Source organism: Hippopotamus amphibius, chromosome 12 (assembly GCF_030028045.1).
Source record: "Hippopotamus amphibius kiboko isolate mHipAmp2 chromosome 12, mHipAmp2.hap2, whole genome shotgun sequence".
Taxonomy (NCBI): domain Eukaryota; kingdom Metazoa; phylum Chordata; class Mammalia; order Artiodactyla; family Hippopotamidae; genus Hippopotamus; species Hippopotamus amphibius.
Window position 1 is genome coordinate 29,014,961 of NC_080197.1, and position 70,777 is coordinate 29,085,737.

Below are 70,777 nucleotides of genomic sequence, written 5' to 3' on the forward strand. Positions count from 1 at the left end.
AGTTTCCCCATCTGTAAAAGGAGGCGATGATAATAGTACCTATGCCATACGGTCATTATAGGGCTTCCCCAGATATTCTAAGGGAGGTTCTTCATGGGGTGCCTGGCATAGAGACATAATTAGAGATGACGCCACAGAGAACTTACTATGTACAGGCCCAGTCTGAGGGGCCTTACAGTTTGCTAAGCCTTCATGGGGACTCTGGAGGCTCCAGCTTGATCCCTGAAAGGGGCAGAAGTGGGACTTGCACTCAGCTCTCTGCAGAACCACAGGGCTGAACCAATGAACCTAGAGATAGCAGCTGCTGCATTCTGGGCCCTGCACTCCATGCCACAGGGACACAAAGGTCAAGTGGAAATGGACAATTCTTCCAGGACAACTGATGGCCATCTGGGACACTTTCTTCAGGAAGAATGCTTCAGACCCGAAGTCTCCGAACTCCAGTTTAAGAACCCCTGGAGCAGGGGTGGAGCTGGAGAAGGGTTGAGCTAGGTGATGAAGAGTCCTGCTTGTAGGCTGAGCTCAGAGTACTTGGGAGCTACTGAAGGCTCTAGGCAGGGGGAAGTGACATGACTGTAGGCCAGGAGGGAGCAAACCTGGAGATAGGGCCCTATTGGGAGGCTGCTGGACTCTTCCAGGAAATATATGAGGCTGGGGTAAGAAGGTGGGTGCTGGAGGGGAAGTGGTGCAGGATGTCCTGCTTCGCTTTCTGACAGCTGGGAAATGTCACCTTCGGGTACAGCTAGCCCTGGTCCCAGAGAAGGAAGCTGTGGTCGAGGATGGCAGAGCCACCCACCAGACAGACTGCTTAACTCCAGACTTGCAGAGAAGAGAAATATTTAATTTACTGAGTTTTGGGGTCTTCCTCCTACAGCAGCTTAGCCTGTACTGGAACTCACTGTGTGACCTCAGGCAAAGCACCCTACTTCTCTGAGCCTCAATTTCCACATCTGTAAAACGGGGGCAATAATAGAACCTACTAGGATTCAGAAGTGGTGCATGCAGAACTAACACGGGAGAGGCATACAGTTAATGCCCCTCATCCCCACACAAGCCCCCCTTGCTGACCCCCTAACTCCCATTTAACCCAAGGGCAAGACTTTTATTTTCTCTTCCTCCTTCTGACTCCCTTGGTGGCACAGGGCTCAGGGCAGTGGACACAATAGGCCCTTGACCCAGGATCTGGATGCCTTTCAAACAGAGGTGATCTCTCTCCTGCATTTTACAGATTAGGAAACTGAGGTCCAGAGAGGGGCAGGAATTTGTCCCAGCTCCACAGCAAATCTGGCAGAGTGCTGCTGGATCCAGTAGTTGGCAGGCACTGGGGTGCGGAAATGACCTCTGATATAGACGTTGGGGGCACCTTCTCTTACCATTCTCCCCTGGCTCATTGGCTCAGTGGCATCACTCTCCCACACTAGCCTTCTTATAGGTCCTCACAACCACCTCAGGGCCTTTGCACATGATGTTCCCGCTAGTGGGCCTACTCTTCCTGCAGCTCCTTACCTGGCTGCCTCTTTCTCACCTTTAGTCCTCAATTTAAGTGTCCCTCTTCAGAGAGTCTTTCCCTGATTACCCTGCCTAATTGGACCCTCTGAAATCTTTTATCTGTAACTCCTGTTTATTTTCTTCACTTACAATGTATTAATTAGTTAATTTAGTTAAATTAAAATAATTAAAAAAAAATTTTTTTATTTTGGTGAGTCTCTCCCTCTAGCCTGTTAAGCTCTCTGACTTCAGGACTGTGGCTGTCTGTCTGTCTTGCTTCCTGCCCCCTCACCGAGGCAGGCCTTGGCCCAGGCAGGTCCTCAGCACATCCTTGCTATGTGCATGAACACATAAATACATGAATGAATGTGGCAGGCCTGGATGTCCACCACACCACTGAAATTTCACAACTTCCCTGTGACTAGATCACAGTCTTGCCATTGTGCAGATGAGGAAAGTAAGGCTCACAGAGGTCTCACAGGGGAGGGTAGGAATGTGTTGGATGCTAAAGGCCATTGGATTTGCTGCCCTCAGGACACAGGCAACAGCATCTCACAGGACACATTACACATTAATCTAACACAAGAAAGTAACACATTTATGTTGGATGTAGCCTGGACCAGGCTCCATTCTCCAAAGGGCTGCTCCATCAAAAGATGCTGATGCTGCTGTTGCCAAGGCAACACTGTTAGCATTCTGAAGCATCTTTGATGAGAGAGGCGAAAGCCCACATGGACTCTGAGGGTGCAGAAAGTCTGGAGAAAGAGGTCAAATCCCTAGCCACCGAGACAAACCATCTTGATGCTGGCTGCTCCCCTGTCCCCTGCAAAGGGCCACATCCAACCCCACCCATGACTGTTGTCTCTGGGCTGTGCACAGTTGAACTCTCTCCCCCAGTGTGGAAACTGCCTTTGCTGTGAACACACAGAGATCTTGGGAACAATGCATTCTGCCTGCTTGGCTCCATCGAGACCTACTAGGTGCCAGTGGGAAAGACAGATTAGTCTTGGAAAACTTTCCAGAAAGTTCCTTCAGCCCTTGATTTCAGTGGAGGGGACACCACTCCAGCATTTTTGTGGTTGGTGCCAAGATGCCTCCAGAGAGCTCTGGATGAGGGAGGCAGCTGATAGATGCAAGTGCACTGGAGGTGGTGATTGGCTGTGCTGCTTGGATGAAACTCTTTCCCTCTCTGAGCTTTAATCTCTTTATTACTAAAATGGGGAGAACACTGGTCTGATGAAGGGAGCGGTGACAAGGATTCTACATAGGAACCTGCAGATGTAGGTATCCCAGAAGCCGGTTCCTGCAAGCGGTGGCCTCCAGGAGACCCAGCCATGACCAGGGTCACATCAGCCAGGCCCTCTAGGGACTTGTGCACCCAGAGTCCTTTAGCTGTTCATGTCTGGAGCCACAGTGAATCAGCGTCGCTGTCTTTTAGATGTCTGCAGGTGATCCACCCTTATTGCACAGGTGGGGACTGGAGGCTCAGTGACAGCCAGGGGCTCTGCTCCAGGGACAGAGCTGGGACTGCGAACCAGGGTCTGACATCTCTGGGCAGGACACAGTAGTATCCTTGATAGTCTGGGGGCAATTAGCTGGATCTTGAGAGGCAGATCTTTGGGGCAGGGATGCTAGGAGAAGGGGCAGAGATACAGATAAGAGAGATAGGAGATGGGAGATGAAAGGAGAAAAAGGGAACCCTTATTCTTGCCTGCCCAGCATCTCTGCTTCCTGAAGCATCACCTCAGTTTCCCCGAGGCCAGTGCAACCACTTGGAGGGGACTGACCCCACCCCCTGGTTCCAGGCATGATAGTGTGACCCAGGCCTGGTCAACCAGAATCACAGTGATAAGTGCAGGGATGGATGGACACTGGACTAGTCCTGCCTGGAAAGAATCATGCCTTTGTTGGAATCATTGGGAAAGGGGAGCTTTCTGTCCAAGGGATGCTGAGCAGGAAGGACACAAGCCTGGTGGAGTCATCTGTCAGGAGAGAACCTGACTGAGATTGAGGTCAGCATGGTAGATGGCAGGCCTGAGAAGTGGGAAGGGACATCATTTAAGCACCTGGATCTAACCACACCTGAATCCATCCTTAGACTCTCTGTATATGAGTCAATCCATTCCTCAGGATAAGGTTTCTATCTCTTGCACTTGAGAGTCCTGGCACAGAGAAGGAAGGAAAGTAAGTAAGAAGGAAGGCTAAATATTTTAAAGAGCAGATGTGTGAGGGGTACCCAAATCAGCTTCTTGGTCTTCTTAGGCAACTGGAGTGCAGACAGAAATTTGGGCCTTCACCCCACTCAGAGGAGTTCTGTTTCTGGGACTCACAGCATTGCCTATATACACTTGCAGTAAAAAATAAATGCTGTAAATATGAAAATAAAATGCTTACCTTCCCTGGGTCCAGGAGAAGGGGTGGCAGGTACTAGGGGGCTGATTTCTCCACCCCATTCCCCTCTTTGGGACCTAACATTTATTAGGCACCTGCTTCATGCCAGGCTCTGTTAAGAAGCTGAAATACAAGGTCTCATTTCCTCCTGCCCCAGCACAGCAAGGAGGGAGTATCACCATCTCCATTTCACAAACCAGATGACTGAGGCCTTGAGAGGCTGAGCCACTGGCTTCAAGATCAAGAGCCGGAGCAGGTCTGTCTGACTCCAAAGTCTTGCCCACGGCACCACACTGTACACAGTAGACACTAAATAAAGGCTTGCTCAGCAAATGCTGGATAAGGCTGTGTCAGCTTTCTGGGGCAGCAACCTGCCCCAAAGTACTTTTCCCTCATGCCTGAAATGTAACCATTAACAATCACATCCTTTGGTTTCCCTGAAGGAGATCAGCACATACTGGGTTTACTCAGGGGACTGGCTGAGGTGGGACTCACAGGCTGGGGCAGAGCCAGGAGGGATGAAGGCGCCCCATTTCCACCGTGCGGCCTCATGTAGGAGAAAACATGCTGAAGACAGAGGCACATCCTGGTGGTAGGGTAGGTCGGTCCTGGCTGGGCCTGGGCGTTGGCTGAGGATGACAGACTTCGGTGGCCTCATCAGAGCTGAGGAGGGTGACACAGTCATGGGAGTGGGTGGCAGAATGCCTGTGGTCCCTCTCTGCCCTGTCCTCTGAAAGAAGCTCCTGAGGAGCCCCTGGTCTCCCAGACTCAGGCAAAGTCACAGTCTCCATGGACCCCTAGCTGCAGCCTCACTGTTGGATGAGGCAGGAGGAGGCTAGGGGTTCTGGTCTGGAGGCAGGAAGGATCTGGACCCAGCGATTGGTGTCCTGCTCAAGGCAGAGGGGCAGTCCCTAAGAGTTCCTGAACTTGAGCTGGCGTGAACTGGGGTCACAGGAAGTACTGAGGGCAGCCCCCCAGGCAGAGGTCTGGCTTCCTAGGGCCAGAGAAGCCTTGGAATACTGACAGGAAACTTAGTTCTAGACCTTCTTCAGTGACAGTGTGTTTGTTTTAATCCAAAGGTTCCTTCCAGTTGTTTTTAGAGGCTGTTTGAGAACATCACTGTGGCCCTCATAGCTAGAAATGGTGAAAGCAGCTGGGGGTGGGGATGGGAACCTGGGGTTTCAGCTCATGACATGTGAGAACCAGTTTTTTCCAAGGGCATCCACAGCCCCGAGAGATGCTCTGGGATAATCAGGGCCCATTTTCAAATAAGTAAGTTCGGGGACAGCTGCCCACTCTAGCCCTTTCATGGGCAGTCACAAAGCACATGATCATACCAAAGGCTCTGACAAGTCCTGCAACTAAGAACGCCTGTTCACATTGATTTAACCTGGTGTTTCCCTCCCTCACTTGACCACAGGTATTTTTAGAGGGGAGTCTTAGTTATTTTCTCTGGAACGTATTCCAGGACATTCTAGGGGTAAAGGAATCCCTCTCAGATCTCCTGAAGCCCCTGAGAAAACACGTCTGACCTTTAGATACTGGGGCTTAGGAGTGCTGGACAGTGTGGGTGGAAATGATGATTCCTGTTACAGGGTGGATGCAGCTCCTTCAGTCTTGAACAGAAAGTTCAAGGACATCTCAAGGTTGAGAAAGCTTGGAACAACAGCTGGCCTACCCAACAATGGGGAAAGACTCTGGGCCTCCCTCTGGGCAATTTCCTGTGTGTAAATACCTTCCCACCTGTCTGACATTCCACCATTAGTTGTGTATTCCTTTGAGGACCCCAGTTAAATCTGTTCTCAGCTCATTCAGGATACTGCAGCCCTCAAGCAGGCAGGAGGGCCCTGCAGGAGGGAGGAGGGAAGAGGAAAAAGGGACATTGCAGAGGCAGGAACCCCCGAATACCCACCATTTCACAACTTGAGGGAAAAAGAGGGGGAGGTGACTCTTCTGGACTCCTGGGGTAAGGAAGCCTGGCTCAGGGGACCTGGGGTGTCCAGGACAAGGCCCTGGCACTGTGTCCTGTGTTTGGGTCCAGCTTGTCCAGAGGATACCACGTCCAGCTCCTCCTGTGGGACAGGCTCCAGGCGAGGCTGCTCTTTAGATGCCCGTGGGACGCACCATCATGCGGGTGGCGCGCAGAGAGTAGCTGGGGCCCTGAAAGTAGTGCCAGCGGATGCCGTTGAGCTTGCGCACGTGCTGGCGGGCTGGATAGTAGATGCCGTTGAGGTTTGAGAGGCCGCAGGCATCAAACCACCACCCTGGTGGAGGAGGAGGAAGAGGCTTTGAGTAGGTGGGGGCTGAGCCAGTGGGGTGAAGGCAGCCCTCTACCCCAAAGATGAATCAGGGCTGCTGGCCCTTCAGGGAAACCAGCTTGCTGGAGATGGGGCTGGGCGGGCGTGGGCATTGCAGGGGGAGGCTTCCAGACCCTCTGCTCAGCCTGGGGCTTCCAGAGGCAGTGCGCTCCTGTGTGTCTCTCTGTGTCTCTCTCTGATGTCTCTGTCTCTCTTTGCTCTCCATTGCCCTGCCTTTCTGGGTCTCTCTGTCTCTCATACGCTGTGTTCATCTGTCTTTCTGTGATCTGCATTTCTCTCTCCATCCTTCCCTTTGTACTTCCCTCTGTCCCCGTGTTGCTCTCTTCCAGCACTCTGTCTATCCGTCCTGATGTCTCTCTGTCTCCATCTGTCCCTGTCTCTGTGTCTCTGGAGGTCTCCTCCGATCTCTTTCCCTCCTGTTCTGTCTCTCACTGTCCGTCTCCCACTCCTTGATGTCTCTCCCCACAGAAAACACTTCGGGAGCCAGAGTTGGTGGGCAGCTGCCCCTCTGCCCCCAACCCAGGCCTCCGTTCTCCTGATCCTGCTTGGCCTGGGGGATGGGGAGGAAGTCTCAGGCCTGGGGTTGGGGCAGATTAGGCATTGTACCTCCCTAGGGTGCACCCTGGGCCCCACCCTCAGTGCTTCTTAGAGGTCTCAGAGGAGAACTGGTGGTGCCAGCTTTCGAAGGAGGTGAGACCCTGGAGGGGACCTCAAGGACCCCATTAGGGGGAAGGTATGGATGAGGCTCAGCCAGGCCAGCCTGTGGGTGAGCGAGACCCTGAACCGCACCCACTTCTTGTTGGCACCTGGCTGCGCAAGGACCCGAGTGGGGAGGGAATGGGGGTGTCCAGCCAGGTGAGCCTGTGGGGAGGCGGGCTTCACCCCGCCTCGCACCCACCTCCAGACAGCATCTGGGCGCACTTGCAGAGGCAGTTGTCATTGTCTGCGTCGCGGGTGCTGAAGTTGGTGCCCTGCAGGACCAGGCTGCTCTGGCGCCCCGCCGAGCCGCTGTACCCGCTCAGAGAAAGCCTGGAGGCCACCCGGAGGTGGTGATGGGATAGGGGCCCAGAGTCAGGTTGGGGCTGGTTGAGGAAGGGGCTCCCCTCAGGTTGTCCTGGGAGGGGAGCCCCAACCTGGGGTGCGGGGCCATCTCCCCTCCTGGACTGCCCTCCCTGCCTGCTGCCTCCAGGGACAGAGCACCCAGTGTGTGCCAGGCCTCCCTCAGCTGGCTGAACCTGAGTCTTGGACAGTTGTGAGAATGATCAAGGTAAGAAGAACAATAATGAGGACAATGGCTAACATTTTTTTGAACATCTACTGTGCCAGGCATTGTTCAAAGCGCTTTTCATGGGTCAACTCACTCTTGTGTAGCCCTCACAATACCTTGGTATTCCCATTTTATAGAAGAGGAAACAGAGCTCCCAAGAGCCACAGGAGCCTGCCTGAGATCTCAGAACAAACGAGGGTGAGGGCCAGATCCCAGCCCCGTGCGGCCTGACTTGGGAGCTGTGTGCATTACCTCCCCAGCTGACCATCCCACAACCCCAGCCCTGTCACACCTCCTTACACTCACCCACCCCCTCCAGGAAGCCTTCCTTGACCACACCAGCCCACATGGATTGGGGCCCTGAGGCGCGTCCCTCCCCCAGCCCTGTGACTTCCACCCCTGCAGCCAGCTGGAGAGGGTGTCTATTTCTTGGTCAGGCTAGGAGGCCTTGGCGGGCATATCCAGGCCTGAGTGGTGATTATGGCCATGAGTTCTGGGGACAAAATGCCTGGATTCAGATCCCAGCTCTGCCGCTCGCCAGCTGCGTGGCCTTGGGCTGATTGCTTCACCTCTCAACTTCAGTTAAAATGGTAACGATGGTATATTAACTGTCACTGTGGTGGGGTGACCTCAGTGTGCGGGGAGTGCAGAGCAGAGCTGGCATGTTCAGTGCTTGTTATTTGTCCTGTCCTGTCCCTGTGTTCCCAGCCCAGAGTGCACAGCTGGCACAGGCTTCCACTGAGCCTGTCCAGAGAGAGTGTTGGGGGCTTGGAGCAGGGGAGGGGCTGCATTGGCAGCTAAAGCAGGAGCCAGTCTGGGAGCAATAGGAGGTCCTATGGGTGGAGGCAAGTGGACACCAGATGCAGCCAGGGGAGCTCAGGGAAGCTCTGGTTCCTGAGCAGGGCCTGCAAGAGGCCCCCAGTGGGATCCAGAGGAAATGTGGGGCCTGGGCCTGTGGCCTAGCTCAGCCCTGCACCTCCCACCCATGGACTCTGCGGGGAGGGCAGGGGGACTGGCTCAGGGTGGCCAGCCATGAGGCCTTAACGGTGCCCTTAAATATGCCACCCTGGGCTCGCATGATTGGTGTTGCAAATCCCCTGCCAAGAGGCCCACCTGGCCAGGGGCTCCTTGTGGTGTGGACAGGCTGGCCGGCACACCTGCTCACATGGTTCCAGCTTCTCTTTGTGGCCATTGAGGGCTCCCCTTGAGGGCTCAGTCACGTCAGTTCAAGGCCAGGCTTGGGGCTCAGGTTGAGCTTTGGGGTCCTGTTTAGTCTGGGGCTGTGTGGTGTCAGTGGTGGACAAAGCCTAATCATCTCATGCAGTCACTCCAGCAACACTGGCCCCCCACTGGCCCCAAGTTCTCAGCCTCCTTCTCCTCCCCTCTGGGAGCCAGAAGGGGGACCTGTGATCTCTAGGGGGCCTTTGAGTCACCGGCTGGGAAACCCCGACCCATTGCTCAGATGCACTTTGAACATATTCACGGCTCAGTCCTGGGGAACCCAAACACACACTCACGTCCTTAAGACATCCCCAAGTGAAGCACACAAGGTGTGTGAGTCTGTGTGTCTGAAGTCACGAGCATTGGGATGTGAACCTTTGTGCCTGCGTGTGAGTGTGTGTGTGTGTTTGGGCAGCAGTATCTCTGGGGGGTTTGAGTGTGTGCTCTGGAATCTGTCTTTGTGCCTAGGATTGTGTGTGCTCACCTGTGAGGGCTTCTCTGAGGCATGTCTGCACACGTGTCCGGGAGTGTGTCTGTGCTTGTTTGTGTAGCTACGGCACTTGTGTGAGTCTGTGTGCTCTGAAGGTCCACTTGTGTACCCCAGGGGTGTGGCGAGCCCCTCCACATGCGCGTGTGTGTCTGTGCGTGTCCCTGTGTACCTCTGTGTGCATCTCGTGCTTGCTGCCGGGTGTGGGTGTGTGGGCACCTCCGGGAGGCCTGTGCCTGGTGTCAGCGTGTGCCTGTGTCTTGTCTGTGCCTCCCCCACCTGACTCCGTGGGCCACTTCTCTGCAGGCTTATGCACGAACCCCAGCTGGGCTCCAGAGGGCCCCCATTATTGTGTCTGACAAATAAGGGTGCCCCTTCCGCACTGATGCCCACGCCCCAGCTGCTGACTGCCCATGCCTTGTCACCTCTAGGCTTCCCTATGGGCATCCTGCCCACCTACCAGGCAGCTGACTCTGCACCATGGGGGCCCAGGGACCAGCACCTGTTTCTGTCGCTCTTCCCTTAGCCTTTCTCTGACAGTTTTCAGGCCCCCCTGTGTTTTCCAGGATCTTCCAAGCTTTTCCTGAATGAGCAGGGGACAATTCTGTATGATCCCAGCAGCCCTTGAAAGGGCCTTGCTCTGGTTTGGGGTTTCTGTGGCCAGCTAGATGTCAACTCTTCTTTCAGCCTTTTTTTTTTTTTCCCTCCCAGAATATCCCTGCTGCCTGGGGTGCCCTTTCTATCCTCTCTTTGTCTGGAGAGTGCCTACTCTTCATAGGCATCGCCTCCTCCAGGGAGCCCTCCCCGATAGCACTATGCCCCTGTGCTTTCCCCTTAGGCAGCTCCTGCCTTCCTGGGGGTGTGGGATTGCTTGTGGACACACTCATCCCAAGATACACATCATATACTGGAATGTGAACTTTGAGGGGAAGAGCACAGGTCTGACTCTTCCTCAAATGACCAGTGCCAGCCCACACCTGGCACAGGGTAAGTGTTCAAGATATCGTTATTATTATTTAGGGCCAAACAGATGTGGGCCCTTTGGGGCCTGAGCATAACAGCCTGGAACCATGGGCAGAGAGCTCCCCAGGGCTCAGATAAAAGCCAGAGGCAGGGCATCAAATTCACATAGGAGAGCACAGCAAGGGGTTCCAAGTGTAACATACATGAATATGTTTGTATAAATGGACATAAATAATTGAGATATACATAGACGCAGAAATATTATATTTCTTTCTTTGAATATATTGTTTATATCTCTCTAACATTTACTTAACACTTACCATATGCCAGGTGTTTTTCCGCAGACTATCTCCATTATGACACAGATACTATATTTTACAGATGAGAAGACTGAGGCACAGAGAGGCTAAGTAACTTGTCTAAGGTCATGAATTCAACAAGCGATAGAGTCAGGGTTCACACCCAGGCAACCTGGCTCCCGGACCATGTGCTTTACCACAATGAGATACTTTTCCCCATGTTTCTTCCCCAAGAAAAATGGCAGATCCTGGACTTAGGGCCACAGAAGCTGCTGCCCAAGAATTGGGTCATGGAGATGAGGTTTAACTGTTATGTGTGTAGGGAAGGGAGGCTCCCCCGGCTTCCTGTTATGCACTTACCATTTCCCAGGCACTGGGGATGGGAATAGCAGTGAACTTACACAGAGCAGGCCAGCTAAGTGTGTGAAGGGCTGGCTTGGGGACAGTGATTATAATATTATAATATAATACTATAATATTATTTGCTGAACATTTACTAAGTACCAGTATTAGTGCTCTATGTGTAGTATCTCATTCAAGCTTCACAACTCTTTGAACGAGGTAGGTACACATAGGGTACCCATTCTGCAGATGTGAAGGTGGAGGGGATTGCTCAGGGTCACTCAGGGAGATAGGGATAAAGTCAGGATTTAAGCCTTGGCTTTGGTGGTCAGTGGCTTGAAGAGGAGTCAGCAGGGTGTTGTGGTGCCTCACTTGTCAGCCTGAGGAACTGGGGGGCATCCAGCTCAGCCCCACCTAGTCCAGACTGGGGGAGGAGGAGCATTATCAGATTGGGTTGGATCCCATAAGGAGGGATGTCAGAATCAGCTAGCTGGAGGAACCAGGGGCATTTAATAGAAGAGAGGGGTTGGGGGCACATTACTAGGAAGCCCTCCGAGGTGGGATTAGCCACACAGTGCAGGGGGACAGAGTCATCAGAGGTTCTCCGGGAGGAAGTGACCTCCCCATCAGTGGAGGCATTCTAGCATGGCTGGATGACTGTGGCTTTGGAGGAGATTCTAGCATCATGTGAAGAACCAGATGACATGTGAGGTCTTTTGCGGCCCTAGAACATGAGTCTATGAATTCAATTCTGTCCTGGTTCCACGATAGCTCATCTTCAAGATCCTTGAGTTTCTCAGAGACATAACATGATGTAGGAGAAACACCATGAGTTTCGGCAGCAAAACTGGATTCAAAACCAGGCCCTACCTACCTTGCAACTTTGGGCAGGGGACTTAAGCTCTGTGTCTCAGTTTCTACATTGCTAAAGCCAGTACAGCAATGCTTACCTCAGAAGGTTGTGGGAGGATTAAATGGAGTCATGTGCCTGGAACACAGTAGGTGCTCAAGAAATGCTCACTCCTTTTCCTGAACAGAGCCAAGAACCAGGCTGAGGGAGGGGTGGGAGAACTTGATGATTTTATAATTTGCTCATATTTAAGCCCATCCTGTGGTTAAGAAGCAGAGGTACAGAGAAGCCCACCTGACTCGCCTGAGTTCACACAGTGAGCTGGAGCAGAGCCAGAATGACCCCAGGACCCCCAATTCCCAGCCTGGGGACCTTTCCACCTCACCCCACAGCATAGGGCAGGCTGGGAAAGTCACCTCCCCACTTCTGGGCATCTGTAAAATGACCGACTCGGGGTGATTGACCTTGGAAGGCCCCTTCCTGCTCCCGGCAGGGCAGCGTCAGTGACATTCTCTCCACCCCACCCAGTGGCTGGGATGTGCTGAGTGCTAACCAGCCGCCTCCAAATCCCGTGACGTGTGCCCAAATGGGGGACAGATGGCAGAAACAGGAGACGCCCAGTGACTGACCCCTGGTGCAGACTCTGTAGCCACTAGCCCAGGGCCCCCAGCCCACCCACCAGCCTGGGCCCCAAGCCCACCTGTACAGCTGCCCCTCGCTGCCCAGCTGGAAGTGCTCATACTGGGCGTAGGCCTCGTTGCCTTCCCAGTCTTGCAGCTCCACGCGCAGAGAGTAGGTTGCCCTGCTGGTGAGCTGGTGCACCACCTCGTTGCCTAACCAGTGCTCCCCAGCTGGGTTGCCAAAGCCCTAGGGAAGGGGAGAATGGGCGTGGGCTGCATGCCGAGGAGGAAAGCTAAGCCTCTGGTTAAGGAGCTGGGCTGGGCCAGGCTCTGGGGACACTTATCCAAAACCACTTTGCTAAATGACCAAGTTCATAAAGGATAGGGTGGGGAGGCCTGGGGTTAGGAGCTCCCCAACTCGTAGGGCAAAAAGACTAAGACGTTTGTAAGTGTAAAAGCCTGTTAAAAATAATCGAAATCACATTTCTGTGAAGTTCAAGAACAGGCAAAATAAAGTCTGTGGTGGTAGAAGTCAGAACAGTGACTACCTTTGAAGAAGTCTTGACTTGGAAGGGACACGTGGAGGGTCTCTGGGGTGCTGGAAGTGTTGTATATCTTTGAATGTTGGTCACGTGGGTGAATACATATGTGAAAATTCACTGAATCTTACACTTAAGATTTGTGCACTTAGCTGCATGAATATTAAAAACTTAAAAACTTAAATCAGCTGCATAAATGGTAGAGCAAACTTTGTTCAGCGACATGGCAGCCACTGCAAAATTTCAGTAACATAGGAATGTAAAAGTAAGAGTGTTGGCAGTCACCAGTGTCCCAGGGTGACAAGTGACCAACGCCCTTGGCCAGAACAATAATTCAGCACCAAGGACAGGGCACACCTAAGCCCCACTCCCCATTTTGGTCATGCTGTACCACTGATGAGCCTAATGGTTAATATTCAGCACTCTTTTGTGTATTTATGCTTCTGAGCACCCTATTTCTCTTTGCCATTTGAATGATGCTTTAAAAGCCAATTGGTTCAAGAACCTCATAGCTTAATTTGGTATTTATTTTTACATATTTATCAAATGAACAGCAAGCGGACCTACGAAAAATAGTAGTGTATTTCTGTATCTTTTTCTATTTCTTTTGCTCTTAAAAACTTTAAGAGCTTTTAAGTCAACTTGCCAAAAATCCTTTATTCAAAATTTAATTAAAAAATTGGAAGACAATCAGGTACTATTTTTCTTGTAAAATGCATGGGCTCTTTGAGTCAGCAATACTGCATTAAAAAAATCTCTCCTGCAGATGTAGTCAAGTATGTATGCTAAGACAAAGACATTCATTTAAGCAATGCAGTCAGTGGTGGGCAGCGGAGATTACTCTTTTCTGTTCCCTTTTTTGTATTCTTTAAACATTTTTAGCAATGTATATGCATTACCTTTTCCAAAAATTAAAACAAAATAAAAGTTAAACTTTCTTTCTTAGGATATATGTCAGGACTTGCAAAAGGAAGGTTCAATTTTGGGTAATGGAGTCCCTGACAGTGAATGTGCACTGGCCAAATCGGTTTGAAGGTAGTTGATTTAGGTGGGCTGATTTTTTTCTGAAAAGGGTTGGGGGCAAACCAGACCCCTGACCGTAACCCACTTCCTGCTCCAGGTTTTAGGGCTGACAAGTTCCTCCCCAGGGCAGAAATGTTACCTGTTTGTAATCCTTCCAGTTCCGTTGGAAGTTCACGCTGCCATTCTCACGGCGCTGGATGAGAGTCCACCCACCTCCACTGGCCTCCAAGTCACAGAACACCTGGAGGGAAGTGGGGAGGTGGGGAGTTGGAAGCCCCTGGAGGCAGCCGGAAGCTAGCTCTGGGACAGCCCAAGGGTGATTTGGCTGACAGAACCTCACAGAGCAACAGGTGAGCTTGGTGGTCAAGGGCATCCCAAAGATCCAGGTCCAAACCCCCCACCCGTTGTCTTCAGTTTTCTAAAGTGCTGGGCAAGTGAGGTCCTCTTGGAGCCTTCTTTTCCTCGGTTGTAGAATGGGGATGTTAATACCTTAACCTTTTTGTGCCTCGGTTTCTCATCTGCACACTGGGATTATTGTGAGAATTGAATGAGTCATCCATCTAAAGAACAGAGCCCGGCACATACTAGGAACTCAGTAAGTGGAGGCTTTTCACTTGCTATTATTGTGGGGTTGCTGTAAGAATTAAATGCCAAGAGGTGTAAAGTGCTTGGCACAGGGTGTAGACTCAGGAAATGTTATTTCAGGGGTTCTCTGGTGGCCTGGTGGTTAGGAATCCATGCTTTCACTGCAGAGGCCCAGGTTCGATCCCTGGTTGGGGAACCATCCTGCATGCCATGTGGCGCGGCCAAAATACAAAAGAAAGAAAGAAAGAAAGAAAGAAAGAAAGAAAGAAAGAAAGAAAGAAAGAAAGAAAGAAAAGAAAGAAAGAAAGAAATGTTATTGTATTCAGTGGACAAATGTTTTCTGAGCACTTACTAGGCACCAGGCTCCATTCAAGGCATGGGGAATGCCACTATGGATAAGACAAAAAGAGTTCTTTCTTTCAAAGTGCTTACCATCCATCACAATCACATCCTTCAGTTTTTTTGTTCACAGTTCAGTACATTTCAACATTTGATGAGGAAACACTTGGTGCCTGCCCCTGTACTAGATGAGTCCGAGACAAATCAGAGATAAATTAACACCCAGGGCTGGCTTGGTCTGGAGGAGGTTAGCAGATGGATAGGGCTAGGTCTCATAGGGCTGGCAGACTATTGAATATGAACATTTGGGCAGCTAAAAGGAGAGTTCCCCCAAAAGGAGTCACAGAGCAATCCCAGAAGGCTTCCCAGCGGAGGTGGCATTTGAACAAAGCTTTGGATAATGATGTGCCTGCCAAATAGTGATGAGTGGGAATAGCGTTTCCAGTGGAGGGAACAGCAGAAGAGGCTCTGAGAGGTAGAGGTCTGATCAGGGAGAGAAGACAGTGGCATCTGTTGTGAGGGTAGCAGAGGTTGCAGGAAGGGAAACTGAGGCCCAGAGAAGGGAAAGGACTTGCTCAAGGCAAATGAGTCAAAAGTAAAGCTTAGGTTTGAGCCCAGATCTCTTGCCTCCCAGGCCAGCTCTTTCCTCTCCCTCAGTGTTCCCAAATTTTAGTTATTCATTCCTTCCCAAATTCCACCATAGCTAAATTTACTTAATCTCATATAAAATATTTATTTTAAAAATGGTGTCTTTTTTTTACTTAAATAAAAACTTTGTTTTACTTAAATAAATACTCATACTAAATGCATCTTAAAAGGCAATCTTATTAGTACCATAAAGGGAAAACTAGTAACACTTGCCTCTATTCAGATAATTGTAAAAATATATAAAATGAAAACAGTGTTACAAAATTCTAGTCAGAAATTGAGGACCTGATCTCCCTTTGTTAAAAGGGGGGCTTAGCAGGTGTGTGAGAACTGTTAAAGATCATCTGAGCCATTCTCCTTGCCATATTTATCAGGGTTGAAAGAAAACTGAAAAGGGAATATGAAGCGGGAAGACTGGCTAGTTGTTCCCCGAACTCTTCCACTTCCGGGCCTGGCCTCCAAACCCTCCCCCCTAACAGCCACATTTTCCCCTGACTGCCCTCCCCACACATAGCTGATAACTGGACCTCAAAGTTCATGGAGCCACTCACTGAAGATGGCGGGGCTTCCATCAGACCCGGTCCCTAATTTCCCACGTGGAGCGAGCTCCCACGCCTGCCTTCAACTGGACGGCATGTAAATTAGAAATAAACTTCTCTGTGTGAAGCCCCTGGAACTGAAACTCTTGAAGGTTTTTTTGTTGTATCAACTGGCATTATCTGAACCAGCACACAACCGTTTATTGCTATTCCAACTTAAAAGCATCCCTGGAAGACATGCTAGAGAAGAATGCATTGCCAACTTTGGGAACTTCTGCTTTAACCGCATGATCTGACTCGACTGAGTGGGGGCTCCTGAAGGTAGGGTCACCCCCACCTTCTCTGGAAGCTCAGATGTTGGACAAAGCCTGAAGCTGATATGGAGGGGTGGGGGGTGGAGGGTTGTCTGAGAGTCCTTTGGTGCAGCACCCTCTGTCAGCGTCAGCCCCCAGGGAGCCCCCTAACCTTTCTGGGCTCTGTCACATTGGCCACATGGATGGTGTAGATGCCACTGGCATTGGCCCCGGAGCGCTGGATCTCTGCACAGTCCTGGAACACCTGCTCAGCTGCCCTCATGGAAGCTGCAATGGGACAGGGTAAAAACAGTTGGAATTGAGCTAAGGAGAGAGGGAAGGGGCCAGGTGGGCACTCCTGCCTGCTCTGTGCCAGGTTCTGGGCTGAGAGGTGTTGGGGAAGGTTTCCTAGAGGAGCTGACAGGGAGCTGGGACTGCCCAGGTGGAGAAGGGGCGAGTGTCTCAGGCAGAGGGAACAGCGTATGCACAGGCTCTAAGGGGGGAACGGTTCTGGTGTGTGCAGGGATCAGGGTGAGGTGAGGGGAATTTCCCTGATGCCATGAAGAGGAGATGACTCACACCCTGATCCAGAGCTGAGGCCAGAGGGAGCTCTGGCTGTCTAATGGACCGGAGAGCATCATCAAGGAAGGAGAGATGAGGCTGAGATTTCAGCCTTCATTACCAGGCTGAGGAGCCCAGACGGTGCCAAGAAAGAGCACTCTGGCCACAGTGTAGAAAAGAGACTGGAAAGGATGAGACTCAAAGCAGGGAGGCCAGAGATGAGGCTGCTAGAGTCTTCCAGGACAGGTGACTGGGGCTTGAATTCCACTGAGGTACTTCCCGATCTCACAGACCAGGAAACTGAGTCTAAGAGTGAGGTAACTGGCTCAAGGGCACACAGCTGGGTTGGGTGGGAGGGGTGGGCAGGGCGTTCCCTCTCTCCAGCTCTTATGAGGGATTTATCCTTAGAGCTCCCTTGGTAAGAGGTCCAGGGTCCCTTCCACAGCCCACTCTACCGGCCCGATATCCCCTCGCCTCATCATGCCCTCCCCGGGAGCTGACTGTGGGCCTTAAGGGAGAATATTAATTTAATAGCCAAATCCCACCAGCGCCCTGGGGGCCTCCAGGCTTAACCTGAAAAAAGTGACTCTTGGTAAATAAACTACAGAGGTTTCAAATCCCCTCTCTGTCTCCTTGGGTGGGATCCAATTAGAGGTTTGGGCTATGACTCCACCAGAATCCAATCTTTGGGTAGGTGGGTAGCCAAGGATAGGGCTGAAGTTCCAGATGGATAGATATCCTGACCAATGAGAAACCAGGAAGCTACCAAGGGGTGGGACAACCTATTTTGGTCTCATACTTGAATCTGGATCCTGTGTCCTTGTGCTGAGGCCCCGATGAAAGGAGGCTGTTATTCCCAGATCATAATTGAAGGGACAAAGCCCCCAAATCCATCTCACTTTGTGCACAAACATCCCTGGGCAGGGTCTCCATGGCCCCACCTGCCAGTCCCCTGGTTGCTGGGGAACTAGAGTCCAGCCAAGCCAGGTAGGGTGCTGGCCTAGAGGCGAGCTGGGACAGGACCAACTTTCCCACTTAGGCAAGGGCAGAGCTAGGAGTTGGCCTCAGATTTCCAGCCACTCTTTTCAAGGTCTGTCCAAATTTGTTTTCCTTAGGCAACAACAATAACCATTAACAACAGTCATAGCAATAAAAGTGAAATACCCACCATGCACTGTAGTGTTTCTTAGCCAGGTACTGTTAGAGGAAGTCTGGGGCCAGGAAAAGTATTTTCAGGGAGCGTAAGAGCAAGGATGGACCAGTATTGACATGCAACGTAGTTTGGCCTCGGCCTGGACCCCCTGAATCCTTGCACCAGCTTCACCCCCTTTTGGCCCTAGGCACTGTGCTCAGCCCCTTCATGTGCATGAACTCATCTGATCCTCTGCGCAAGAACTCTGATAGGTGCCATTATTATTCCCATTTTATAAGTGAGGAAAATCAAGGCTCTGAGATGTTAAATGATGTCTGCAAAGTGCCAGTGCTAGTAAGTGAAGAAGCCAGAGCTTGAACTCTGGTCCATCTGACTGGAGAGCCAGTACTTTACCCACTACCCACTTCCCCTCAGGTCTCCACCACCGAGTCCATACAAGGCTGGGCAAACAGATCTCGTTAACAAATGCTGACTCTGATACCATGCACAGGTTAAGTCTTTTCTACCTGTGTCCTTGTCCTTCTAACCTTCTGAACGCCCTGAGTTCTCCACCCCTTGCCAGCCTCCACCTGCCTGGGACAAAGCTGTGCAGAGAGGGGGTGCAGGCTTCCTGCTGGCCTTCATGGATGCCTGGTTCCTGTGCCTGTCTCCACCCAATCGTCTGTTCTACACCTGGTGACTAACCCTCCTCCAGTTTCTCCATCTAGACAGTGGGGAGAAACAACCCGTGGTGCCTCTCCCCGGTGACAGCGGGGCAGGACAGGTGTTTGGGCAAAGGGTGCCTGAGGTGAGATCCCCTACATAACCTCTCACCAGACTAGTGAGCAGACACTGGGCCACAGCTGGAGACTGGGCTAGCGGTGAGCCTGTGGGGAGAGGTGTTGGGCCCAGGCCCCGTGCCTTTGGCTGAGCTACAGAATTGATTCAGGCAGCCTCATTGCCACGGCTCTACGCACAAGCCAGTGATGGGTTTGGCTCACTCCTAATCTGACAGTTTGGAAGGTATCTGCCTCTCTTGCCTGCGGCTTCCTCAGGCCTCACACCCCTACCTGGTGGGGCCTGCCCGACTTAGATGGAACCACGGTGCAAATTGTTGCCAACCACAGCGTCTGGGACCCATCACTATTATTTGACTCCGTGTGCCTTAAAGACTTTCCAGCCTCCCCCTATGGTGACCCAGCAGCAGTAGGAACCCTTTCTCTGTCTTTGTCTCTCACCAAGCCATTCTTCCCTCCCTGGTTCCAATCATGCTTCCTAAAACCTAGTCCCACTCTGTTCAGAACCCTCCTGTGGCTCCCCGCTGCCCTCAGGGGAAAGTCCCCTCTCCTGCGCACAGCCCTTTAAGCCTTTCATAGTCTGGAAATTCCAGGAACGCTGCAAGCAAGGCATCCAGTACATAGTAGGCACTTAACAAATATGCATTTCTTCCTCCTTCCCTGAGAGACCCAGAGGTGAGGGATGGTTATTTTTCGCAAGAGACACTTGTGGAACTCTGCTGCTCACTGCTGTATCCCAGCACCCAGCCCTGGGCCTGGCTCAGTGAGTGCTTGCTGACTGAGTGATTGAAGCTGGAACTGCGGGATTGACGTTGGCACCATTAGAAGTCAGGGCTGGGGAGCGGGTCTGGCTGTTGTCCTCCCTTCTCAGAAGCCTGGGCCAGAGGTGCCTCTCCACTTCTGTTTGGCCATCTTGGGCTCAGGGGCAGGGGCATTAGGGCGAGAGAAGTCCTTGGGGGTCACGGAGCCCAATCTCTGCATTCTGTAGATAGGGAAACTGAGGCCTCGGGAGGGGTGGGGGGATTGGAGTGGGGGTGGGGGTGTGGCAAGCCCAAGCAAGTGAGGATGGAGGGTGGATCCTGGACCCGGAACTTGTAGGTCTGGGCTAGTGGTGTCTTCTTCTTATCAGCACCTCCATTAAACGGATGGGGAAGCGAAGGCCAAGAGAGGGACAGGGGCATGCTCAGGGTCACTCTCGGAGGCAGGGGGAAGAGTCTGGACTGGTTCCCCTTAGGACTGTTGTCGTCACCATTACTAACTACTGTTTGTCGTTATTTCTGTTCCATAGGTGGAGGCGGAGGGTGGGGGGAGGGTCTTTCCCGTGGTGGCTTCCAGGACTGTCGTGAACCGGAGGGTAAGGGGGGTCTCCCTCCCCTCTCCTGCCCCCCTCCCGGACCCGGGCGCCCCCATCGCTCACCCGGGGCCTGGGCCACGACGCGCACCAGGCGCTGCACCGACTCCAGCAGCTGGCGCTGCTGGCGCTGCAGGAGGCTGGAGTTGCTGCTGGCGGCGCGCAGGCTGCGCTCGAGGCCGGCGAGGGCGCCGCTCTGGCGGCCCAGGAGGCGCCGCAGCCGTTCCTTCTCGCCGCGGAGGCTGGCCAGCTCCGCCTGCTGCTGCGTCTCCAGGGCCTGCACCCGCGTCTCCAGGGCGCTGCGGGGCGGGGGCGCACGGGCGTCAACCCGCCGTCCCCACCGTGCAGTCACACTCGCGGGCTTTCCCCTGGGTCCCGGGGTGAGGCTCAGACCCGCACTGAGGCGCAGAGAGGTAGCGCCCTGCCCAGGGAGGTCGGTGCCCACGGACAGCACAAAGTGAGGAGGGGAGGAAAGAGAGACCTGGCCCTGGAGTAAAATAGATTGGGGTCCAGTAGAGGAAAGAGGTGGGGTGGGAGGGACACACCAGCAATCTGGGAGCCATGATCAAATCCCAAATATGCTTGCCCTTTGACCTAGCAGTCCACTCACCAGAGATAACCTCCAGGGAGCATGGGCAGGAATGCCCTTTGGGGGATGGGTTGTAATAGGGAAAAACAAAACAGCCAAAATGCCAACAGCCAGGTCTGGCTGAGTCTGTTCTGTTCTGGTGTCCCTGGAAACGTTCTGGAGCGGTGAAGAGGAAGGAGGCTGAGCGCGTTTGTGCAGAATCTGAAAGATGCCGGGGACTTGGAGTGGGTGCCCTGGCACATCAGTGCCTCTAGTCTAACCCCACATGTGGGAAATTAAAAGAGAAAGAAAAAGGTATTAATGTAAATGTAGAGGGATACTGGGGAGCTTATGGGAAAAGGCGTGGATGGACACATGGAAGGATACAGTGGCGCCTGTGTTTATAGAGAATGTGAAAGAAAATCCGCTAAGTGCTGTTACTTCTGCAGAACAGGTTTGAGGGGATGGAGATGGAGAGGAGGAAGATGGGGGCGGGTGAAGGGGACCAACTTTCTCTTTCATTATGTACAGGTCTCTGTTGTCTGATGATATAATAAGCATGAGGCATTTTTGCAATGAGTTTAAAAAAGACGAGTTTTAAGAAAGAAAGAAACTTTTGACTCAGCTCTTGCACTTTTGGCATTTTATCCTATAGATCTGCTCACATGTGTGTGCAATAAGATATGGGAATGTTATTCACAGCATCACTGATGGGAATCTAAAAGACCGGAACAACCTCAGTACCCATTAGTAGCGGACTGGGAATTAGATGTGGGGACAGCCATACAGCGGAACATCGTACAGCTGGAGGAGAGAACGGGCAAGTGTGTCATGCAGTTACAGAACCATCTCCAGGATAACTGAAAAAATGAAACAAAAAAACCAATGTGCCAACGAGTAGGATGCTCCACTAGGGTTTAAAAGGGGGTAAAAAAGGGACTATGCATACGTATTTGCCGCTGCTGCAGGTGGGTGGGTGGCTGAGGGACAGGAGTAGGAGGGAGATGTTTTCCTATACATGAGGCTATGCCAACCCATTCTCCAGACTAAAAAAATGAGTCCAGCCAGGGCAGGAGGAATTTTCCCTGGACCCCAAATTATGCCTCAGGAAGAGAGAATTTGAGCACACTTGGATTTCAGAATTTTAGCTGTCTTCATGGGCCAAGAGCTTACTGATGACCTCCTCCATCTTCACTGGTCTCTAGGCACTTGGTAATTCAATTCGGAGTGATAGATAGTGCCCCAGTCCTTACCCCCCTGCATCCCCCACCCCAGGATGGGGAGGAAGAATAAGAAGGTGCACAAACTGTCATTAACGGTCCCCAGATCACAGGGAGCTGGAGGATCCTTATGCTTTATCTTGACCCAGCATGTGAGCAACAATAACATCTCGTGCTGTACACAGGCCTGTGGCTGCTTTCATGTGTGGGTTTTGCTTCCTCCAGCAGCCTGACTTGGCAGTTATTTCTCTACTCAGCTTGAAACCGAGATGAAATCAGCTTTAGATGTCCATGTCTCTGCCTTATCTGTACCCCAGGACTCTTTCTTTCTTTGTAATTTAAAGGGTGTTCCCCTTGTGTGTATTTGCTTATAAATGCCGACTGTCTGCTAGTACAGACAAGAAACTGGTCACTGTGGTTGCTTCTGGGATGGAGGGTTGGTAGATGAGATTAGGTTTATTTACCTACAAATCAAATTAAAATGTACAGGGTGAATTGTATGGCAGGTAAATGGTAATTCAATACAGCTGTTAAAAATTTATAAAATAAAAAAGGAAGAAAGAAAAGGAGAGAAAGAGAGAGAGAGATAGAAAGAACAGAGAAAGAATCAAGGTGTCCTAAACCCCAGGAAAATGTCTGTCCCCTGTCCCCACCCAGGGCTGGGTAGTCAGTCCCTATGCCTGCCTGGCCCCCAGCCCCAGCCTCAGCCCAGCCCTAGTGTCCATCTTTACTCTCCGCTTCAGTCTGATCTCCAAGTCTGGTTCCAGTCCTTACCCCAGCCCTGACCACATCCCAGGTCTAGCTCCAGTTCTAGTCCCCCAGGTGCCCCCTCACTCCAGTCTCAATCTAGGCCCATAGCTCTGGTCCCAGCCCCCATCCCATGCACTAGCCCAAGTCCAGCTTCCAACCTTGGCCCTGGCCCGAGCCCAGCCCTGGCTGGCTCTGGTGCTCACCATGGGTCCCAAGCCCACTTGGGTGCCAGCCCGGCCCTGGCCCTCAGCCCTGGTCCCACCCCTATCCCTGCCTGGTGCCAGGGTGCCAGTGCCCACCTGTTATAGCCCTGCAGCCGGTGGAGCTCATTGCCCTGCAGCAGCAGCTGCTTCTCCAGCTTGTTGGTGGACAGTGAGGTTTCCAGCAGCTGGATCTCCATTCGCGATGTCTGGTTCAGGACCTGCCCCGGCAAGTAGGGGTGGGGTGAGGGTGGAGGTGGCAGGGGTGCTGTGTAAGCCCTGCAGGAACCTTGACCGACAGCCACACACCTGACCTTGGGCCCTGCTGTTCCAGAAACTTGCTGACCTATTTCTGCCCTCTCAGTATTTCATCACTCACTCACTCACTCGCTCACTCACTCACAGAACCTAACTAAGCTTATGATCTGCTTCCTAAATTTGCTCTTCCCCATCACTGCATGTGGCAGTTCCATTCTTCCTGCTGCTCTGACCGCAGGAGGAGTTATCCTTGATCCCCCATATATAATCCATCAGCAAGTCCCATCAGCTCCACCTTCCAAACGGGTACCTGACCACTTCCCTGCTCCTCCACGCCCCCACTCTGGCCTCGGCCTCCATCTCTTGCCCTGTGTCCTGTGCCAGCCTCCTCACAGGGCCCCCCGTTCCTGCCCTTGCCCCCTACAGTCCCTTGTCTGGTTGGTAGTCTGAGGCACACTTTTAAAATGTGGCCTCTCTGCTCAAAATCTTCCTGTGGCTCTCACCTCACACAGTGGTGGCCTGCAGAACCCTGTGATGTCATCTGCTCCATCACCTCTCAGAGCCCCGGCCCACCAGTCCCCCTGGGTCACTCCAGCCATACTGGCCTCCTTGATGCTCCTGGAGCTTACCAGCACCGTTCCACCCTCCGGGCCTTTGCACATACTGTTCTCTCTCTAGGGAAGGCTCTCCCAGTAAGCCTGGCTCCAATCCTACCTTCCCAGTGACGGCTCCTGGCCGTACTGTTTAGACTTTCAACCCATCCCTCCTGCCACTCCCCGGCCACACTCCCCACTGATCTCATCCATGCTGCTTTCTCCCTAGCACTATCACTGTCTCACTCACAGAAGTTATTTTTCCTGTTTGTTTTCTTGGTGTTAATTTGAAGGATGCTGTTTGGGGGTAAGGATGCGTGCCTGTTTTATTTACTGTTATAATAGATAAACAGGCACCTCCAACAGTGCCTGGCACATAGTAGGGCTTAACAAACATGTGCCCATTTGTCAGTTGTCGTTTCAGCCTTTCACTTCCTCACCCTCTCATTTGTATTCCTGTCCCCTCCCTCCCTCTCTGCTGCTCACCTGGGCCTCCTCTTGCAGAGTCGTTGGCCCCCTGAGGTCTAAAGACTTGTTTATTATCCACCGTCTCCTGGAGCCTGTGAGCCCCCTGAGGGCAGGAGGGAGCGTGCTGCTGTATCCCCTCATCCCAGTGCCCAGCACGGACCCGGACACTGGAGTCACAGAGACAGAAGAGCCGAACCTAGTGTCTACCCCGCCCCCTCTTCCCGCCCTGGGCTCCTGCCTTGGTGGGAGACAGTTTTGTAACAGGGTCATCAGGGAGGAGCCTCAGGGGGCTACAGGGTCAGAGGAAGCCCTGACTTCACCCAGGGACAGGGGTCAGAGCAAGATGACTGGGGCTGTAAGCCAGCCTGACCAGCCGTGGGTCTCCCAATACCACCCCCTCACCCTCTGGTACCTGAGCCTCCACATCAGTCAGCTTGCGAGTCTGGGCGGTGCTCTGGTTCAGGAGGCTAGTGCCCAGCTCCAGCATGGTGGCTGTCTGGTTCTGGACCATGTGCTGCTGGGCCTGCTCCAGCTCCAACCTCAAGTTCATCTGGATGTACCTTTCTAGCTGTGGGGAGACAGACAGTGGGCTGAGGTCATGGGTAGGGACTGGGGAAAAGCTTTTGTCTCTTCCATATGTCCCCATGGAGGAACATAGAGAAACCAGGGGCATCCTCCACTCAGAAGCCAGAGGGATCCTATTAAACTTAAGTCAAATCACATTTCTCCTCTGCTCAAAACCCTCCCAGGGTTCCTATCTCACCCAGGGGAAAAGCCAGAGTCCTCCCTGACTGCAGGTTCTTTCATGACCTGGTCTCCTGCTACCACTCTGATTTCCTCTTCCAGTCTTCTCTCTCCCACTCCACTCGAGACACACTGGCCTCTGTGACACCCCTTCAACAGAGCAAGCTTGCACCTGCCTCAGGGCCTTTGCACATGCTCTTCCCTCTGTCTGGATCCTCCCCACCCCCACACCATCTATAAAGCTCACTCCCTCATGTCATTGCAGGTCTCTTCCTACCACTTATCACTCCCTGTCTTTGTGTTACGTATTTATCTGTTTATTGCCTTTTTAAATTTACCCTTTGAATGTCAGTGTCATGAAGCCAGGGGACTGGCCTTGCTCTCTACTTTATCTCCATATCTAGCACAAAGCTTAGCTTACAGTGTGTGCTCAAAAAAAAAAAATGTGTTCAAAGAGTCAATGAAAAGGGGAAGCAGCAAGGGTCAGAGCATAGCCCCCAGTCTGAAGCCCCTTACCCAGCTTTCTAGGGCTGAGCCAGCAGCAGGAAGTGGAGATGCGTCTTTCCCTGTACAATAGTTTGTGGTCCATCCACCAAGCTGAACTTTCTATTTTCTGGCCCCCTCTGTCTGTGAAATGGAGCCGAACTGGCCAGTCTCCAAGGGTTCTCCCAGCTCAGATGTTTTGGGATCTGACAAGCAAATGTTCATTTCTTTGACAGAGCTGCTCTCTTTCCCAAGAGCAAGAGAAGCTGGTCTGGCGTGAGACCAGGATCAAATTGCAAAGGTGAACAGTGTGTTCTCAGGGCTCAGAGCCTGAGGACTGAGAGCCGGTGCCCCTCCTCCACTCCCTCTCCATTTGGCATACTTGCTGGCCTCTCTACCCCACAGCCCTGGCTCCTTCCCTACTCCTATCACTCAGTCTTCCAGGAGGTCCAACAGGGCAGCTCCCAGGGTCCCTGGGAAGACTGGTGCTTCCCAGGGAGAGGCAGTGATCTTGGCTGGGGGTCAGGCTCCAGCTGCTTCTTCCTTAGTCTCTTCCATCTCAACTGTCTGCTCCGATTATCTTCCACCCCTGAGTGCTTTCGAAGGGGCATGGTCCATTGCAGTGCAATGTCAAATCCTGAAGGGGGCTCACATGGTGTTGATTAGAGCAGTGGTTCTCAAAGTGTGGTCCTTGGAGCAGCATCACCAGGGAGCTTGTGAGAAATGCAAGTGTCTCACTCCAGACCTACTGAATCAGAAATTCTGGGGAGAGGCCCAGCCAACTGATGCTCGCTCAAGTGAGAGAACCCATGGCATAGAGGTCACAAAGGGGACTTGAGGACCAGGGAGACAAGCACATCCGAGCTCCTCAAGCCTTTGTCCCTTTGGTCCCTTCTTTCCTCCTCTGCACCATCAGCGCCCTCTCCCCCCTCCCCCCACGCAAATGTGCTCCAAGGGATCCCAGCTACAAATTAAAGAAAAAAAAATCCTTGACTCCATAGCCCTCTCTATCTGTGTCTCCAATTTCTCTGCTCCTCCAAACAACAAAACTTCTTGAATAAGTTGTCTCCATTTTCACCTCCATCTCCACGCCCGCCTTTTTATATTTTTTATTTATTTTTTTTAAGAACTTTTATTGAAATACAGTTAACAGACAATAAACAGCATATATTTAGAGTGTACAATTTGGTATCCCAATCTCCCAATTCATTTCCCCCCAACCCTCCCTGCTTTCCCCACTTGGTGTCCATGTGTTTGTTCTCTACATCTGTGTCTCTTTTTCTGCTTTGCATTTCCTCTTTCATAGTTGTTAGCATTTGCCTTATGTATTGAGGTGCTCCTATACTGGGTGCATATATATTTATAATTGTTATCTCCTCTTCTTGGATGGATCCCTTGATCTTTATGTAATGTGCTTTCTTGTCTTTTGTAATATTTTTTATTTTAAAGTCTATTTGATCTGATATGAGTATTGCTACTCCAGCTTTCTTTTGATTTTCATTTGCATGGAATATCTTTTTCCATCCCCTCACTTCCAGTCTGTATGTGTGCCTAGGTCTGAAGTGGGTCTCTTCGAGACAGCATATATATGGGTCTTGTTTTTGTATCCATTCAGCCAGTCTGTGTCTCCTGGTTGGTGCATTTAGTCCATTTACATTCAAGGTAATTATCGATATGTATGTTCCTATGTCCATTTTCTTAATTGTTTTGTCGTTGTTTTTGTAGGTCCTTCTCTTCTCTTCTGTTTCCCACTTAGAGAAATTCCTTTAGCATTTGCTGTAGGGCTGGTTTGGTGGTGCTGAATTCTCTTAGCTGTTGCTTGTCTGTAAAGCTTTTGATTTCTCCGTCGAATCTGAATGAGATCCTTGCTGGGTAGAGTATTCTTGGTTGTAGGTTCTTCCCTTTCATCACTTGAAATATATCATGCCACTCCCTTCTGGCTTGCAGAGTTTCTGCTGAGACATCAGCTGTTAACCTGATGGAAGTTCCCTTGTGTGTTATTTGTTGTTTTTCCCTTGTTGCTTTTAGTAACATTTCTCTGTCTTTAATTTTTGTCAGCTTGACTACTATATGTCTTGGCGTGTTTCTCCTTGGGTTTATCCTGCCTGGGATTCTCTGTGCTTCCTGGACTTGGGTGGCTATTTCCTTTCCCATGTTAGGGAAGTTTTCAACTATAATTTCTTCCAGTATTTTCTCAGGTCCTTTCTCTCTCTCATCTCCTTCTGGGACCCCTATAATGCGAATGTTGGTGTGTTTAACATTTTCCCAGAGGTATCTTAGGCTGTCTTCAGTTCTTTTCACTCTTTTTTCTTTATTCTTTTCCACATCAGTGATTATCACCATTCTGTCTTCCAGGTCATTTATTCGCCCTTCTGCCTCCGTCAATCTGCTATTGGTTCCTTCTAGTGTATTTTGCATTTCCGTTATTGTGTTGCATATCTCTGTTTGTCTGCTCTTTAATTCTTCTAGGTCTTTGGTAAACTTTTCAATCTTTGCATCCAGTCTTTTTTCAAAGTCCTGGATCATCTTCACTGTCATTATTCTGAATTCTTTTTCTGGAAGGTGCCTATCTCCTCTTCATTTAGTTGTTTTTCTGGGGCTTTATCCTGTCCCTTCATCTGGTACAAAGTCCTCCACTTTTTCATTTTCTCTATCTTTCTGTGGCTGTGGTTTTCAGTTCCACAAGATGAAATACTGCTGATACTGCTTGATACTGCTGTCTGCCCTCTTGTGGAGGAAGCTATCTAGGAGGCTGGTGCGTGCTTCCTGATGGGAGGGACTGATGGTCGCCTTTTTATTTTTTTAATTTATTTTAATTAATTAATTAATTGGCCTCACCATGTGGCATGTGGGACCTTAGTTCCCCGACCAGGGATTGAACCCATACCCCCTGCAGTGGAGGCACGGTCTTAACCACTGGGCTACTGGGGAAGTCCCCACCTTTTAAAAAAATTAATAATATTATTATGGTGTACTTCACACACATGCATAAAACATAAAGTAGTATAATAAAATCTGTGCATTTACCACACTTAAGAAAGAAGTACAATCCGTATTGTTGAATCCTGTGTACCTGCCAACATGTCCCCAGCCCCAGGGAGCCACTTCACTCTTAACACACCTTGTTACAACCCTCCTTGACAAGAGAGGGTCAGGGAACATTTCTATACCCTCAGCTTGCTCTCCGTCTCAGCAGTAGTCAACCCATATGGTCATTCCCATTTTCTGGAAGTATTTACCAGATGCACCCTCCCCTAGTTTTCCTCCTCCCCTCCCCCTTCCTTTCCCCTCTCCTCCCGTCACCCTCTCTCTGACTCCTCCTTTTTCTGACTTCTTGGGGGGCTCTCATGGCCCAGTCCTGGGCCCTTGTCAAGGGTGCTTAATAGTCTCTCCCTAGGTCAAGTGTGCTTAATGGGAGACCACAAAGCCTGTGAAGAGAATTCAGGGGATCCATGAACTAGGATGAGAGAAAAATCACATTTTTGTTCACTAACCTGTAATTAAAATTTGGTATTTCCTTCAATTATGAGCATCAGCCCCAAATCATAGCACTACTAGCTGATCCTGCAATTTATTACCAATATACATCACAAATATTTTCATATCACAGCACAGATGTTACAGTATCTTAAAATACTGACTTCAGAATGATGGACATTCTCAAACCCACCACTGGATAATTTTATAACTATAGCACAGGTTTAATTTTTAATGTTTTGATTATAATCGCAATATTGTTACTGAAAGCTCGGCCTCTCTGTACACCAGTGCCAAATCAAACCTTGGAAACAGAGTTTTGGGTGAAGTAGAAAAGGACAGCTTTATTGCTTTGCCAGGCAAAGAGGAGACACACCAAGTTTCTGCTGAAAAACTATGTTCTCAACCCCAGAGGATTTGGTGAAGAGTTTTATAAAAGTGGTTCAAAGGCGGGGTCTGACAAGTTTAGGGTGTGAGTAGGGCTTACACTCCCTTAATCTCGGCTCAGGTAGTCATCTCCTCCCAGGTGGTCTTCTGGTCTCCTGATCTTCATGCGCTTCCCTGGCCCCTTTAGTCTTGCCTCAGGTAGTTTCTTGGCCGCTCCTCCCTTGGTTAGCAACTGTTCAAATCTGCCCTTTGGAGCTCAGGGAAGGTCATGGGGGCTGGAGTCCTGCCTACAGAAAGGGTGGACAAGAGGAGGCCTGCATGCTCAGGCCCCACTCAGCTTCAGGGCCTGGGAGCCCCACAGGGCCCCACTCTGTTTCAATATCACTGGGTGTTCTTATGCTTTTATGTTATGCATTTAAAAGTAATATTCTGACAAGGAATCCAGGACCAGATGTCAAAGGGCCCAAGGCCCCAGATGCCTCAGGGCCCTGCTGCTCCAGTGGCTCCTAGGACTTTCACATCCCCCTACATGCTGACCGCACAGTCTCCATTCCACCCAGATTTCTCCCCTGTGTTACCAGCTTGCCGTCGCCACATGGGCTTCCAAATGCATCTCAGGCAGAAGCATCCAACATGGAACCCTTGATTCCCCTGCTCCCACTGCACCCCTGTCCCTGCCTCCCCACCCCATTCTCCTCCCTCTTTTCCATCGCAGTAAATGGCCTCACTCATTTCTTAAGCCCCAAATTCAGACCTCAACCTTGACTCTTCTTTTTCTGTCACCCGCTGCACTCAATCCACTAGTAAGTTCTGATCACGATGACCCCAGTGTGAGTTGCCAACCTGTTCACGTCCCAGCATCCTAAGCCAGGCTACGGGCATCCCCACAGGTCAGCTCGTCATGCTCTTCCTCCCCACCTTGCCTCTGTCAACTCCCTGGAGACGCTAACATGTGGCCCAGGCTGCATCCACGTGCACAAGGGTAAGCAAAGCTATACCGAGGCTGCCCTCAGACTATCCCACGTGTTGCAAGCCTCCTGGAGCCTGGTTTACAGTACAGACTCCCAGGCTCTGAGCTCCTGCTCCCCTCAGTCAAACAGCAAGTTTGTTCCTGCCATGAGACCTTCTCAAACCTTTCCCTCAAGATTCCCACTTGCAGATGGTCAAACTGAGTCCCGAAGACTTGTGGAAGGTCACCAGCTGGTGGGCTGTGTTCTAAGACTCCCTGTCCAGGGGCCTCCTCAGGTCTGCAGAGCAGGGCTGGGGCTGCAGGGTAGCTTGGGGTCCTCTCAAGCTATGGGAGCTCCCTAAGCACTCTTATTAGTCTCCCACTTGTCCTGTGGCTGCAAATGGCTGGGTGGGGCAAAGGCCCATCACCCAATTTGCCATGCATGCTCATGGGCCCTAGGATGGGTAATCTGGGCAAGATGGGCCCAGTTCAGCCAGCCTGCAGCCCTGGTGACGAATGTCAGCCTGTGTGGTGGGGGTTGGGCCCAGCCCAGGGCTCAGGCACCAGCTGGAAGGGTGGGGGAAGAATCCCATGGAGGAACAGACACTGGATGGGATCTGCCGCGGCCTCCCACCCCGACTCAGGATTGCACCTCCCCATTCTCTGCCATCTTCATGCTGGTAAACTCTCAGGGCTGAGATGGGGAATGGGGGCCTGCATTCCCACCACCCCTCCGGCCTGCAAAGAGGCTGATCTGCGGTCCTTGAGCTATCCCCCTCCCCTTGGCCTGTGTTTGAGTTCTGGCTCTGCTACGCTTTAGCTGTGGGCCTCTAGCAATGGTGGGCTACATTTCTATGTGCCTTCGTTACCCACCTGTGACATGGGGACAGAAACACTGCTCCTTTTTGGGGAGAGGGCATTTGAAAAAGGCCTTGAAGGAGAGGAAAGGAGTTTTGACAGGCAGGGGCTGGGGGAGGAAGGAGGGTACTCAGGACAGACTAGGGATGAGCATGTAGACACGAGCAGTGTCAGTGGGCAAGGATACCCACTCAAGCCTGCTTTTCTTCTGCATCATCTAAATGAAAAAGGCTTCAACTGGTAAATGGATAAACAACTGTCGTCCATTCATCCCATGAACTGTACTCAGCAATAAAAAGGAATGAATTACTGATGCATGCAACAACCTGGGGGCATCTCCAATTATGTTGCATGAAAAAAGCCAGACTCAAAAGGCTACATACTGTAGGATTCTATTCATATGACTTTCTGGAAAAATCAGAGTCAGTTATTGCCAGGAGCTAAGGCCTGGGGGTGGGGATTCACAGCAAAGGGACACAGGGGAAATTTTGGGGGTGTAGGCAGTATTTTGTATCATGTGGTGGCAGTGACATGACTATATACATTTGTCAAAACTCATAGAACTGTACATTAAAAGGGTGAATTTCACTGCATGTGGAAATATACAATAAACAATACAAGATTCCCTAAAACATCCCATACTAAGATATGTGTTGTAATAATAAATGCATTTCCTCAAACTAATCCCTCACCCTCTGAGTTTCATTCATGTAGTCACTCAGAAATTATTTCCTGAGCAACTACTATGTGCTAAGCCCTGTGTTAGGTACTATGGAATTGGGAATGAACAAAATTGGCAAGTTTTCTGATTCCAGGATACTTCCTTTGACTACATCAGTTAAATTCCAATAGTGATGGATGCTATAAAGAAAATAAGAAAAACAAGAGGGAGGGCTTCCCTGGTGGCACATTGGTTAAGAATTCTCCTGCTAATGCAGGGGACATGGGTTCGAGCCCTGGTCTGGGAAGAACTCACATGCCACGGAGCAACTAAGCCCATGTGCCACAACTACTGAACCTGCGGTCTAGAGCCTGTGAGCCACAACTATTGAGCCCACGTGCCACAACTACTGAAGCCCATGTGCCTAGAGCCCATGCTTCACAGCAAGGGAAGCCACTGCAATGAGAAGCCTGTGCACCACAACAAAGAGTAGCACAGCGAAGAGTAGACCCCGCTTACCACAACTAGAGAAAGCCTGCGCGCAGGAATGAAGACCCAATGCAGCCAATAAATAAATAAAGAAAGAAATAAATATATTAAAAAAGAAAAGAGAACAGGGCATTGAGTCAGCGCAGGGGCAAGTTTAGCCAGAATGGCAGGGAAACCCTCACCAGAGGGGCCATCTGAGCTGCGTGGATGTGAAGGAGCCAGCTGTGGGAAAGCCAGGAGGAAGGGAATACCAGAGGGAGGGAAAGGCAAGTGCAAAGACCCTGAGGAGAATCAAAAAGAAGATCAAAAACAATGCAACGTTCTGCTCGTCTCTTTTGTGGAAATATTTGAGAAAAGCATTTTGTCAACGACAGATAATAAGCCAAGGCAGAAAGCATAGTGCCTTGTATATGATGAGCCTTAGCTTAGTGGCTGCATGACCTTGGGCAGTTACCTCTATCTGGGCCACTTCTCTGGAATGGAGATAATCATAGCTCCTGTCTTCAGGTTGTAGGGGAGATTCCGGGCACCACCCATGTAAAGGGCCTGGAGCAAGTTCATGTAATCGACACATGAGACACATGAAAAATTTTGTATGTCTACGTCGCGGGCTACAAGCAGCTGTTATAAAGAACGAGATTGACCGTCATCAGGGGCAGATGTGAAAAGATGCCCCAGATACACTTTTGCGAGAAAAAAGCAAGATGCAGAACGTTACCTACAGCGCAGAGCCACGTGTGTGCAAGAAAATTCCAAATGATGTATTTTTACATATACTCAGATAAAGGCCTAGGAGACGCAAACTCTTAACAGTGGTGATTTGCTTCAGGGAAGGAGATTAGAATGGAGGTGATGGTGATGGTTTTTGTTTTGTTTTTTAATATTCTGTATCTCTAAATTGTTTGGATTCTAAAAAAAATAGAATGAGAATGTATACAGGCCTACCTCATTGTATTGTGCTTTGCAGATATTGTGTATATTTACAAGTTGAAGGTTTGTGGCAACCCTGTGTTGACCAAGTCTGTTGGTTCCATTTTTTCAACAGCATTTGCTAACTTCATGCCTCTGTGTCATATTTTGTTAATTCTTGCAATATTTCAACTTTTTGATTATTATTACATTTTTATGGTGATCTATGATCAATAATCTTTGATGTTATTATAGTGAAAAGATTAGGACTCCCTGAAGGCTCAGATGATGGTTAACATTTTTTAGCAACAAAGCATTTTTTAATTAAGGCATGTAGTTTTTTAAACACATGATACTATTGTACACTTAATGGACTATAATATAATGTAAACATAACTTTTGTATGTACTGGGAAATGAAAAAATTCATGTGATTCACTTTATTGCAATAGTCACTTTATTTCAGCAGTCTGGAGCTGAACTTGCAATATTTTCAAGGTCTGCATGTACAGATATAATTACTATAATATTTAAAAGCCAGTATATCAGCCGGGAGTTCTTAACAGGTATCCCTGGATCCCTGAGGGAGCGTGAATAGAATTCAGGGACTCCATGGACTCGGGTGGGAAATAGTTTTGTTTGGTTTGGTTTTTTATTTTGCTAATCTCTAACTGAATTGAGCTTTTCCCACACTGATGAATACAGGCCACAAATTACTACAGCGGTGGTAGCGCCCATGACTTTGTCATCAGTAGAAATCATAGATATTCCCGTGTCTCACTCCAGTGGTCGTGGAACTTTACAACATATTGTTTATACTCATCACAACCTCAAAACGATGGAGCGTCATTAGATCCACCACTAGGGCTTGTTATTTAATGGACTACTACAGAAGCAGTATGTGACTGTATCACACATCTGTTCTTAAAAGTATTTGATATCTGTATCTCAAAGTAACCTGTTTCCTTTGTAAATCTACGCATTTAATTTTATGTTTTTAAAAACATTCTTCTGAGAGAGGGTCCAGAGCTTTACCAGATGACAGAGGGGTCCAGGTCACAGGAAAGTTTGAGACCTCTGAAAATCCCTCCCACACACGTCTCTGTACCGGTGCCCGCCCAGGGGCCCACTAACTCCAAGAGTGCAGGGACTTTTCCTGCCTTTTCTTCTGGTGCCTGGAAGGATGTCTGGCAATTTCTAGGTGCTCCATGGGTATTTGTTAAGTTGAATGAATGAATGGTTTGGACATTCCATTCTTCCCTCCTGGAAGAATTAGCTCTGAAATAAACTACCCCGTGTGGCTCTATGGTACAGCCACTGGGAAACAGAACAGCAGGAAAGGAGAGAAGTGCTTTTACAAAGAGAATGAAATCCCAGCCCTAGCTGCCTCATGGCGTGCCACTTCCAGCCTTTGTGTCTCCATTTCCCTATAAATAGGTGGGGTGGTAACAGTGCCATTTTGTGGAGGCTCCCCAGCCTCCAATCTATGGTCCACACAGTAGCCAGAGAGACCCCAATAAAACCTGTCAGGTCACAGTACCTTCTGCTCAAAACCCGCTGTAGCTCTCCTGGAGCGAGGAGAGAAGCATGTGGAGCTCATAGAAAAGGGCCCGAGCAAATGGAGGCTCAGACACATAGAGACACTTCCCCAAGTTCACCCATCAAGTTGGCAGCTGCTGGATTCATACCCAGGCCTGCCGATTTTGGAGGCTGGGAGATCGGGTCCGGTGGGCAAGGAGGGTCAGGGCAGGGGCCAAGCAGGTAGAAGTGGTCCCCCCCACCTCCACCCCAGTGCGGGACCCAGGGTTCAGCCTCCCTCCAGGGAGCCCAGAGGACTCTGTGCGAGCCCTGCTGCCGGCTTCTGCTTCTTGATGTTTCTGGGTGTCCTGCCTCAGGCTTGTGCTTGAATCAGGGGTTTCTGTGAACTGAGCTGTGTGTGAGGGTACAGGAAGGCCAGGGATTCTCCCCCAAAACACCTGCTGAGGAAATTGCGGAGAGGCGGGGGAAAGAGAGATGAAGACCGCTGGACTGGGAATCAAGAGACCCCGGTTTTCGGTCCCAGATCTGCATCTCTGAGCTTTGGTCAAATGATTTCATCTCTCAGTAAATGCCATCCTCTGGTTGTTCATGCCCAGCCCAGTGGAGCCATCCCCACTCCTTTCTCTCTCTCCTATCCCACATCCAATCTGTGGTCTATACTCTGGATCACATCCGCAAGATAACCACTTCTCTCTTGGCTCACCTCTTCAACCCAGGTCCCTGCCTCCATCATCTCTGGCAGGGATTCACAGCCTCCTTGCTGTGCTCTCAGCTTCTAGCCTTGCTCCCCAGCCTCCAATCTATGGTCCACACAATAGCCAGAGAGACCCCAATAAAACCTGTCAGGTCACAGTACCTTTTGCTCAAAACCTGCTGTAGCTCCTGCATCACTTAGAGAGAACCAGACTTCTTTGCAAATTTCTTTCCAGGACAAAAGGTCTTTGCTTTGCAAACAGGCAAACCTGCCCCAATAAGCAGGGTCCCAATCAGACTACACTTGAGATGGGGTGGAAATTAGGGTGAAGCCGGATAGGCTGAACTCTGGTCCCAAGGTGGGAAGGGCAGAGATTAAGAGCCTGATGAAGGTGAAAGGGCTTCAGCAGGAGTTCACTAGGGACCGGGCCCCAGACAGGGAGGGATACAGGAACAGAGACCTAGTGAGGCTGGAGGACCTGCAGGGCCAACTCAGCCCAGTCCCATTTCACATATGGGGAAACTGAGGCCCCAGTCAGGGAAGTAACTTGCAAGAGACTACACACAAGAACTACGGCCCTGTCTAGCCAGACCTATGAACATCTGGAAGGTCAGAGCTTTGACGGCTTTCTGTATGTGTTTCAATTTAAACGCAAATTTTTGTAATTTTAATTTTAATTTTTTGAATGGGTAATATAAGCTCTGCCCTGGTTCCCCTACTCACAGGCTACTAAAGGGGGGCTTCCGGGTTTCCTATCAGAGAAACTCCAAGCATGTACCAGCAGTAAGTATGCTTACATCTCTCTGCTTTTAGTCTATAAAAATGTCAGCTCACCATCCTGCACCGTGCGTCTTTTTTCTTAATATAATTTGGAGATTGTTCTAGATTCATCCAGAGAGACTTGCCTTGCTGTTTTAACAGCCCCCACTGTTTGCTTATAGCTGGGGCTGTAGGTCACTTCCAGGCTTTTGCCATCACACCAGGGCTGCTGAGAACATCCCGTCCACTTGTCATTAACCCTCCTGCAAGGCTGCTTGGGGATAGATCCCTAAAACCAGAACTGCTGAGTGAAAGGGTGTGTACACTTGTGATTTGGACAAACTGCCCTGGGCAGAGGTTGTGTGTGTGGTTCCCACACTGCGTGTGGAGGAGGGGCCCTGGGGTCTGGCCACGGAGCCAGCGGGTTACCTACTCAGATCCTCCAACACGCATTCACACGCCCCAATCCCAGGAGCTCCAGAGCTTCTCCCATCAGTTTTTTCTGACTTTCGGGTCTGCCCACAAGTGTCACGTCCTCTGAGAAGTGTTCCCTGGCCATTCCATCAAAGGTAACCGCGCCCCCAGTCCTACTCCACCTGCCATGACTGTGGTTTCTTCATAGCATGTCATGCATCTGAAATCACTGTAGTCATTTCCTATTTGTCTCTTTCCCCCATGGGAATATCAGCCCCAGGAACACAGGGCTGCCCTGTTCATGGCCACACCCTCTGTGCCTCAAACAGTGCCAGGCACGTAAGAGGTGCTCAGTAATTATTTGTTAAAAAGAATGAATGGGTCCGTTTTATGTAAGGGGCACTGGATTTCCACTGAATAACTGTTCGGCTGCTAGAAATAAGTTTGGACATCCTGACCCAGCCCCGGCTGCCCCTGGAGCCCTGTGAGAGGGATGGCCAGAGGATCAGAAAGCTGGGGAGACCACTGGTCCAACAGCAGGAAGAAAAGGGGAAGAAATGCCAGCACAGAGGCTGGAGGGCAGGGAGGAGATGCAGAGGGAGGCCCACGGCAAGGGGGCGGAGGGTGTGCCAGCTTGGGGTATCTACAGGAGAAATGACACAATCTCGGGGCTCATTTTTCTATTCAACAAACTCATTCAGAAGTGCCAGGACTCTTGCGGGGTACAGGGGAGAGAGCAGTGACCACAGCAGGCTTGCTCCTGCTTGCAGGGTGGCGCCAGGCATGGCCCTGAGGGCCTTACTTAGCCCGTTTAGTCCTTGGCTGTCTCATCACCCCCACTTCACAGACAAGGAAAAGAAGCTCAGAAAAGATGAGCCCGTCACCCAAGTGTCACAGCTACTGAGTAGCAGAGGATGGCTTGGCACATGGCCTTTGGGCTCCTGAGACCACAACCTTCACCACTCCAGTGGGTGCTGGTGGCAGCCAGACTCCAAGGAAGCCCCAATGACCCTTCTTCCCGGTACTTGTGCCCCAGTGGAGTCAGACTGGCCAGTGTGACCCACAGGATACTGTAGAAATGTTGGTGGTGAGCCCATGGTGACATCGTCACATTGTGGCTTCTGTTTTGCCCCCTCTTGAATCTCTTGCTCTGAGGGAAGCCGGCCATGTCCTGAGGACCCTCAAGCAGCCCTGAGGAGCGACCCATCTGGAGGGTAACAGAGGCCTCCCGCCACCAGTCAGTTCCACCCTCACAGCCCTGTGCTGGGGCCACCTTAGAGGCTGATCTTTCAGCTCCAGTCGAGCCTTCAGGTGACCACATCCCCAGCTGACATCCAAGTGCAACTGCATGGAAAAAACCCAAGTCAGAACTACCTTATTAAGCTGCTCCCAATTCCCAACTCTCAGAAACTGTGAGAGAGAATACATGTCTGTGGTTACTTTAACTTGCTGAATGTCTTAGGGTAATCAGTTATGCCACAATAGGTAACTACTGTAGTGCTTTTGCAGAGGTCACAGAGGTCAGATCCTCTTGCTTGCAGGCCCTGCCCCCTTTGCTTGGCCCATCACATCCCACCCTGCCATCCCCAGGCTTCATTTTCCTCCTTTTCCCAATGGAACTAACTTTGTGGCTGTGAGTCTGATGGCCAAGTTTGGCCCCTGCTCCTCTGCCTGGCTCCAGCCCCTCCCATCCCCTCGGGGCCCACATAGGCGCTGACCCCTTGACTCAAGGCAGAGGGGGTTTATCTTGTTTTTTTCTGAGCCGCCAGGCCCAGCCTTCCTCGGCTGTGCTCCTCCCTGCAGAAGATTCTGTTGGTTTTCTTCTGGGTCAGGGCTCAGAGTGAGTGGAGCGAGTGGGCAGGGAGCCAGGGGTGGAGAGTGTCAGGGACCAGTGGGCTCTTGAGGAGGGATGAGCTTTTCAACTCTCAGCTCGGGCTGTGATTCCCGGCACAGGCCCGGCTTTGCCAAACTTCCTGCTGCAGCGTTGAGTCTAGCGTGGGCCTGGTGCATGGAGCTGAGAGTCAGGCGCTGGTTTCCTTTCCGAGATAGTGATGGAGTTTTTCTGAGCCTCAGTGGCCCCATCAGAAAATAGGGCTCATTAATTCCTCCTCGCAGAGGGGCCAGCATGGGTGCCTCTGCCACCCGGATGTGGGTCCTTGTCATAAGCTGGGGAGGGGCTGCCAGAGCTGTGGCAGATCCAGCCATCCTTTTGTGGTTGCTTGTGTCTAAACCTTGATCTTGGAAGACTGTCTACAATGAGGCCCAGCAGATGAGGCTTCCTTATTCCCCCAAGTGTAGGAATTGGGAGTTTAATCAAGAGGAAGTAGAGAAGCACATTTCTTGCAGTCACTCACCTCCCTGCCACCTGTGCATCAGCCTTTACATGGAGTGGGGTGGTGTGTCCGTTTTGCTTGGCAAGTGTCTACTGAGTGCTTTTTATGTGCTGAACACTGTTCTAACCACTATGTATATTAAATCCCTGTCACCACCCTCTGTGGTAGGAGATATTATCAACCATTTTACAGATGAGGCACAGAGAGGTTAAGCAACTTGTCCAAGGACAGACAGCTCATCAGGGGCAAATCCAGGCTGTCTGGCAGTGACTCTCTCAGGCTGTACTTCAAAGCTGGCTTGACTGAAGTGATCACATGACAGCATCCCCACACCCCTTCCCAGCCCCAGCTCCACCTGGGGGAATGGAGGAAGGCCTTGCTGGGGTGTCTCCCCACACAGCACCAGGCTTTCCTGCCAGTGAAATTCTGATGTGTAATTAACTCAGCTCTCATCTGATCCTCAGCAACCTGGAGGAAAAGAGAGATTGCTCCCCACTTGACAAATGAGTAAACTGAGGCCCAGAGAGGCCAAGCATTACCCACAGCTGGTAATGTGAGTGAGGATTTGAACCCAATGGCTAAGCTCTTTCCACTCACCTGTTCCGCATCCCTAGTGGGTGAGGCTGATTTAAAGACAGGGTGACGGGGATAGGACCAGGGTCAGACAAGGAGGGGAGTCCAGATGTCTATTGCATTGCCCATCGCTGGGGGCAGGACACAAAATTGGCCACATCAGTTCCCAGCACCTGAGAGACTTGAGAGCAGGGTCAGGCCCAAGGAGGTTGGGTCTGGGCCCTGATGAACATGCTGGTCCCATCTTGGCCACACTCTCCTGACTCTCTGCGTTCCAGTCACACTGAACATTTTTCATTTCCTTGAAATTGCTTTGCTCCATTCCACCTCAGGGCCTTTGCACTTGCTGTTTGTGCTTGGAATGTTTTCCCCTGCTCTTCCTTGCTTAGGAACTGCTAATCCACTCTAGATCTCAGCTCTGTCCTTCCTCCTGGAGCCGTCCCTCCATCAAGGTTGGGCCCCCTTATTATCCACTCCTAGAACACGTGAGCCCCTCCTTTACCGCATGTATCATGGTTGATCATCACACATGAGAAATTACTAGGTTAGTGTCTCTTCCTCTGCTCCCAGAGGGGAAAGACTGAGTCTTCCTTGCTTACTGCTGAATCTTCGTCACCTACACAATGCCTAGCATGTTAGCTTGCAGTAAACATCAATGGAGGGGATGATTAAATGAATGGAGGAATGAACACTCTACGTGGCAAATTAAGTTCAGAACTGGGCATGTGTGCATGTGTGCAGGCCTGTATTTCTGCACATAATCCCAGAGCTTCGTATCTGTAAGGACACATGGATTTTTCATGAGGTTTCTGACATGCTGTGTGTCCTGTCACCACTAGGGAGGAGAAACAAGATTGTCCTTGCCAAAGGTCCCGGGGTGAATGTAGTTAGTCATTCCCCCGCCCAGGGTCAGGGTACCCATCTGTAAAATGGGTGGCATGGAGAGACGGTCTGTGTAGTGATTAAGATTGTGAGGTCTGGGGACTTCCCTGGTGGTCCAGTGGTTAAGAATCTGCCTTCCAATGCAGGGGACAGGGGTTTTATCCCTGGTCGGGGAACTAAGATCCCACATGTCTCAGGGCAACTAAGCCCATGTGCCAGTAGTTACTGAGCCTGTGTGCTCTGGAGCCCGAACACCACAACTAGAGAGAAGCCCACGAGTTGCAACAAAGAGCCTGTGCACCACAATGAAAGATGTCACGTGCAGTAATGATTCCATGTGCTGCAACTAAGATCAGATGCAGCCAAATAAATAAATATTAGAAAAAAAAAAGTGTGAGGTCTAGAGCTAGCCTGCCTGGGTTCAAGCCTACATCCCTCACTTCCTAGATGTGTGAACTCTCTGTCCTCAGTTTCCTCACAATAAGTGGGGATCATAACAGTCCTCACCTTTTAGGGTGTCATGAGGTTCAATGAGTCTATGTTCGTAAAACACGTATATAGTGCCTGGCACACAGACAGTCCTGTGTGTGGAGTAGTCACAGCAATGCAGTCTCCCCGAAAGAGAAGAAGCAATGACAGCATCTCCTACTTCCCTGCAAGCAGACACAGCACCAGGCACGCTCCCAGACCTCAGCATGCACTAGCTATTTGGGCCTCACAGCAAACTCAGGCATGTGCTTACCATTGTCACCAGTTTACAGACGGAAACACTGAGACTCAGTCTTTCCCCACATTGCGGAGCTATACATCTCACAGATACAAGGTTGAGTGAACAAAAGCAAATGGTAGAAAGAGATAGACAGTGTGAACACTTATATAGGAAACAAATACACATCGGTTAGGGAGGGACCTGGAATAAGAGGTCATCAACGCTGAATTCCCTCTGGTGGGGGAAGGAGGCAGGAGAGGGGCAGGAGCTTAAAGGGACTAGAAATTTCATTTGATTTTTCTCTCTACCTTTTCATACATCTAAAGCATTTCAGTAAAAATTTAAAATGCATAGAATTAACAGCAAAGAGGGACTTCTCTGGTGGCACAGTGGTTAAGAATCCGCCTGCCAATGCAAGGGGCATGGGTTCGATCCCTGGTCTGGGAAGATTCCCACATGGCTTGGAACAACTAAGCCTGTGTGCCACAACTACTGAGCCTGAGCTGTAGAGCCTTTGAGCCACAACTACTGAGCCCACATGCCACAACTACTGAAGCCCACGTGCCTAGAGCCCGTGCTCCGCAACAAGAGAAGCCACTGCAATGAGAAGCCCACGCACCGCAACGAAGAGTAGCCCCCACTCTCCACAACTAGAGAAAGCCTGTGAGCAGCAATGAATACTCAATACAGCCAATAAATAAATAAATAAATAAATAAATAAATAAAATCAGCAAAGAAATTAACCAGGAGATGATCAGGGGACCGGGATGACAGTGATTTTTCTCCCTCTGCATCTTCGCGCACGTCCATATTTCCCAATTTTTGCATGCTGAAAATTAGTCAAAAGCTAAGAAAAACAACTAGGCTGTTGGCAAGAGGTAGAGCTGGACGTGGACCCCAGGTCATCATGACTGTGGAGGAAGAGGCCCCAGCCGCCCCATTTACAGCCTCTCTCCAGCTCATCTTTGTGCCCGGGGGCCCATTGACAGCCTCTGCAGAGCTTTCCTATGGGGGTTCCCCTCAGCTGCTTGGGAATAACCTTACTTCCTTCAGCCCCACTGCGTAGACCGAGTGTTGGACTGGAGTCAGGAGCGAAGGGCCACAAGGCTCCACCAGCCTAAGCCTCTGAGGCTCTGTTCCTCTGTCCGAGGGAAGTAGTTTTGCTTTCAGCTTCAGGAGTCCCCAGTCAGCTCCTCACCTGCAGATCCCACTAGATCTCTGTATGCTTTACTTCATTTTGCCTTTACCTGAGGTACTTGTTTTCATGCTCCCCACTTTGCAGATGAGGAAACTGAGGCCCAGGGAGGAGAAAAAGGGGCTTTCTCAAGATCACACAAGGCAGGACGCAGAGAAGTTGGAGTTGGGTTTCTGTGCTGACTCCAAGATGGATTCCCTTCCTGTGCTGAGCATCTCGAGTGTGTTTTCAACAGCTGGCTTCCCTGGGCTCTGACTCTATGCCAGGTGCTGTCTTCAGCCCTACATGTATACTAATTCACTTAATCTCCATGACAACCTGCAAAGTGGCTTCTACTAGTGTCCCTGTTTCACAGACAAGGAAACTGAGGCACAGACTGGCAAAGTGATTGAGGACACAACAGCCAGCAAGCAGTGGAGATGTGATTCAGATTGAGTCAGTGGGACGCCAAGGCCCACACTCAGTATCTGTGGGATTTACCCCAGGCCCTGGGCCAAGGATGGAGGTTGTAACAGAGAGGATGCCTAGATGGAGGTCTGCGGTTCCCTTCAGCTTTCAAGGGCTGCCCCTGGTGACTGAGGTGTTACCTGAATTTATTCTGGCAAAAGAGCCCTAGAGGGCCTCCTGGGAGTGGGGGAAAATCTAGCACCTGTGAATTTTCCCTCTGATGGCCAAGGGCCTATCTGCTCCCCAGGCCCCAGCTGGGTACCCAGAGACCAGGTCACAATGGACATGTCTTGTTTATTAGCCAGGAATCGGCCAAAGTGTTGAGAGCGTGGTTTCTGGCATCAGACAGCCCGAGTGCGAACCTGACTTCACCCTTCCTGGTTGTGTGACCTTGGCAAGTCACCTCACCTTTTGGTGCCTCAGTTTCTAAATCTGTTAATGAGCAAATAATCTTACTTTATAGACTCATTGTGAAAATCCAATGCAATAATTCTCACAAGGCACGTAGGACAGCGTCTGGCACACAGGAAGTACTCCATAAACGCTGGCCGTAATTCCTGTTCTGTTTCTTTATCCTGCCCTCTCGCTGGGAGGCAGTATTTTAAATTCCACTTTGCAGAGGAGCTACTTGATGCAGGTGGCTTCCCCAGGGCCCACAGCTGGTCGGTGGCCCCCCTGGGATGTGACCCCTGACTCCGGCTCCATTCCAGACATTTCAGAGCCGACTCCGGGGTTAAGCAAATGCGCAGAGGCCAGAGTCTGGGCTGAGGTGCAGGCCTAGGGGCAGACCTGGGGCCTGTTTTCTCACGTTTCCCCGCCAAGGAGTGAAAGGGAAAGGGTCTGCGTATATCCCAGCCCAGCTGAGCTCTGGGGCCCGGGAGGAGAGAGCCAGCAGCACAGGGCCGGCCCGCGTGGGGTGGCCTGTTCTGGGGAATCCTGCGTGAGGGGCTGCGCTGCCATTGCTCCCCGGTCGTCCGTAGGCCCAGGGCATCTGTGCCAGCTGCTTCTAGGCTCCCTTCTTGGAAAAATAATCCCATTCTTCCAAGAAGCAGATGCTGTTCTCCCTACCCCCTTCCCCAGCCCCAAACTGTTTAGAGGAGCCAGTGGTGAGGTTAGGAAATCAAACCCCAAGACATTTTGTTCGGCAACCGAGATTCATTTCTTGTTTGGATAACCGAAGGCTGAAAATGCCAAGAATTTACGGGCAGCCTGGGGAGGCCAGGGCAGCTGGGAGCCCCGGCCAGTTTGGGAGGATCTTGGGCCGGACCAGGACCCCACGCTGTGCTCCCGCTGGATGTGCTTTTGACCCACGTCCAGGCAGGCAAGGCCTCGCGACCACTGGGCCGAGGGACTGAGTTATTCTGAGGTTTGACGTCAGGGACCTGGAGTGAACAGCAGAGGCTAGGGGGCTCCTGCCCAGCCCCGACCCTTCCCTGCGTGGCTTTAGGTGCAGAAGGGGACGAGAAAGAGGAGCCTGGCTGAGGGGTGGGGTGCTGGCCATCGGGCCGGTGTGTCCTGGATCCTTCAGTGTGGACAGAGCATGTGGACAGCCAGGGCAGTAGACGCAGGAGGGATGGATGGCCTAGGGGTGAGGGGGGACCTGAGTAAGAGACAGGGAGAGACTCAGGGAGATGCCAGCCAGACAGGAGAGAGAATGAGAGTGGCAGAGGCACCCACAGAGTGAGAGAAAGTGAGTCAGGCCACCGTGAGAGCCCCCGGACAAGAGGCAGAGAGACAGAGAGAGAGAGAGCGAGGCAGAGACACACAGGAGGACAGGCAGAGAGGGCCAGCTGTTCTTGGTAGGTGAGAAAGTGGAGAGCTCCACGGTTTCTGGGTTCAGAGTCTGCCCCGCTCCTGGGACCCCGGAGACTCAGCGGAAGCTTTGCTGCCCTCGGGCGCCGGAGGTGGGACAGGAGCCTGGGGACGTGTGTTTCCTCATGTTCCGACGTGAAGAGAACAGGTCCCCGTGGGGGGCATGGGAGAGGGCCGAATATGACACTTCCTGGCTGTGAGGCCTGGGGCACTGCGGGCATGACAGGACAAGCAGGGGCCTTCACCGAGCACCCGCTATGGGCAGATGCTTTCCGGGCTCTGCCTCTCTTGACCCCACATCAAAGGTCAGGAGTAGGCGCTTTCACTCTCCGTCTCTCAGTGAGGCTCACAGGCCTAGTCCGTCTGTTGTAGACTCAGGAGCCAGGCGCTAACCACTGGGATGCATGGCCCAGTGAGGGAAGCCTGCTCTCCAGCTGGCTCTGTCCCCCCACCACTGTCCCCCCCCAACATTCCTGCTGCAGCTCTTCACCCAGATGAAGGAGTGGAGCAGAGCCAAGAGCTGATGTGCAGCCCACCAGGCTCCAGACGTGAGTCATTGGGGCAGAGGCTTCCAGAAGGAGAGAGAGGGAAGAGGAGGGAGAGGAGAGGAAGAGGAGACCAGTAGAAGGAAGGGAAGGGGAGGGATGCGTGGAGGGGAGTGAGGAAGGGGGAGAGGGAGCGGGGGGGGGGGGGGCGCCCCCATGTACCCTGAGCACAGGTGGAAGTGCTGGAAGAAGAGAGTGGGGGATTTGAGAATTCTAAGCAGAAGGGAGCACCCCATTATCTCAGATCTGGCTTCCCCCACCTCCCTGACACCCTGCAGAGTTGGAGAAGGGACCTGGACATTGGAGAAGTGGACTTTGGATCTCACTGCTGTGCAATTCTGGCAAATTCCTTCCCCTCTCTGGCCTCAGTTTGCTCACCTGTATACTGGGAACAGAAAGAGGGGTTGGGGGCATAGGCTGAGCAGGTATTGGCCACGGTGAGCTTGCAACAGGGAGGCTCTTCCCTGCACGCTCCCAGCTGAATAAATTGTGCTAGGAGCTCAGTCTGGGAGGCCCGTCATCCCCAGTCACCCCTGGTCATCCCCGATGGTGATGGTGTGAGAATATTTTGAAACTCATTTTTTTTCTCTTCTGGGAGATTACAACAGAAGCCAAGAAGAGGCCCTCAAGTTTCAAAGACTCTGAGATAAGCCCAGACCAAGGGAACACACAAGAGAAGAGCCAAAGGAAGATCATGGTCACAGAAGGTAGCAAGCATCCATCTCTGGAGGGAGAGAAGACTGTTCAGGTTCCTCATATCCCTGAACCAGGGGACACATGTCTCATCTCAGGGATGAAGGACTCAAGAATTGCAGGATTCATGTTTCTTTCCAGGGAGAACTCCTAATAGAAACAGCCAATATTGATTGAGAATTTACTGTATGCCTGGTGCCGGGCCAAGGACTTCATATGCATCATCTCATTAAATCTTCATAGAGGTAGATAGTGTTGTCATCACATTTTACAGGTGAGGAAACCGAGGCTCAGAGAGGTGAAGCAACTTGGCTTAGGTCACACAGCCAGAAAAGGGCAGAATGGGTCTCAAATCCCAAAAATTGGGCTCCATAGTTGGGGCTCTCACCTTCTAGGCTATGCTGCTGCCCAAGGAGGTGACAGGATCCAGAGGAAAGTGACTGCCATTGGGTCTGACCTTGTGGCTCCACTGGCACAGGGTGACCTGGCAGTAACCCAAAGACCAAAGAGCGTGAAGGGAGCACTCAACCCAAGGGTACCCAGGAGATGGCACAACAAACCTTTGCTTGGACCCCAACAGAAACCAGGCACGATTGGGGACCCTTGAGAACACCAGCACGGACAAGTGACACTACCTGCCCCGAGGTTACCAGCCACCCTTGAACTGATTTGACCAGGACTGAGCTTCCCCCACCCAGTGGTGCAGGGCTCCAAATAGAGATGATGTTGAACTAAGTAAAAGCCTATTGAGCTACTGTATCCTTGCCCAGGTGAGCTACTCACATCTTCACATGTTGTTGTCTGGCAGCAGACTGAGAGTGGTACATGAGCGGTCTCACGGATCCTCCCAGCAACTCCCGTAACATAGTGCTGTTTTCTCCACTTTGCAGAAGGGAAAACAGAGCCTTGATCATCCACAGCCATGTGGCAAGTAAGTGCTGGGGCCGGGATGTGAACTCGGGTCTGCCTGACTCCCATATCGGTATTCTTTAGCCCCACAGTACTCCACGATGACCCCTGCCTGGGATTATCAGGCCACGTGCACAGATGCCTGGAGAGGACACCACTGTCAGATGAAGAGGCGAGGTGGGTAACCTCCTAACCTGAAAACCATTGGTTTAAATCCATCATTTGGCTCAGCCAAAGTTATCCAAGCACCAGGGACCCAGGGGAGTCAGAGATGGATAAGAGGGTGAGACTTGGGGTAAAGAAAGCAGGTGGGAGGTGAGAGCAGTGTCCAGGGGAGAGGTGACAAGGCCTGAGCCAGGACAGCAGCCAGGAAGACAGGAGGATGGGCTGAGAAGCTGAGGTGACAGGATGGATGAGACCTGCTGCCTGGGGGTGAGGAGAGGGTGAAGGACACCCCAGGGCCACAGATGACCTGCTGGCTGGGTGGTAATACCTTCAACAGGACAGGTGGGTGGGGGAGGGAAGAGCTGAGTTTCAGGCAACTTTGGCTGTGAGCCCTCAGAGGGGAGATCAGGAGCCCATCAGATGCTGGTTTGGTGTCATCATGGGGCAGGTTGGAGATGGTGCTGCAAGAAGTGGGGGCACAGCGTGGGGGTTGGGGAGGAGCAGGAGTGGCCTGAGAGGTTGGAGGACCATTGAGCATCCCTGCATTCATCCATTCAACAGACATGTATTGTGCACCCACTATGTGCACCTACTGTGTGCCAGGCACTATTCTAGGCCCTGGGAACCCAGTAGTGAACAAAACAGACATGACTCCTGCCCTCTTGGAGCTCACAGACCAAAAGAAATGCTTTTAAGAACAGGTGGTGCTAGGTGCTATGGGAGAAAAGCCAAGCTGGGTAAAGGGACAGAGAGTGACAGAAGGAGGGTGGCTATTTTAAATGGCATGGACAGGCAGGGCCTTTCTGAGGAGGTGAAATTTAAGCAGTAGACCTGAAGTGGGTCAGGAGTGAGCCACATGTCTGGGTGAGGGATGTTCTGGACACTAGGGGCTTTTTTTACTCAATAAGAGAATAAGTAAGGAGAATGGGAGCCCCAGGAGGGTACTGAGGAGAGGATTTAGCTTAGGTTTTAACGGGACCCCTCTGTCTGCTGAGTGCAGAATGGACTATGGGAGTCAGGGTGGAAATGGAGCCCAGGGCAGTGGCCGTGATGGCCATCCAGGTAGGAGAGGGAGGTGGTTGGTCCAGGGTGGTGGTAGGGAAAGTAGTCAGAGTAGTAGATGAGGACTGGCTGAGGGAGACAGTTTCTGGAAAGATCATATTGGTCAGCAATATTAAATTTGCCAAGAGGTCAAGTAAGACGAAGACAAAGCTGTGGCCATAGGATGTAGCAAGTGGGAAGTGGGAGGCTACTTAGGGAAAGGAGGGAATGGAGGAGGAATTGGACTTCTGAGAGCCAGGCCAGAAGTCAGAGGGGGTGTGGGTTGGAGAAGGGGCTTGTTCTCCTTCCTCCTCTTCCTCCTTCTCCTCTTCCTCTTTCTTTCTTTCTTTTTTTTTTAACATGGGAGATACTTGGATGCAATTAAAGACTGAGGAGAAGGAACAGCAGAGAGAGAGAGGAGTTGTTAGAGACACAAGAGGGGATGGTTGGTATAAGGACGTTGAGGGGCTGCAGGAGATGGGACCTGCAGATAGGGAAGATTGGCCTTGGCCCACAGAGGAAGTCTTCTCTCTGAGCCAGAGAAAGGCCCTGGGGACTGGTGGGTGCACAGGTGAATCTGTACGTGTGGGGCAGGCCCTATTCCTCTTTGAAGTAGGAGGTCCGTGGTCTGGTGAGACGATGGGGGTGGGGGGGTGTTAAGATGGAGGCCTGAGGAGGAGGCGAGGTTTGGCATGACCATTCTGGGATTGGAAACAGCTGCCTGAAGAGACACACACTGATTTCAGGGCAGCATGGAGCCCTCTGGGTTGGGATCCGGTGTATGAGGCCGAGCACTCCCTTGACGGGGGATCCAGGGGTGGGATGGTGGCAGCTGGAAGTGTTGCAGGGCAGGAGTGGCAGAGGGCTGGTAGGTAGGGACTATGGGAAGATGGTGAGTGGGGGCTGGGGAGAGAGATGGTCAGGACAGGAATGAGACAAGAGTTTAAGTGTGTATTCGAGTGCGTGCACAAATCTGCTTCGTCAAATATGTGTATCTGCGGAGTGAAATATTGTTTGCCGATCGGGCAAATGATTTGAACAATGTGGAAACCGTGGGGTAAGGAGGGACTGCTCCCCATCTTGGACACCACAGGATGCCTTTTCCACCCCACCCCACCCAGGGCCAAATCTGCCTCGTTCACCTCTATACCTCAATGCCTCACCTAGGGCCTGGCACAGAGTAGGTGCTCAGAGTGTCCGCTGGAAGAATGAGGATCAGAGACCTTAGAGAGGCCCTGGCATAGTGGGGTCCTCGACGCCTTGATCTCTGCCACCCCATATCCAGTTCATCAGCAGAGCCCGTTCACTGCCCCTTCAGAGTATATCAGAATCTGACTGGCCGCACCCCCTCCCCCAGCCCTGTCCCGCTCCCCACCTCCATCACCTTTTGCCTGGTGGCTACAGTGGTCTCTTCCTTGGTCTCCCAGCAGTGAATCTGACCCCTACTGTCTATTCTGTTAAAACTAAATCAGTTGTGTCTCACCTGCTCAAAACCCTGCAATGGCTCCGGCGATGCTCAGAGCAAGAGCCAAAGTCCTTCCAGTGGCCCCCCAGGTCCGACAAGGTCTGCCCTCCCCTCCCCTCTAGGATCTTGTCCCTCACCCCTCTGTGCCCCTCCTTCTCTGCACCAGCCACCCTGGCCACCCTGCTGTTCCCCAGGTACTACAGTCCCACCACACAGCCTTTGCACTTGCTGATCCCTTTGCTGTGAATGCCCTACCCCCAAAAACCTGCCTGGGCTGCTCCATCACTTCGCTTGTTCTCTGGGCTCAAATGTCACCTCCTCCGAGAAGTCCTCTCAGATGATCTGACCTCAAATAGCCACCTCTGGTCACTCCTTGCCTTTTTCCCTTTTTCATTTTGCTTTACCATATGGCAGAGTAGATATTTATTGTTCATCTCTTTATTGCCTCTTTCCTCCACTAGTCCAGAAGGGGATGTACTGTTCTGTTTACTGTTGTATCCCCAGCGCCTGGGATGAATGAGTGAATGGCAGTGAGGGAGTCAGGTTTCCAGCTCTGACTCTGCCCAGTCTTGCTGTGTGGCCTCAGGCTCGTCTCTTTCTGGGCCTCATCACCCCCATCTGCACAATTCAGAGACAAGGACTCTATCAGTCTGGCCATCTGTGTCCGGGGCAGGCCTCGGGGTAGATGTTTCACCGGTTGCTCACTGCCCGCCACCCCCGCTGCAGACCCAGCCCTTACCTTCTGCAGCCACTGCGTGTTGTTCTCCAGCATTTTTTCCAGCTGTCGCACCCGCTGGGTTGGCCAGTCCCCTAGGTTCAGTGCGGCCGCCGGGGAGTCCCTCTGGAGGCTGTTGGGGCCCCCAAAGGCCTCGGGCTCGGGTGGGCAGGGTTCAGGCTCGGGTAGCACAAAGGTGTAGCTGCACTGGCCGTGCTGGACTCGGTGCTCCCGGCGGCGCCCGCCGGCCTCCTGCCCCCTCCGCTGGGCCACCGTCGTGGTGGCCACAATGAGGAGGAGGCCACCCAGCAGCATGGCTGGCCGGGAGGGCATCCAGAGACGTGGTGACGGCGAGGGCTGTCGGGTCAGAGCCCAGGGGCCGTGCCTGCCCACCGCCTGTCTCCGTGCCCAGTTTGCACCTTCCGTGGCCAGCAGTGGCCAGGCCTGCCCGCACAGCCGCTGCAGCTGCAAAGCCCTGTTTGGCCAAGTTCTGTCCAGGCGGCTATTTATACTTGCTCCGAATACCACAGCTGCTCCGCTTCCTCCCACTGCCTCACGTTCCCGCCCCCGCACACCCCCTCACCTCTGTTCTTCCCCCTTTCCCTTCCTGCCCCCTCACTCTTGTCCGCAGGCTGCCATGTCCCTGCACTGGCTTGCTCTGCCTGCCTCGCCTCTGAGTCCTTTTATTATCCAGTGGAGGCCTGGCCTCCCTGCCAGAGGGGAGGAAAGAAAACAGCACACACACACACACACACACACACACACACACACCCACACCCACCCCACCCCAAACCTCCAAGCTACCCGCTTTGGAAAACCAAAGACAACTGAATTCTCTCTTCCTGTCTCTGTCTCTCCGTGTCTCTCTCTCCAAACTCCCCCCCACAAGGCTGAGATCTCAAATTTCAGCCCCCAACGCCTTCCCCTTCTCTCCCCCTCCACATTCCCCCCTCTGATTCCCTGTTAGCCTTGGAACACAGCAAAGTGACCTTAGAGAGAGCAAAGGGGGGGAGGGGGGCGGGCAGGGGGGTGAGGTTGGGGAAGAGGCAGCCAGTTCAATCTGTTTTTAGAGACAGAGACAATCCTTGCAAAGCCAGGGAAGTGGGCGCCCCAGCTGGGAGCAGGCTCCCATCCTCCCTTCTCCCTCAGGGCCTTAGGGTGGCCCTGGCTCCGCTGCTGTGACAGTAATGAGAGATTGTCTTGTCTTGGGGCAGGTCGTTCTGGGGCCGCCTTTGGCCGGCTTGGGGAAGTAGATTTGGGGGAAAAGAGCTTGGGGTGCAGCCCCCGAGTTAGAGGCAGCTGGCTCTAAATCCTGCTCCTCAGCTTCTGGCCCTGAGACCTTGGGTGAGCAGCTTCATGTCTCTCGGCTTCCATACCCTGGTGTGTAAGCCGGGTAAACCCTGTCTCTTGCATGAAGAATGTATATGAGCTCTGCCCATGGAGATTGAGGGATTTTTGATTTACTTGTTTAGCTGTTTACTGATTCAAATCCTGGCTCCACCGCTTGTCAGCTGTGTGACTTCGGGCAAGTTGCTGAACCTCTCTGTGCCTCCGTTTCCTCTTGGTGAACCGAGAGAAATAATACCATCCACTTCACAGTGTGTGAAAATTATGAGTTAAAGCAGTGCTGGCACAAGGTGAGTGCCAAATAAACGTTTTTTTGTCATTGCTGTCGGTGTTGTGGTTATTGTGTATCTCTCCTCCCCAGCCTGCTGGCATGTAAACCCCACGAGGGCAAGGATTTATCCTTGGGGGACCTGGTTGCTGGGCAGGAGGTGCCAGGGAGTTGGTTGGGCCCCTCCTGTGTGGGCTGCCTTCTGCTTTCTCTGCTTGTTTTCCCAGAGTGGGGGCCTATCCGGCTGTTTGGTATTGTATTTTTTCCCTTTGTTTTCCCAAATGCTGACGGAGTTTTGAGCTGGGTAGGTTGCTTGGGACACTGGCAAACTAGGGACTCATCCAGGAAACTGAGAACATGAAACCAGGTGTGTGAGGCTTTGGCAGGAAAAGGAAAGGCAGCTGGTCAGCCGCCACCAGCATTCCCTGAGAACTGCTTGCCCACCTCTGCCTCCACTGTCTCCATTGTAAAGGGGGTCACATCACCTCCCACCTTGCAAGGAAGAAGCATGTTCTTGCAAGTCTCACGAGTTTATCACAGTTCCGGGTGCAGATGAGCCCAGAGTAAAGGCAACTTGTCAGTTTACCCAGAGTTAGGCTTGTGTCAGTTGAGCCTTGAGATGATCTCAATGAGGCCGGCATTATTATCCTCCCCATTTTACAGAGAAGAAAATGGAAGCCCAGAGAAGGAAAGTGATTTGCTTAAAGTCACACAGCCTGGAGGGGCTTGACCGGGAACAGGGGAAGGAGGGCAGGCTCAACAGCCAGGCTGGCCCCAGAGCCCGTCCCACTTCCTCCCACTTACCCGTCAAGGCAGTGTGCAAGGACGCCTGACTCTCAGCCTCAGCCTCATCCTCCTCATCTGCCCACTGGAAGAAGCACTGACACGTCCTCGTGGGCACCAAGATGACAAGGGAAGCTCCTGGCACAGCAGTGCATTTAGTCTTATTGATTGAAAGAATGAAAGAATGTTAGTTCTCCCCCCTCCCCCCAGGGCTTAACTAAATAGACATGGGCCCCATAGCTGCACTAACACAGAGTGGCTCTCTGCACAGAAAAGGAAATAGGATTGTCTGTTCACAGGAAAAATGCAAGTGGGATCAAAAAAAGAGTTCTGGAAAGCCTGGGAGATGGCCCTGCCCACCTCTGCACCTGCATTTCAGCACCTCCTTCTCACCTCAGGACCTTTGCATATGCTGCTTTCTCTTTCCAGAGCACTGGACACTGCTGTCCACATGCCCTCACCCCCACCTTTCATCAGTGTTCCAGTTACTGTGGCTGCCAGAAAATTACCCCAACACTTAGTGGTTTAAAACAAAAATAACCATGTATTATCTCTCAGGGTTTCTGTGGGTCAGGAGTTCAGGAGCAGCTCAGCTGGGCAGTCTGTTCCAGTCTCTCATGAGGTCGAAATCAGATGGTGGCTGAGCCAGGGTCATCCTGAAGGCTTCTCTCACCTGTCAGCACCTGGGCATCCTCCCCACTCCCCACAGTGGTGTCTCCAGCATGGAGGCTACAAAGCCATATGTCCCCAGAGAGCCAGGTGGAACTTACGACGCCTTTTATGACCTAGCTTTGGAAGTCATTCAGTGGAACCTCTACCCTATGCTAGTGGTTGGGGTCTGCTCAGGAGCAAGACAGGAACATAGACCCCACTTCTGGTGGAGGAATGTCATTGTCACAAGAGGAGCTTGCAGGACGTGAGGTGCATTGCTGTCACTGCCTCTGGGAAATGCTACAGGCCTGAGAACTGACACATGATCACATGATTACACGAGCCCCTCAGCCTTGTTCAAACTGGAACCACCCCTCTTGGAGCCCCACCCCTTTATTCGGACCCTCCTCAAGGGTTCATTACGCATGTAATTACTCATCTCCCTCTGTTCCAGCATTTGATATATACAGTATGTTCTTGGTAAATAAATATCTGTTGAATGGATGAATGAGTGAATGAGTGAATGAATACTTGAGGCAGGCTCTCCCTGCTGGACTGATGAGGGGCAGGAGGCTGAGGTGCTGTGGAGCTGCCATGGGGCTGTGGCACCAGGGCAAGTCCCAGCTGGCACGATGCTGGGATGCCTTGGGCAGATCACCATTTGGGGCCGAAGCTCCCTGCTCCTCAGTCGGAGGGTGTGAACAGGCTCGACCATGTCTCCTGAGATCTCACAGAGGAGAGCTCTAGAGAAAGTTTACAAACTGTCAGGCCGCTGAGAATCTTTGAACACAGGGCCTTAAGGGTGGTTGGGGCATAGGTCTAGGCAGGAGGTGGAGGGTTTACAAAGTGACCTCTTGGCCTTCAGGGAAATGGGAACCAGCCAGTCCCACGAGAAGCAGCAGGTGCCCAGGTGGCAGCAGGCAGGAGGAGCTGGTGGCTGGACCCAGAGAGGAGACTGGAAAGATGCCATCTGGGGTTGGTTAGCAGGCTCAGGGAGCCTGAAGGCAACACTGAACTTTGAACTCGGAAGGTGTGTGGTAATGAGCGAGCTCTGTGTCGTGGACTCCTGGCCCTGAATTCCCTTCTGAGCACCAAACCCAGAGCCATTCACTTTCCGGACGTGACCTCCTTGTTCTCAAATGAAACTCCTCATTGTCTCGTCCCCTGACTCCACCCCAAATGAACTTCTTCTGGATTCTTCTATCCCTGGGAATTGCCCAACCTTGACCAGGCACCTGGGCCAGAAACCTGGAAGCAGGGCCGACTTTGTGGATGTGTCACCTCTGTAGTCATACAGGGCCCCACGCTTAGAAGGGTCCCAAGCTGGGTTTAAGCTCTGCTGTCACCATCTTGCGATTCTTAATAAGTTCTGAACAAAGGGTCCATCCCTTTTTTTTTAATTTTATTTATTTATTTATTATTTTTGCGGGGGTATACCAAGTTCAATCATCTGTTTTTATACATATATCCCCGGCGTCCAGCCCTTTAATTCTGCACTGGGCCCCTCAAATTATGTAGCTGGTCCTGCCAGGGAGATAAAAGCCCCTCCCCTCCCCACCCCAACCTGCCATCCAATCAGACATGTTCTGCCAGCATGACCCTTTAAATATTTCTCCCCTCTGCCCCTCTTCACTGTTCTGGGCATACTGGAGCCAGCCTGTCTGAGTTGCAATTCTGGCTTTCCCATCTCCCAAATGTGTGGTGTAGGCCAATGTGCTTTAACTTGTTTATACCTCAGTTTCCTTTTTTGTCAAGTGAGATTGGTACTACCATTTACCTGGTAGGGTTGTTAAAAGGATAAAAAAGCCGATCCCTGTAAAGGGTTAACACAGAGCCTGGCACATACTAAGTGCTCAATAAATGGCAGCCCGATGATGTCATCATTCCCCCCCACTGTCACTCTTTCAGCCCCGCATCTTCATCCCTTACCGAGGGGAGAATAACAGCCTCAGAACCGAACTCTTCTTAATCTATCTTTGATGCTGTAGTCAGTGATTTTTCTAGGACACAAATCCAGCTCCTGACTGCTTTGCTTAAGGCCCTTCAGTTTTAAACTCCAAATTCTTTACTTGGTTTATACCCCTGCAGTATCTGGCCTCCAGCCTCACCTCTCACACCCTAGGACTTGGTACCTTGTGATGAAGAATTGGTTTTACTTTCCAGCATGCTCTCTGCTCTCTCCAGCTCAGTGCCTTTTTTTTGTAGTAACCTCTGCTTGTACAATGCTCTGCACCCTTATTCACTAGCTTCCTTCTGCCTGTCTTCTGGGTCTTATCTCAGACATCACTTTCCCTGGGAAGCCTTCCCCATTCTTCTCCTTCCTTTGATGGAAATAGGCCCTCTTCTTCTGGGAGCCCAAGGCCCTCTGCCTATGCCTTCCCCCAACAAAGTTCTCACCTTGTATTACAAAGCCTTGTTTGTAGGCCTTTATCCCCCTCTAGTTTGAAAACCCTTTCCAGGCATCAACCACACTTTCCATTTCTGTGTCTGTTGCCTGTCCTAAGGTCAACTTCATAGTAGGTTCTCAAGAGTGTTTGTTGAATGAGTAGTCTCCACTTTGGGGTGGGGGCTGGAGCTGCAGTTCCAAGGTGGAGACTAAGGAAATCATCCTTTCCAGGGCAAGGGCAGCAGGAAGTTTCTGTTTGGGATATTTCAAGTATCTTGCCTCTAAATACTTAAAACAACCCCTCTACCCCTAGTTTATTTTCCCTTTGCTGGCCTGTTGTTGCCATGGAGCCAGAGCATGGAGAAAATACTCATATCCATCTGCAGAATTTGGCTTTTGCGCAAATGTCTTGGAAAAAAAGAGAACTTATTGACCGATGTGACCGAAAAGTGTAGGGGCATCTAGCTTCAGGCATAGCTGGATCCAGGTGCTCACATGATATTAGGAATTCTTTTTTTCTCCTTTTTCTCCAGCTCTAGGCTCTTGTTTTCCTCTGTTAGCTTATCCTCTGACAATTCTCAGCACCAACACCTCTACCATTGATGACGGCAGCTCCAATCTATCAACTTAGCAACCCCGCAGAAATGGAGTACCCCATTCCTGATAGCTCTTGCAAAAGTTCTGGCTTGGGTCACATAGACATTTCTGAACCAGCTACTGTAGCCAGAGGGTTGAGGTACTCTGGTAGGTCAAGCTGGGCCATGTGCCTCATGTGTCAACCTCATGGGACCCAAAGGGATTGAGGGAAGGGTAGGGTAGTTCTCAAGGAAACCTGGGGTAGAGAGACCAGAAGTGAGACGGATGCTGATGGGCACAGACCACCTGCTCACTTGCTTCCTATCCTAGTCACTTACCAAGTGAACTGGTTTCCCGCCCACCCCCCCCCCTCCTGCCCCCAGCCAGTCTAGCCTTGGCATAACCAGGGATGCCACAGGTTCTCACCTCTTATTTAGCTCATGAGGCAATTTGCCCCAAGTCACACACTGGTATTGATTTTCCTGGAAGTATGGCTTTTCCTGCTTCTGGGAACAAAGACAGGGAAAAGGGGATCATTCTTGGAGAGTCACTTGCTGATTTTGGATCCAAAGAAGAGGATTAAGTCACAAGTCTGAGTCTCCCGCTCCTGGCCTTATCTCCACAATCTAGCATTTCCCCCACACCCCTCCCTTTTCAGCTTCCTGCATTTCAACACCCAGGGTGATAATTGAGGGTTGCAAGTGGGCAGCTTGAAGTGCCCCAAGCTTCTCTTCTCTACTCTTCGCATCCCTAAGAACCGTGGCCTGGCATCTCCTAGAGCTGCTGATGGCAGTGGGGCGCATCCTGGCAGGAAGCGCTGGGGCTGCTCACCGCCCTGGGGATGGTCTGTTAGTGTCCCCAGGAGGTCATGGGGGGATCTTGTGGAGCAGGAATCATGGTGTCCCTGTGAGACTTTCCACTCAAGACAACCGTCTGTCAACTGTTCCTTGCCTCTGTTTCTGCCACCCCAAACCTAGAGCCACAACACAGTTGATGGATCAAAGGGACCCAGGCTGGGTATTGAGGTTACTCCTGTGACACACACCTATCAATTGAGCACTCATGACACAGAATATTGATTCCACCTTAGTAGGTGAGACTTGGTTTCTTCATCTATATAATGGGAGAGCCAGCCCTCATTAGCAAGGTGTTGTGGGGGCGGGGAGGGAGGGGTGGTTCAGTTATCAGGGCTGTGTAATAAAGCACCCAAAGCTTAATGGTTTAAAGCAATGGCAACACCTATTTTACTCATAAAAGTGCAGTGTGGTCCAGGTTTAGCGGGGATGGCTTGGTGTGACTCCGTTCGACATCAGCTGGGGCAGCTTGAAGGCTACAGCCTGGAGTCATCCGAAAGCTCACCCACTCAGGTAGCTGAGACCTGAACTGAGGCTGGCAGCCCTAACAACTATGTAAGGCCTCTCCGTGTTGGTGGGGCCCCCTCAGGACGTGGTGGCTGGGTATCAAGGGGGAGCATCTCAAGAGAATCAGGCAGAAGGCACATGACCTTTACAATCTAGCCTCATGAATCATGCAAGGCCAGCTCTTCTACACTCTATTCATAGAGGCAGTCACAAAGTCCCACCCAAGTTCAAGGAGCAGGGGAATAGACTACCTCTTAATGGAGAGTGGTAAGGTTTTGGAAGAGCATGTGGGATGGGAGATGTGGCCTTTTTTGGAAAATATAATCTGCCACAGAAAAGCAGGATGAGAAAATGCCATTTAAGTATTTAGCACATATGTGCTTAATAGTTGGTAGCTGTTATTATTATCCCTGCTATTGTGGGAAAGATCCAGCATCTCTTTGCATGAAAATGTCTTTCAGACCTTCTGATGGCTAAAGGTGCAGCGGGAAGTGGGATTATTTCCATCGGGGCTGCCAGAGAAATTGGCCCAGAACTGCTCTGGGATTTGTCCAAAGTCACCGAGTGTATCTGCACCCAGTCCAGTCCCAGCCAGATGGGCTTTGGACAGAGCTGTCTCTGCTGTTAGCAACACTTGCCTCTTCCTGGGGTATCTGCTCTGGCCTCAGTTTCCCTTCTGAACAATGGCAGTGTCCTGACTGCTGCCCCATAGGTCGACCAGGGTGAAGGACACACATCTCTCAGCCGTGCTGCTCAGCCTGGGCCACCATCCATATCCATCCTTTCTCAGGCCTGGGGAGCCCCGCTGCCTCTGAGCCCACGCCTGGCACTCACTGCAGGACGTGAGGAGTGAGGCTGCCAGGTCGGAGGGCAGATCTATTTTGGAACCTGGCACCCCCCGGAGGCCCAGGGGAGCCTGTGACCCAGAGAACCAACAGGCCCCTCAGTATTTGTTTGTTTTTATTAAACGAGCACAGCATGTCCCTCATAGAAGAGTCAGAAAATACATCATTAGCAAGAGGGAAAAAGTACATGTTGACTGTCCTCTCACCAGCTAGAGGCAAAAGCCACAGCTAACATTTTGGAGTATTTTCCGCCCAGTCATTTCTCTCTACATTTAGACACATATATTTTGGGGTGGTTTTCTAGCAAAAAAAAAAAAAAACCCAAAATGAAAACCCCAAGCACCCCCAAACCCCAAAGGAACATTTTCTACTCCATTTTAATTTTGTTTTGCTTACACTGGATTTATTTTTTGAAAAAAGAAATTTAAGAAATGCACAGGGTAATATAATATAACCCCATATACCCACTCCAAATGGGCACCTGCTAACATTTTGCAAATTTTCCCCGAATTTTTAAAGAAATTTTTAAATATTATTACAAGTTGGGTTGGCATCCCTTACATCCTCCTCCCCAGTCTTATTTTCTCTCCTCCCCGTCCACTGGTCCATATATATGTATCCAGAAATAATGATACTGTTTCTGTGTCTTCAAATCTCAAACATATGCTGTTAAGCTGTAAGCAATGTCCTATGTGCACACCATGTTTTCCAGATCTGTACAAATTTCGCATATAGATCCTGTGACTGGGGTCATCCTTTCACTGCTGTGCAGCATTGCATCATATAATCACGCTACTCTTTATTTATTCAGCCTCTGCGGATGGACATTTGGGTTGACTCAACTCTTCTGTCGTTCCTAACGAGGCTTCTGTGGCTATCCTACACACTAGCCTTTGTGCCATGAGCAAGCGTTTCTCTAGGGTATTAATGGAGGGGTGCTCCTCCCAGGATGTGGGGGATGCACATTGCCAGCTGGAGTAGATTTCCAATCTGTGCTTCTAAGCAGCTGCACCAGGTTACCTCCCACCAGCAGACAGGAGAGTTTCCGTGGCTCTGCACTCCTGCAACTCCTTGGTATCGTCAGGCTTTACTTTTGTGGCAATTTGATGGCTGTGAAATGGTACATGTAATTTTATAGCCTGTGTTTCCTACTTAACACTCTATGTATTATGAAGTACTTTCTACAGCAGAAGATTCTTCTGTAAGCACATATTTAATGGTGGCATAAGCCTCCACTGACGCAGCCAAAGTTTTCTGAATTCATTCCCTGTTGTTGGACACTGGGCTTGGTTTTGGGGTAGATTGCAAAACTGACCACAGATCCCCGCCCCTGTAAGGATGCTTCTTTGCAATGTGACTTCCCAGCTCCTCCCTTTAAGAGGTAGAGTCTATTTTGCCACCCGTCTAAGCTGGCCTTTGTCAGGTGACTTGCTTTGGGCAATGGGACCCTTTTAAATGTGAGGCTCCTGAGGCTTGAAAGAGACTGTGCCCTGGGGTTTGTGCTCTCGCTCACCTGGGACCCTGGGACCATGGTGTGAGCAAGCCCCAGCTAGCCTGCTGGATGATGATGGACACGTGGTCAGGTCATCCTTTCACCCGAGCTGACATTGAACCAACCCCCAGATGAGTGAGGCCATCCTTGACCACCCAGGCCAGCGGAAGACATCCCAGACCACACAGCCTAGACCAGAAGAATTGTCCAGTTGACCCACTGAAAGGTGGGGATAGTAAATATTTGTTGTGTTAAGCCACCAAATTTGGGAGTGATTTCTTAGATAGTAAGAACTGATGCAGCTCCAGTAAGGTCTTCCCTTTGCTCAACTCATTAAGGTTGTGTATCTTAGGCAAATTGCTGAGTCTCTATTCCTCCTCAGTAAAATAGGGGATGATATCTAAACCTCAAAGTCATTGTGAGGATTGAACAAGATGGCGCAAGTCAGCATCACCCAGCGAGGACTCGGTATCCAGCAGGTCCTCTTTCATGTCCGGGTGGTCTTAGACTTGTGGCTTTTCTCATGTCCCCTTGGTTCTCCCTGCTGCCGCTCTTTGTACAAAACTTCCACATCCTTCCAGGTTTTCTGGAGGATATGACCATTTAAATGTAAAGGCAAATGTGAGAATTTAAGTATTTAATATTCACTTAAATGATCATCCCTAGTGCTAGATTTCCAGGTCTCTTCTCCTTCCAGGACACTCCTTCTTGAAGTTAGGCATGGCTATGCGACTTGCTTTGACCATGGAATGTGACTGGACACTTTTAAGTATCATTGTGTGATTCTCTGCTTCCTTTCCTTACTGCAGGGAACCTGAACCCTTGTGTTAAGACAGCAGCAGCATCAAATGGTCAGACTTCTTGGTCCCATTGAGGTTTCCATGAACTTACCTGATGATCCCCATTGGGGACAAGAAGGATGAGAAAGAAGAAAAAAAAAAACCTTTATTTAATTGTGCTGTTTGTTATGGCAGTATAGCAACTATTCAGGGCAGAACTGTGTCCCTCAAAATATATGTTGAAGTCCTAACTCCCAGTACCTCAAAATGTGACCTTATTCAGAGAAAGGGTCATTGCAGATGTAATTAGTTAAGATGAGGTCATACTGGAGTAGGGTGGGCCCTTAGTCCAATATGCCTGGTGTCCTCATAAGAAGATGATGTGAAGATACTGTTACCAAATGGAATTCAGGTCCGCTCACCCCTGAGCAGCAAAGTTAATCTATTGACACTGGGTCATGGTGAAGGAAAGTACAGTGTTTACTGGAGGGTGCAGAGCAAGGAGAACGGGCAGTGCATGCTCAAAAGACCCGAACCCCGCACTGGCTTTCAGGGAAGGGTTTTTAAAGGCAAGGCTTAGGGTGAGGGTTGCAGCTCATGGACTTTATTCTGATTGGTTGGTAGTGAGGTAACAGAGTGATGTTTCAGGAATCTTAATCATCAACCTTCTGGTTCCAACCAGTCTGGGGTCAGCATGTAGTCACCATCCTCCACCTGGGTGGGGGTCTTCAGGTTGTTATGTATATCCTTTGAGGAGGAACTCTGTTTTATCATCGAACTATTGTTTGAGCTATCATCACTTTCCTTGCTTGCTTACTTTTCCTTTGTTTCTGCATTCCCTCACTGCCCTAATTAGTAACTGCAAGAGTCTGCTCTTTGGAACTAGGGAAGGCCTAGGAGACTAAAGCCTTTTTTCTACAAACAAGAAACAGGGAACATAGAGGGTGTTTTTTGTTTTGTTGTGTTTTGTTTTGTTTGACCAGGGAAGGCCCCACAGGGTCCTGCTCGGTTTCAATACCAGGGCAGAACACCATATGAAGGTGGAGACAGAGACTGGAGTGAGGCAGCTGCCAGCCAAGGAACTCCAAGTATTGATGGCCTTCACCGGAAGCCAGAGGCTAGGAATGATCTACCCAGAGTCTCCAAGGAAACATGGCCCTGCTGATACCTTGATTTCTAGCTCCCATTTCTGTTGTTTGAAGCTGCTCAGTGTGCTGTGCTTTGTTACAGCAGCCCCAGGAAACAAATCCACCGACTTACCCTGGCTAATACAACCGTCAATGAAAGTTCCCTCTTGCAGTCGTCATAGCGTCTGTTTAGTGAGATTTTCTGCGCACCAGGCACATTGCTCAGTGCTCCACGTGCAATATTCATCACTGATTTTTAATATTTATTTTCTTGTTTATTTTATTTACCATGTGCTTATGCCCAACACTTCTCTCTAGGTAATGAGGAAGCACTGTGAAGAAAACGGCCCCTCCTCACGGAGCTGGCTGACTTGGGGGATGGGGTGGGGCGTGGGGCGTGCAACACTGAGCAGGGTGATTCGGTGGTTGTGTGTATGGCTTTTCCGAGGAGGTGGCATTTGTAGAGACGGGAAGGAGGCCCCACAGGTCCAGCTTTGAGGATTTAGAGGCCCTGTGCCTGGACTGCTCTTCCAGAAGGGAAATAGGAAACTGTAGCAATTTCATGGGCTGAAAAACCAAGGAGCTAGTAAAAGTGAGGTTGTTGGAAAGATACATGATATATTAAGTTACAAAAACAACTTCAGCCAAGATTTCTAAGGAGGCCAAAAGCATGAATCATAAGAGAAAAGATTGATAAATTGACAAAACATTGTGGTATTGGCACAAAAACAGACATATAGATCAAAGATTGATAAATTGAACGTCATCAAAGTTAACTGCTTTTATTCTAAGACAATTAAAATAATGAAAAGGCAAGTCACAGACTAGGAGAAAATATTTGCAAAACGTATACCTGATAAAGGATTTATATCCAGGGTATATAAAGAAATCTCAAAACTCAAAAATGAAAAAAACAAACAACCCCCACAAAATATGGGATAAAGTTTTGAACAAACTCTTAATGAATGAAGAGATACAAATGGCAAATAAGCACATGAAAAGGTACTCAGGAGCATTAGTCATTAGGGAAATGCAAATTAAAGGCACTGTGAGATGCCACTACACATTCACCAAATGACTACAGTCAACAAGACTGGCGACAGATGCTGGTGAAGGAAGATGCGGAGCAACAGATGGGAATGCAAAATGGTACGGCCACTTTGGAAAACAATTTGGCAGTTTCTTATAAAGTTAAGCATACACTTACCATACAGCTCAGCAATTCTCCTCTTAGGTATTTATCCAAAGGAAGTGAAAACATATGCCTACACATACGTATTCAACTGTTCCTGTGAATAGCGTTATTCATAATTAAAAATTGCCCCCAAATGAAAATTGTCCCCAAATGAAAACAATCAAATGTCCCAATTAGTGAATAGATAAACAAATTGTGGTACATGCTCACAGTAGGGTACTACTTAGCAGTGAAAAGGAATGAATTATGTAAAGCAACATAGATGAATCTCAAAAGCATTACCCTAAGCTAAAGAAGTCAAAACCACAAAAGAGTTCAAACTGAGTGATACCCTTCATATGGAACTCTAGCAAAGACAAATCTAGTCTATAGTGACAGAAAGCAGACCAGTGGTTTCCTGGGCTGGGGCCTGAAAGGCGGAGATTGCCTGGGAAGCAACGTCGCAAAGGAACATTTTAGGGTGATGGAGGGGTTCTCTTCTGGATCAGAGTGGTAGCTACACAGGTGTACAAATTTGTTAAGATACAACAAACTATAAACACAAATGTGTGAATTTTATTGTATGCAAATTATACCTTGATGAAGCTGTAATCAGCTTCATCAATAACAGGCAGTGTCCCTAAGAAGAAGCTTGACTCTTGGGGATCACCAAGGTGCTGGACCACTGCCTGCCTCTGAAACAAAGTGCAAGGCACTGTACCTCATCAGCAAATGAGAATCACCACCTGCCTCATTGTGTGATCCCTTGTGAGGACTGGAAATGATGCAGCAAAAAAGCCCCAAAGATCATAATAAATGATGGTGAAGATTGTTACCTCTAATAACCATAAGGATGGGTGAGTTTCCTTAAGGAGCCTTCTCATCCTCTCTCCATCTGCTAAGAATTCACCCATCCATGCCTCCATCTGTCTATTCATCCATCCATCCACTCGTCTATCTAATACGTATCTATTGAGCACTTGCTACATGCCTAGAACTGTGCTTGGCCCTGTGGATTCAGGAACAAACAAGAAGAAATGTTATCCTTGTTGGTTTATATGTTAGTTTAATGCAACAAAGTGATGCCAACCAAAAAACAGAAAATGAATCCATTTGTGACAAATGCTGGGAAGGAGGCTCCAGGGAACCCTGGGCCAGAGTAGTGGGGTCTCAACCTAGTCAGGGTTGGAAATGCTGCCTTGTAAAGGAACATTTGAATTGGGCTACAGGATGGTGAGGAGCTGCTCAGGCATAGGGTTGGGAGGCACCTTCTGGCAGAAGGCACAACAGGGTCAAAGGCCCAGCACAGGGAAGAAGGCACGAAGAAGGAAGATCTCCCTCGTATGTGTGTCAGGAAGATTTGGGCTCCAAATGGGAATGGAATGGCCCATCTGACACTTTATCCCCCTGCAGGGCTGGGACCTGGCTGGGCAGGCAGGGTGGCTGCTCTCCAGCTTTCTAATAACTTCCCCTTCCCATCCCCACCTACCGCAGGAGCATGGGGAGTCAGAGCCATGAAGGTGCTGGGGAACTCATGGAGGCCTGACAGGGTATGGGATGGGCTCAAATCTGGTCCAGGTACATAGGCTGGTGTGGGAATGGGAGAGCTGGTGGTAGGACCTCCCCAGGCCTGGGATTCCCCAGGTAGGGAGGAAGTTCATCTGCAGGAGAGGAGGGTGTGTGGCACGATGCCATGGTTTTGAGCTCAGCTTTACAGACAGAGCTAGGTTCGAGTTCCGCCTCTTCCACTATGAGACATTGGGAAAGGCACTTCATGTCTCTGAGCCTCCAATTCCTCCTCTGAAGAAGAGAATAATAGAAAAACAGAGAAGTTAGTAATAAAATCTCCTTGGCCAACTCAGAGAAGCAGTGGAGCATAGGCCTGTGATCTTATCACATCTGCCCTTCTGACCAGTTGTGTGACCTTAGCCAAGACCCTTAACCTTTCTGTGCCTCAGCATTCTTCTCTGTAAGATGAAGTTAGAGACCATGAGTTCCCGATATCTATATCCCTCTTCTTCATCAGTAACAGAACCTGTGAATTTTATCTGGGCTAAAAATGGAATTTCCCAGCCTCCCTTGTGATTGAATTCTGGCCAAAGAAATGTAAGCCAAGGTTTGTATAACCTCTGGGGTAGGGATGGGGCTGTTTTTTCCTCCTGCCCCTTTGCTCCTTCTTGCTGTCTAGAATGCAGATGTGATGGTTGGAGCTGGAGTATCCGTCCTGGACCATGAGCTGAACCTGGGAATTGAGGCCACATACGGCAGAGTGGCAGATAGAAGGAGCCTGGGTCCCAGACCTGATTGTTTTCCCCTGGCCTGCAACTGAGATAGAAGCAAACTTCTCTGTTGATTAAGCCAAGCCACTCCAAATGCTGTAGTTTCTACCTCATGGAGGTCTTGAGAAGGCCAAAAGACACACAAAGCAGTCAGGACAGAGGCTGGCGCAGCATATGCTCCTGAACGTGCTGTGTTACAGATATCAGCTCTCAGCAATGCAGGGAAGAGTGAAGAGGCTAGTGAGAGCCATGTGCCCGGCACACCGCCTGGAAAACAGTAAGCCCCTCCATGTCCAATAGCTGGTATTGTGATTGTTGCTGATGTTATTCCATTATCATTGCCCAAGATACTACCCTGGGCCATGCAGAGCCAGCAGTGCATCAGAGAGGTGGGTGACAGCAAGGCCTGGGCCTTGACAGAGCAAACTCTGAGCCCCTGAGGGTGGAGGGCTGTCTCCGTCCACGCTGCTGCCCACAGCGGCTGCAGGAGGGTGGCAAGCTCCCTGGCTTCTGGCCTGGGACATTTGGGGCTCTCCTTCCCATCCGCTGAGTGATCCTGGGTGAGCCATGAGAGTTCTTGAGCTCTGGGTCTACCTGTGGAAGGTGAGATAACAGTCCTTCCCTCACAAGGGTTGTGGGAGGATTCCGTGAGTAAGTGGACATGAAGACTGAGCCCGAGATCTGGAAATTCTGGAGGACAAGCTCATTCTCTCACAGATATCACTTCCTCGGCAGAAATGATTCTCTCAGTGACAGATATTCTCAAATTGGCCTCTTAAGAAAAGAGTGGGGCGTTTTTCCATTCCACACTGGGGTGAGAGGAATATTCTCGTCCTGGGGGTTGTTCATTCATTCATTTAGACATTTCCCACGCGCAGGTCACTTAGGACCAACGTGGGTATCTTTGTGTTTGCTGTTCCTTCTGCTTGGATCACTGTTCCCCCTGTGGATATCTTAACATTCTAGTTAGGCTCAGATACCCGCCCTGGAAGAAGTCTTCCCTGGGCACCCTATCAAACAAATTCTTTATCCCTTTCCCCACTGTGGTTTCTTCATGGCGCTCTCAGTATCTGACATCAGGTTTTAAATTTATTTGCCGTCTGTCTCCTTCATTAGATTGTGAGCTCCTGAGAGCATGGACTGTGTCTAAGGCATTCACTTTCATCTCCCCATTGCATAACTGGTACACAGTAGGTGCTCAGTAAATATTTGTTAAGTGGAGAAGTGGAGTGTTGAGGTCTCCACTTCAAACATTTCCGGACTATCATTGACAGTTTATGGGCTGTGGATACGAAAATAAATCAGATATAATCCTTGGCCTCAGGGAGCACTTGGTCTAAAGGAAAAAGAGAAAGTTGGACAAATGCCATAGTGAAACATAGCTGGGAAATTCATCTCCAGTTTCTGCAAACTGAATGAAAGTGGGGAGGAAGGCAGTTACTGTGTGCTGAGGCCTACCTGTGACAGGACCTCTCACACACCACATTTGACTCAGTACACACACTAGCCTACTTCGCAGAGTAAGCATCGGGAATTCGGAGTAGTGAAATGACTTGGCCAAAATCAAATTCAAGGCAGAGCCAGAACTGGAAACTGGGTGGCCTGATTCTAAACTCTGAGTACTATTTCTTCTACCATGAGGCCTTTCTTGTGGAAGAGAAAAAGTTAAGTCCAGCCTTAGGGGGCAGGTAAAAAACAATATATATATTGTTTTATATAAAATAAATTACATATATATCATACTTTATAGAGTATTCTATGTGATATGTTTTTATATTTTTAATTTTAAAAACAAAAATTAAATATAAATATGTTTCATAGTTATTAATTTTTGCTCATGTAATAGCTACATCCACAAGGCACAGCCTTCAGGCATGGCTGGATCTAGGGTCTCAAAAAACATCATCAAAATTGGCTCCATTCTCAGATGGCCTCTGCAATGGCAGTCCTCCTACTCCTTCCTCACCTCCCCAAAGAACCAAGTTTTGAGGGGAAAAGAATGTCTAATTGCAGTCCTTTGGCTTGGCTAATCAAGTGACTATTGCCATCAGCTTCCTTCCATCACAGAGGCTGTGTAGCTAAACATCCACCTGTTCAACCTCTTCTACAGCTGTGAGGGCACATGACATAGCGCTGGTCAATAAGACATAAGCCAAAGCCAGCTGGCAGGAAGAGAGTTTTTGCTCTTCTAATAATAAAGGCAGCAGTGGCTGGAGCTGCCTTTCCTCACTTTGTCTTGCGTTGTATACAAAAAATTAATAAACAGACCTCAATTAAAGAGAGTCGAGAGACCAGCACAGGGAGCTCTCACAGCCTGTGATGGCAGCAGAACAATAGGAATAAGAAAGACTCCTCTTCTCTCCCGGCAAGGACTCAGCCAATGAAAAGCCACAGACTCTTTGCTCACAGCCCTCCCAACTTCCTTTTCCCCTCTATAAAAGCGTTCTCCTTTCCTTGCCATTCAGGGACTTGCATGCGGCTCACCATGCTTGCTGATCCCAAACTGCAATCCTCTGCTGATTCTGAATAAACCCCTCTTTGTGGGAGAAATATCTAGCTGTCTATTTACTTCAGGTCGACAAAAACAAGCATGATGCTTGATGCATGGACCATCTTGCAACCTTGAGGGAAAGGCCATAAAAATCATCATGACATTAGCCCTGACATTGTTAATCAGCTGAATTCCTACCTTCAGACTTCTTCCTGAGAGAGAAAAATAAACCTCTATTGTTTAAGCCTCTGCATTGAATTCCCTGTTACTTGTGGCAGGAAGCATTCCTGACGACTACACCCCTCTGTCAAGTCCCCATAAAATCTCTGGGAAGGCATCACATTGGCTTCGATGGGGTCCTGTTTCCACTTCTGGACTGACCCTGGTGGCCCGCAGGGATGGGATATGCCAGCTGACCACCCCGGCGGCCACCGTCACCGCATCGGCTGAGAGTGGGCAAGGGTGGGGCTGGCAGCAGAGCAGGGAAACGGTGGCTGTTCTCCCTGCACCCCAGGATCTGGGGAGACAACAGACACCTTGTTCTTGGCCTGAGTTTCCCTCCATCATTTTCTGGAACACCAAGGGAGATAACAGCCTATTTATCCTCCAGGCGTTTTATTGGGAAGGTGGAGGGAGGATAATTCAGGGGAACTGTCCAGATAGGGCATCTTCCTGGGAGTAAAGGACAGGCTGTAAAGACTGCACTAAACACAGTGTGCACAGGACCAGGCTGTGACCTTCCTGAATTCATCCTATCACATCGCAATCCTGGCTACCCTGAAAGCAGTGGAAGACAATCCTTTCCCTCCTCGGTCCTCTCCCCTTTCCCTGTAAGACTTCTGAACCAGTCAGGCCCTGGGCCTCACCTCATTGCACCTGCATCTCCAGCATGGGGGACAGAAAGACCCTCTGGGGGAAGATGGCGTGAGACACAGTGGACCAAATGCCTGGCCCGTGGGGGCCCTCTGCCAGCGGCAACACCCAGGGTGCTTTCTCTGCAAAGCCTTCCCTGACAATCCTAGAATCCCAGGTAGAAAATCTGCTCCCACCAGAGGCAGGAACCACCTGGCGGTGAGCAAACCCAGGCTGGAGGCGAGGCCACGTTCCTCAGCCTCCCTTGCAAGTAGCAGGGGGCATGTGGCTGAGTTCTGCTCCACCACATACCTTCCCCTTCTGTGGGCTTGATGCATGCAGGCCTGGAGACCTCGTGGTGGAGATGGGGGGTCATGAGATGGAAGGAGCTAGGGTCCTGGAATCATTGCTGATGAGAGCTGGTCACACATTGGGAACACCCTTGGTGACTTCAGGTGAGTAAGATATAAACCTCTATGGTGTTTGGTGCATTCTGCCTCCTGGGCTTACTAATGTTGCCCTAATGCATGCACTGCCTGGTTCCTGTAAAGTCTTGTGGGATGGGAGGTGGATGGCCAGCCATAGAGGGCACTCTATGTGGGCACCAGCGAAGTGGAGGGCAGGTGAGGAGGCCCAAGGAGCCAGTGGTGACCACACGGTTTGTGGTGAGACCAGACTCTCCTTGGGTCCTCCTCCCTTGACCGCCACACAGAAGCCCATGACGTCAAGCCTGGAGTTGGGGTAAGAGACTAATAACCACGATAATGAGAGTTGCTGCCAATGTTCAAGAGCACTTGCTGCTTGCCAGGCGCTGGGCTCATTGCTTCATAAGCCTGGTCTCGTTTCATCCTCATGATGATGACCCAGCAAGGAAAGCACTGCCCCATTTCACAGATGAGAAAACAGAGGCTCATTGGACATGCCAGGACATCTTGCAAAGGGCAGCATCTTTGGAGTGCCGCATTTCTCTGAGATAAGCTTCCTTCCCACGGCACAACTTTTGCTTGGAGCTCGTGCCTTCATTCATTATGTGAGAGGCAATATTTATGGAGCTGAGGACACAGCAGTCAACAAAATTGGTGGAAATCCCAGAGCTGATACTCTAGAGGGGAAAACAAGCAATAAACACTTAGGCAAATAAATAAATGAGTTCAGATAAAGATGACTAACAGGGAGACAGTAAGTCAGGAAGATATACATGGGTGAGGGGAGGAGGTAGTGCCCTGAATTTCAGCGTCAGTGGAAACCTCCCTAGCATTGAACTGAGAGCAAAAGGAGTGAGCCCCATGAAGATCTGGGAAGGGTGTTCCTGGCAGAGGGAACAGCACATGCAAAGTGCAAGTGCAAAGGCCCTGAGGCTAGAATGAGCTTGTCACCTTCAGGGAACAGAAAGGAAGGCACTGCAACTGGAGTGGAGTGAGGAGGAGAGGGAGGGGGTGATGAGGCTGTGGAGGGGGCCAGGATGGGACAAAGGATGGGTTTGGGTGGACAATGGTCAGGGAAGGTAGAGGGTTCCCCTGGAAGGGCTCATCTGTGTGTCAGCTCTGGGGGTGCAGGAAGGGGGTATCCAAAGGGAGAGAGAAGACAGGGTCTCAGCCCAAATTTCCCTCTCCTGCTCCACTTTCTCATCTCCCTTGCTCTCTCCTTCTCGGCACATGTGAGGCTGGATCTCTTGGGAAAATTAGGCCTGGGCTTGAGTCCATAGGCCCTTGGAAGGACGGGGTACCCTCCTGCCCTCCTGGAGATGCTGACATGGCAGAGGACAGGGACAGACAGCTCTCACAGCCTCTGCCCTGCCTCTAACTTGCTGTGTTACCTGGGGCTGGCCTCTGTCTGTCTCTGGGCCTCCCTTTGGAGGAGGGGCTGGTCTGGCTCCTCTCTTCCCCACCTGTCTGTCCATGGGCAGGCTGTTTAACCTCCTTTGCCTCAGTCTTCTCATCTGTGCAGTGAGGATGGCCCAGTCCCTGGGGTTAAGACGAGGATTAAATGTGCAGTGACTGGTGCTCTGTAACTGCTAGGAATTGCTATTATGACTATGATGTTACCATCCTATTGCTCTTGTTATTGTTGCTATTACTATTGATGGAGATCCTTTCTGAGGCTCCTCCCAGCTTTCAGGCTGACCTGGTTGTTGCCTATACTTCCGCACTTCGGCCCGTGTCCGGGGACAGTGTTCACCTCCCTCACTGAGGCTGCGCCTGGAGTCGGGATGGGCAAGGGGGCTTGACCTCCTCTCCATGCGATGGACCCAGTCCCTCCCTTCCTGCTCCAGCTGTGCTGCTCTCCTTGCCCAGCTCCCTTCTGCTGGGACCCAAGATTATTTCCACAATGAGGAGCAGTCAGGACAAGAAATCATCCCTGAGGCCTAAATGACTACTTAGGCTGATTTTTTTGAGAGCCTGGAGGGAGC

The 70,777-nt window shown here is 50.7% G+C and overlaps 1 protein-coding gene across 1 annotated transcript; it reads right to left on the reverse strand.

Annotated features, from left to right (window-relative positions):
• Window positions 1–5,473: 5,473 nt before the first annotated feature.
• ANGPT4 (angiopoietin 4) lies at window positions 5,474–50,289 on the reverse strand. The gene is made up of 9 exons (XM_057702273.1): window positions 49,981–50,289; window positions 24,523–24,678; window positions 22,891–23,012; window positions 20,120–20,352; window positions 16,385–16,500; window positions 13,948–14,049; window positions 12,327–12,493; window positions 7,096–7,226; window positions 5,474–6,143 (listed from the first exon to the last, which is right to left on the reverse strand). The coding sequence occupies exons 1-9, from the start codon at window positions 50,287–50,289 to the stop codon at window positions 5,983–5,985; spliced, it is 1,497 nt and encodes a 498-aa protein (XP_057558256.1). The 3' UTR covers window positions 5,474–5,982.
• Window positions 50,290–70,777: the final 20,488 nt, after the last annotated feature.

Bases quoted from the DNA above. Each gene is read 5' to 3' on its own strand.
- ANGPT4 (XM_057702273.1), bottom strand. From the start codon at position 50,289: ATGCCCTCCCGGCCAGCCATGCTGCTGGGTGGCCTCCTCCTCATTGTG. The intron at 20,353-22,890 runs GTGGGCACTGGC...CCCGCCCCGCAG, and splicing joins CGGCTGCAGGGCTATAACAG to CGCCCTGGAGACGCGGGTGC. The intron at 16,501-20,119 runs GTGAGCGATGGG...GTCCCATTGCAG, and splicing joins CGTCGTGGCCCAGGCCCCGG to CTTCCATGAGGGCAGCTGAG.